The sequence below is a fragment of the Leucoraja erinacea genome, chromosome 30 (genome assembly GCF_028641065.1).
Source record: "Leucoraja erinacea ecotype New England chromosome 30, Leri_hhj_1, whole genome shotgun sequence".
NCBI classification, from domain to species: domain Eukaryota; kingdom Metazoa; phylum Chordata; class Chondrichthyes; order Rajiformes; family Rajidae; genus Leucoraja; species Leucoraja erinaceus.
In genome coordinates, this window is record NC_073406.1 from 1,880,830 (window position 1) to 1,952,918 (window position 72,089).

At 47.8% G+C, this 72,089-nt stretch overlaps 2 protein-coding genes across 2 annotated transcripts; both read right to left on the minus strand.

Moving 5' to 3' along the window:
* Positions 1 to 19,395: 19,395 nt before the first annotated feature.
* LOC129711459 (leucine-rich repeat-containing protein 38-like) lies at positions 19,396 to 31,388 on the minus strand. Its single transcript, XM_055659074.1, has 2 exons — positions 29,968 to 31,388; positions 19,396 to 19,748 (listed from the first exon to the last, which is right to left on the minus strand). The coding sequence occupies exons 1-2, from the start codon at positions 30,650 to 30,652 to the stop codon at positions 19,507 to 19,509; spliced, it is 927 nt and encodes a 308-aa protein (XP_055515049.1). The 5' UTR covers positions 30,653 to 31,388; the 3' UTR covers positions 19,396 to 19,506.
* A 7,134-nt stretch (positions 31,389 to 38,522) lies between these two features.
* On the minus strand, positions 38,523 to 51,842 carry LOC129711460 (C-X-C chemokine receptor type 3-like). The gene is made up of 2 exons (XM_055659075.1): positions 51,533 to 51,842; positions 38,523 to 39,887 (listed from the first exon to the last, which is right to left on the minus strand). Exons 1-2 carry the CDS (start codon positions 51,557 to 51,559, stop codon positions 38,778 to 38,780), a joined length of 1,137 nt encoding a protein of 378 aa, XP_055515050.1. The 5' UTR covers positions 51,560 to 51,842; the 3' UTR covers positions 38,523 to 38,777.
* Between the last annotated feature and the right edge of the window lie 20,247 nt (positions 51,843 to 72,089).

Consider the following 72,089-nt stretch of genomic DNA (forward strand, 5'->3'; position numbering starts at 1 on the left):
TATCCAATTTATTTTTAAATGATAAAAACGAACCTGCCTCCACCACTTCCACTGGAAGCTCATTCCACACCGCTACCACTCTCTGAGTAAAGAAGTTCCCCCTCATGTTACCCCTAAACTTCAGTCCCTTAATTCTCAAGTCATGTCCCCTTGTTTGAATCTTCCCTACTCTCAGTGGGAAAAGCTTGTCCACATCAACTCTGTCTATCCCTCTCATCATTTTAAAAACCTCTATCAAGTCCCCCCTTAACCTTCTGCGCTCCAAAGAATAAAGCCCTAACTTGTTCAACCTTTCTCTGTAACTTAGTTGCTGAAACCCAGGCAACATTCTAGTAAATCTCCTCTGTAATCTCTCTATTTTGTTGACTGCCAGCCTTTTTGAGGCAGCGACTGCGATAAATCCCCTCGATGGAAGGAAGGTCAGAGCCGATGATGGACTGGGCAGTGTTTACTACTTTTTGTAGTCTTTTCCTCTCCAGGGCGCTCAAATTGCCGAACCAAGCCACGATGCAACCGGTTAGCATGCTCTCGACTTTTGCACCGGTAGACGTTAGAGAGAGTCCTCCTTGACAACCCGACTCTCCGTAACTCCGGAGAACTCTACGGCATAAACAGTGTTAGCTAACGTGAAGATAATTGGGGCAACTCCCCCCCCCATCAAAACAATCGAGAGAGGAATATGAGACGTGTATATGAATTATTCATTCCGCAACTTCGCAAGCCTTGTTGTTATGTAACCGCACCACAACGTAGTCACCAACGTTGCCATCAGAGGGAGACAAACTTTTCCGACTTCAATGTTGAATTCAATATTTCAGCACCACACAATTGATTTTTTTTTTTTTCCCCATGAGTGAAGCACAAAAGTAAACAACTCTTTCTTGCTCAAGAAGGAACTGCAGATGCTGGAAAATCGAAGGTACGCAAAAATGCTGGAGAAACTCAGCGGGTGCAGCAGCATCTATGTGGAGCGAAGGAAATAGGCAACGTTTCCTTCGCTCCATGCAAATAGTTGAACAACCACCGCTATCGGAAATAGGCAACGTTGCCTATTTCCTTCGCTCCTTAAGGGGTTGGACAGGCTAGATGCAGGAAGATTGTTCCCGATGTTGGGGAAGTCCAGGACAAGGGGTCACAGCTTAAGGATAAAGGGGGAAATCCTTTAAAACCAAGATGAGAAGAACTTTTTTCACACAGAGAGTGGTGAATCTCTGGAACTCTCTGCCGCAGAGGATAGTCGAGGCCAGTTCAATGGCTATATTTAAGAGAGAGTTAGATGTGGCCCTTGTGGCTAAGGGGATCAGAGGGTATGGAGAGAAGGCAGGTACGGGATACTGAGTTGGATGATCAGCCATGATCATATTGAATGGCGGTGCAGGCTCGAAGGGCCGAATGGCCTACTCCTGCACCTAATTTCTATGTTTCTATGTTTCTACGCTCCATCGATGCTGCTGCACCCGCTGAGTTTCTCCAGCATTTTTGTCTACCAACAACTCTTTCTTGTTTTGTATCATTTGGAAAATTGGACTGGAGTTTGTAGGTTAATTGGCTTCTGTAAAAAATTGGGGCTAATGGAATCGAGGGATATGGGGCGAAAGCAGGAACGGGGTGCTGACTTTAGATGTGTAAAAAGGAACTGCAGATGCTGGAAAAATTGAAAGTAATTAAAAATGTGGAGAAACTCAACGGGTGAGGCAGCATCTGTGGAGAGAAGGAATAGGTGACGTTTCGGGCTGAGACACAAAACGGTGCCTATTCCTTCTCTCCATAGATGCTGCCTCGCCCGTTGAGTTTCTCCAGCATTTATTTTTGTCTACTACTGATTATGGATGATTAGCCATGATCATAGGGCCATATGGCCTACTCCTGCACCTATTTTTGATGCCCCTAGTGTAAGATAGAATTAGTGTCCAGGTAAAAATCGCTGGTCGGCATGGACTCGGTGGGCTGAAGGGCCTGTTTGCACACTGTATCTCTAAACTAAACAAAACAAAACTATGTTTCTGAAGGAAGGAACTGCAGATGCTGGTTTTAACTGAGGATAGACACAAAAAGCTGGAGTAACTCTGTGGGTCAGACAGCATCTCTGGAGAAAGGGAATGGGCCTCAATCCGAAACGCCACCCATTCCATTTCTCCACAGATGCTGCCTGGCCCGCTGAGTTACTCCAGTTATGTTTTGTGTGTGCGTGTGCTGCTGCTGCAGGCAGGACTTTCATTGCAGCTGCATCGTGCTTGTGTCGACGACAATAAGCTCCACTTGACTTCCTTTGCTCTGTGTGTCGGCAAATACTCATTCACCCCAGTGCACCGAGCTGCTTCCCACATCAATAACACACGCTACTGGTTGGTGTGATCACCCAGACTATGTGGGTGGGTGGAAGGAGAATCAAGGGGCATGTAGGAGAAAATAGATTACATGGAAATGATGATGTTACATGTGTACCTGGGCACCGTGAAAATCTTTACTTTTACAACCTTTATTTTACTTGCAATGATAGTAAAATCACACTATAGATAAGCAGAATGATCTATTAGTGCAATGATTGTAGTTTAATGTAGACTTCACCCAGACAGTACACAAAGAATCGCCACATTTCTGGTGACTAAATGGTTCTTTAGGCTTCAGTCTGATCTCGGCCTTCAAGGCCCGTTGTCATGGAGACAATGGGGGTGGATGTGCAGTTTGCCAGGGAGTACAAAGACCTCAGAGTGTAGCTGGACAGTAAACTGGACTGGTCCAGGAATGCTGAGGCCCGGTCAAGAAGGGACGGAGTCTCTGGCTGTATTTTCTGAGGAGGCTCCGCTCCTTCAACATATGCAGTTAGATGCTGCAGATATTCTGCCAACCGCTGGTGGCCAGTGGCCATCGTCTTCACTGCCGTGTTCCGGGGCAGCAGGGCAAAGGTCGCGGATGCCAACACGATCAACAAACTCATCAGGAAGGCCGGCTCCGTCCTGGAGTTGGAGTTGGATTCACGGGGAGGTTAGTCTTGGAGGGGAGGATGTTCCTCAAACTGCGGAGCATCCTGGACAACACAGCGCACACCCCCTCCGTGACACACACACTGGTCAACCTGAGGAGCACCTTCACCTTCAGCAACAGACTGGTTCCACCAAGATGCAACACAGAACGCCACAGGCGATCCTTTTTTTGCCTGTGGCTATCAAACTGTACAACTCCCCCCCCCCCCCCCCCCCTTCTGTCGTGGGGTAGACTGACTCCCCACTCCCCTCATTCTCTGCACATCCTCCAATTCTTTCCACTCGTCACCTTAATTTCACGTTTCATGTATTTTGTATTTTTATGGCAGATCGATTTCTCTCCTGGGATAAATAATGTTCTATCGTATCGACACCGATCCTCTCCTCCGCCTGCCGCCATCTTGAATACGGCCCTTTGCCCAGCGTCCATCGCTATCACCAACTCCCTCCCTCCCTCCCTCCCTCCCTCCCTCCCTCCCTCCCACCCTCCCACCCTCCCTCTACAGTTTCATGGTCTTCTTCGGGCTCGAGCAGGAGACGAGCCTCGGGCGGCTCCAGGCGGGTTCCCCGTTCCGTGGCGTGCGGGCGGGCGCGTGAGCGGGCGAGGCGGAAGATTCTACAGGCCCCGGGAGCAAATACACGGAGGAATGCTCTGAGAACAGGCATCGACCAGATGGGCTGAACGGCCTCTTTCTCTAAACCAAGATCTGAAGTGAGTGGGAAGTCACTCCTGGCGTGAGGTTTCCAAGCTTCGCTGCCTCGGCAAGGCCAGCAGCATCATCAAGGACCAGTCGCACCCCCTGGCCTCTCCCTCTCCTCCCCTCTCCCATCTGGGCAAGAGATACAGAAGTGTGAAAACGAACGCACACACACACACACACACCTCCAGATTCAGGGACAATTTCTTCCCGGCTGTTATCAGGCAACTGAACCATCCCACCAACAACTAGGTCCTAAACTGGGTGCAGCAGCATCTATGGAGCGAAGGAAATAGGCAACATTTCCTTTGCTCCATGCAAAGAGTTGAACAATCTCCACTATAGGAAATAGGCAATTTTTCCTTCGCTCCATGCAAAGAGTTGAACAATCTCCACTATAGGAAATAGGTAACGTTTCGGGCCGAAACCCTTCCGGGTTTCGGCCCGAAACGTTGCCTATTTCCTTCGCTCCACATAGATGCTGCTGCACCCGCTGAGTTCCTCCAGCATTTTTGTCTATCTTCGATTTTTCCAGCATCTGCAGTTCCTTCTTAAACAACGGGCCTGAACTACTATCTACCTCATTGGAGACCCTTGGACTATCTTTGATCGGACTATGCTGGACTTTATCGTGCATGAAATGTTATTTACGTTATTCCCTTATCATGTGTCTGCGCGCTATGAACGGCTCGATTGTAACCATCTATTGTCTTTCCGCTGACTGGTTAGCCTGCAACTAAAGCTTTTCACTGTACCTCGGTACACGGGACAATTAACTAAACTCAACTCCGACTTCTAGTCAAGGGAAGTGGAAGGGGTCTTGCACAGGTTCAATTTAAATCCATTGAGGGGGGAGATCATTTAAGACACGGCAGAGTAAAGACACAACACATGAGGGGAACACACCATTTTTGGGTCGTGGCAGAAGGCAAGGAGAGGGATTACATAACATGATCGGCTCTGACCTCCCTACCATCGAGGGGATCTATCGCAGTCACTGCCTCAGAAAGGCTGGCAGTATCATCAAGGACCCACACACCATCCTGGCCACACACTCATAGAAACATAGAAATTAGGTGCAGGAGTAGGCCATTCGGCCCTTCGAGCCTGCACCGCCATTCAATACGATCATGGCTGATCATCCAACTCGGTATCCCGTACTTCGACCCTAAACATTGCCTATTTCCTTTGGGTTTCGGCCCTATTTGAGGCCAGTTGAGGCCAATTCATTGGCTATATTTAAGAGGGAGTTAGATGTGGCCCTTGTGGCTAAAGGGATCAGGGGCTATGGAGAGAAGGCAGGTACAGGATACTGAGTTGGATGATCAGCCATGATCATATTGAATGGCGGTGCAGGCTCGAAGGGCCGAATGGCCTCTACTCCTGCACCTATTGTCTATGTTTCTAGGCCATCTTCCCCACATCGAACAATGAACCATCTACATTTCCTCATCATCCTCTGCTTTGATCTGTCATTCTCACACCTTTCCCCTTCTATAATTCTCAACATCCTCTCCCCGCTGCCTGTCCCGCTGAGTTACTCCAGCATTTTGTGTCTGTCTCTGATGCAGATGAAACTTGGTCAAATCAGATGTTGTCGCCATTGGTTCCTGGTAACAAAAACCCCCAGAGGTCAACAAATCTGATGAGTGAATGATTGAGCCATGTATCCCATGTTGGCACCAGCTGTCCCTGCATCCCTTTACAGATCTCATATCAAACCAGCAATCGCTTAATGCAGTTGAGTGCAGTGCCATTTATCTATTGTCTTTTGAGTGGAAAATGCCTGTCAGGCTTAGGGGGTGGCTCAGCGGTAGAGTTGCTGTCTTACAGAGGGAGTGCAGAGAAGGTTCACCAGACTGATTCCTGGGATGTCAGGACTGTCTTATGAAGAAAGACTGGATAGACTTGGTTTATACTCTCTAGAGTTTAGGAGCTTGAGAGGGGATCTTATAGAAACTTACAAAATTCTTAAGGGGTTGGACAGGCTAGATGCAGGAAGATTGTTTCCGATGTTGGGGAAGTCCAGGACAAGGGGTCACAGCTTAAGGATAAGGGGGAAATCCTTTAAAACCGAGATGAGGAGAACTTTTTTCACACAGAGAGTGGTGAATCTCTGGGACTCTCTGCCACAGAGGGTAGTTGAGGCCAGTTCATTGGCTATATTTAAGAGGGAGTTAGATGTGGCCCTTGTGGCCAAGGGATCAGAGGGTATGGAGAAAAGGCAGGTACGGGATACTGAGTTGGATGATCAGCCATGATCATATTGAATGGCGGTGCAGGCTCAAAGGGCCGAATGGCCTACTCCTGCACCTAATTTCTATGTTTCTATGTTTCTATCCCTTCTACAGATCTCATATCAAACCAGCAATCGCTTAATGCAGTTGAGTGCAGTGCCATTTATCTATTGTCTATTGAGTGGAAAATGCCTGTCAGGCTTAGGGGGTGGCTCAGCGGTAGAGTTGCTGTCTTACAGCAGAGACCAGAGACCAGTCAGATAGGGATGGCCAGAACATATCAGGCGACCTCAGGAAGGGTGGAGCCCACAATGGTCCATTGTTGGCTGGGGAATATGTGCTAACAACAGGGAGACAAGGAGGAGACTAGGGTGGGGGTTATGCTTGAAATTAGACATCCATACTGCAATATTGATTATTTTTCCTTCATTCCCTTTGATGGTGGTTTTCTAACCTGCGTTCTCCGCTGTATCAAGATTCAAGAGAATTTATTGTCGTGTCCCTGATAGGACAATGCAATTCTGTTGTGCTGAAGCAAAGCAAGCACATAGTAGGCATTGAATACAGAACAGATCAGTGTGTCCATATACCATTATATACGTATATACACACATGAATAAATAAACTGATAAAGTGCAAATAACAGCTACTAATGTTCAGAGTTTTGTCCGAGCCAGGTTTAATAGCCTGATGGCTGTGGGGAAGTAGCTATTCCTGAACCTGGTTGTTGCAGTCTTCAGGCTCCTGTACCTTCTACCTGAGTATAGGAGCAGGGAGCTTCTACTGCAGTTGTACAGGGTCTTGGTGATACCACACCTGGAGTATTGCGTACAGTTTTGGTCTCCAAATCTGAGGAAGGACATTATTGCCATAGAGGGAGTGCAGAGAAGGTTCACCAGACTAATTCCTGGGATGTCAGGACTGTCTTATGACGAAAGACTGGATAGACTTGGTTTATACTCTCTAGAATTTAGGAGATTGAGAGGGGATCTTATAGAAACTTATAAAATTCTTAAGGGGTTGGACAGGCTAGATACAGAAAGATTGCTCCCGATGTTGGGAAGTCCAGGACAAGGGGGTCACAGAAAAATGAAATGAAATGAAATGATTCAATTTATTGTCATTGTCAGTGTACAGTACAGAGACAACGAAATGCATTTTTAGCATCTCCCTTGAAAGGGAGACACAGGGCGTCGCGGTGTGCCCGCGCCTGCCGCCGTAACATTCCATTACAGGCAAAGGTGGGTGAAGTATCTTGCCCAAGGACACAACGACAGTATGCACTCCAAGCGGGATTTGAACCGGCTACCTTCCGGTCGCCAGCCAAACTCTTAGCCCATTGTGCTATCTGTCGTCCCGCTTAAGACAGCTTAAGGATAAGGGGGAAATCCTTTAAAACCGAGATGAGAAGAACTTTTTTCACACAGAGAGTAGTGAATCTCTGGAACTCTCTGCCACAGAGGGTAGTTGAGGCCAGTTCATTGGCTATATTTAAAAGGGAGTTAGATGTGGCCCTTGTGGCTAAGGGGATCAGAGGGTATGGAGAGAAGGCAGGTACGGGATACTGAGTTGGATGATCAGCCATGATCATATTGAATGGCGGTGCAGGCTCGAAGGGCCAAATGGCCTACTCCTGCACCTAATTTCTATGTTTCTATGTACCTCCACCAATGTGAAGCACTTTGGCCAACGAGAGTTGTTTTTTAAATGTTCTATAGAAATAAAAGTGACTTGTCTTGACTTGAAGACGGATCCCATGCTAGCTATGTTTACAATGATTCATTGACAGTTAAACACCAATGTGTCCGAAACGTCACCGACTACCTCCCGCCAGAGATGCTGCCCGTCCCGCTGAGTTACTCCAGATTTTTGTGTCTATCTTCGGTTGAATCCAGCACCTGCAGTTCCTTCCGACACAGGTGATTCTGACAGCTGGCTCTCAGTGGGTTGATGACTGGACGATCTCTTTGTGGTGAAATACAAGCATCGCCCATTGCTCAACAGGTGATGCTATCTCTAAATGGAAGCACCTGTCTGAGTCAGCCAGGCTGTGCACTATATAAAGCCCTGACCCATCCACTCAGCACCAGGTCATATTGTGTGATCCTAAACAATTCATGGCTGTCAACACCCTGTCAGTTGCAGCCCAGTAACTCTTGCCCTGGTTGTTCCCAGCAGAGAGCAGGGTGGTTTACTGCAGTATGTTTAGTTTAGTTTAGAGATACAGTGTGGAAACAGGCCCTTCGGCCCACCAGGTCCAGACCGACCAGCGATCCCCGCACACTAACACTATCCTACACACACTAGGGACAATTTACAAGTTTACCAAGCTAATGAACCTAGAAACCTGTATGCCTTTTTGGGTGGAGATCCCGGAGAAAGCCCACACAGGTCACGGGGAGAACGTGCAAACTCCGTAGAGGCAGCGCCCGTGGTCAGGATGGAACCCGGGTCTCTGGCGCTGTGAGGCAGTAACTCTACCGCTGCGCCACCGTGACAACTTTGTGATTTGTTTTAAAATCTGCAAGGCCCTGATTGCAAAAAGGTTTGGGGGATTGATGTCCCGGTGCATGGTGGTGCAGCGGTAGAGTTGCTGCCTCACTGCTCCAGAGAACCGGGTTCGATCCTGGCTACGGGCGCTGTCTGTACGGAGTCTGCCCGTGACCTGCGTGGGTTTTCTCCGAGATCTTTGGTCTCCTCCCACGCTACAAACCTACAGGGCGATTCCTGGGGACCAGACTGATTCCTGGGATGGCAGGACTTCCATATGAAGAAAGACTGGATAGACTCGGCTTGTACTCGCTAGAATTCAGAAGATTGAGGGGGGATCTTATAGAAACTTACAAAATTCTTAAGGGGTTGGACAGGCTAGATGCAGGAAGATTGTTCCCGATGTTGGGGAAGTCCAGGACAAGGGGTCACAGTTTAAGGATAAGGCGGAAGTCTTTTAGGACCGAGATGAGAAAATCATTTTTTGCACAGAGAGTGGTGAATCTGTGGAATTATCTGCCACAGAAGGTAGTTGAGGCCACACAGTTCATTGGCTATATTTAAGAGGGAGTTACATGTGGACCTTGTGGCTAAAGGGATCAGGGGGTATGGAGAGAAGGCAGGTACGGGATACTGAGTTGGATGATCAGCCAAAAACTCAGCGGGTGCAGCAGCATCTATGGAGCGAAGGAAATATGCATTTCGTTTGGACCTCAAGGGGTCCAAATGACAATTAAATTGAATCTTGAATCTTGAAGGAAATAGGCAACGTTTCGTCCCGAAACCCTTCGGGTTTCGACCCGAAACGTTGCCTATTTCCTTTGGGTTTTGGCCCTATTTGAAGCCAGTTGAGGCCACAGTTCATTGGCTATATTTAAGAGGGAGTTAGATGTGGCCCTTGTGGCTAAAGGGATCAGGTGGTATGGAGAGAAGGCAGGGACTGAGTTGGATGATCAGCCATGATCATATCGAATGGCGGTGCAGGCTCGAAGGGCCGAATGACCTCTACTCCTGCACCTATTTTCTGTGTTTCTATGAAACATCGCCTGTTCCTTCTCTCCAGAGAAGCTGCCTGTCTCGTTGAGTTACTCCAGCTTTTTGTGTGTACCTTCAGTTGAAAAAACTGTCCCTAGTTTATGATAGTGCCAGTGTGCGGGGATCTCTGGTCTGTGCGGACTCAGTTTGTGGAAGGGCCCGTTTCCATGCTGTATCTCTAAACTAAAATCACTCGAGTAGATAACATCTTTTCCTTTGAGGGAGAGAGAGGGTTCATAAATAAATAGACATTGAGCAGAACGGTATTACTGGCAATACCTGTAGTCCAGTGACTAAGACGTGTATCAAATTTCGAAGGGGATAAATCCTTTGGGAGAAGTTACCATTTTCAGTTTCTGATCAGGGCTTAATGATGACATCTTATTTGAAAGGGTGAGAAATATTTTGAGTGTTGAGACAAATATTTTGGACTTAAAGTATTACCAGGGCCTGCTTTGATGAGAAGGTTACAGTGTAAGTGGGAGAATCCAAGCGATCACTTCACATCCTGCGTACTTACACTATTTCCATCTCTGTCCTTGAAAGGATTAGATGTACTCTTGTATCAAAGAATCTGTGACATCAGCCTCGGCTTTGCGTTGCAATTGCCTTTCAGCGTGGAAACTGCGTAGAAAGGCTTGGATAGAGTGGGTGTGGAGAGGATGTTTCCACTGGTGGGAGAGTCTAGGACCAGAGGACACAGCCTCAGAATTAAAGGAGGAGATGAGGAGGAATTTCTTTAGTCAGAGGGTGGTGAATCTGTGGAATTCTTTGCCACAGGCGGCTGTGGAGGTCAAGTCAACGGATATTTTTAAGGCAGAGATAGGTAGATTCTTGATTAGTACCGGTGGCAAGGGGTAATGGGGAGAAGGCAGGAGAATGGGGTTGAGAGGGAGAGATAGATCAGCCATGATTGGATGGTGGAGTAGACTAGATGGGCTGAATGGCCTAATTGCTCCTATCACTATGAACTTATGAGAAACAAGGAACTATATACACACACGTACACACACACACACACACACACACACACACACACACACGTACACACACATACACACACACACACACACACACACACGTCCACACACACACACACACACACACACATACACACACACACACACACACACACACACACACACACACACACACGTACACACACACACACGTACACACACACACACACGTACACACACACACACACACACACACACACGTACACACGTACACACACACACACACACACACACACACACACACACACACACACACACACACACACACACACGTACACACACACACACGTACACACACACACACACGTACACACACACACGTACCGACCCGAAATGTTGCCTATTTCCTTTGCTCCATAGATGCTGCTGCACCCGCTGAGTTTCTCCAGCACTTTTGTCTACCTTCGATTTTCCATCATCTGCAGTTCCTTCTTAAACCTACAAACCTGTACGTCTTTGGAGTGTGGGAGGAAACCGGAGCACCCGGAGAAAACGCACCTGGTCACGGGGAGAACGTGCATACTCCGTACAGACAGCACCCGTGGTCATGATTTAACCCGGGTCTCTGGTGCTGTGAGGCAGCAACTCTACCACTGTGCCACCCTGCACCCTAACAATCGTACACTTGTAACAATTGACATTACTGCCAGGTCACGCAGCCCCTTTGATACGATTATGGCCGTCCTTTAACGCACAGCGGGCCTCTCTCCCGGCACGTACAACGTGACGAGCAGTTCCTTGCCTCTGTTGACCTTGATGCCTGTGATCTTGGATGAAAGACATCCTGTCCTTCATTCCACTTGGCTTTCAGCGAGTGAGTTATTTGTCATGCTTGACACGAACAGTTTATCTTGCAGCTGCCGTTGGCACTGAGTGTTCATCCAGCATATTTGCACTGCCCTTCACACCTGCAAGCAGGCAGCGTTCATAGATACATAGATACATAGACAATAGGTGCAGGAGTAGAGGCCATTCGGCCCTTCGAGCCTGCACCGCCATTCAATATGAATATTCAATAGGAAATAGGGCCGAAACCCAAAGGAAATAGGCAACGTTTCGGGCCGAAACCCGGAAGGGTTTCGGCCCGAAACGTTGCCTATTTCCTTCGCTCCATAGATGCTGCTGCACCCGCTGAGTTTCTCCAGCATTCATCTCACCAGGGACTAACTCTACTGAACTCTACTCTACTGCAGCGGCGGTGGAAAGCATCTTGTCCGGGAACATTACCATCTGGTTTGGGAATTGCTCTGCCAAGGACAAGAAGGCTCTGCAGAGAGTAGTGCGTTCGGCCGAACGCACTATGGGAACTTCACTCGCCCCCCTGCAGGAACTATACAACAGGAGGTGCAACTCCAGAGCAAACAAAATCATGAGAGACCTCTTCCACCCCTGCAACGGACTGTTCCAGCCGCTACGGTCAGGCAAACGCCTCCGTTGCCATGCAGTGAGAACGGAGAGGTTGAGAAGGAGTTTCTTCCCAGAGGCCATTCGGACTGTAAACGCCTATCTCACCAGGGACTAACTCTACAGAACGTTTTTCCTTCTATTATTTATCATGTAAAAGAATATGTGTGTTATGATTGTGTTTATAATTTGTTTGGTTGTTTTGTTGTTTGTCTTTTGCACAAAGGTCCGCGAGCATTGCCACTTTCATTTCACTGCACATCTCGTATGTGTATGTGACAAATAAACTTGACTTGACTTGACTTGCATTTTTGTCTACATCCAGTATCCCACATCCACTACAATGTGCTTATGTCCAGCAGATAGTCACAAAATGCTGGAGTAACTCAGCGGGTCAGACAGCATCTTCGGAGAAAAGCAACGGGCGATATTTCAGGTCGAGACCCTTCTTTAGACACAAGACATACAAGCAGAATTAGGCCAATTAACTTAAGGGTTTAAGACTGAAATGTCAACAATTGGCTGAGATTTCTGTATCGGATAGCTGTAATTGGAGCCATCTGTTACATAAGTGACATGCGTTTGTTGACATTCATCTCTCGTTTCCTTTCCCCTGACTCTCCGTCTGAAGAAGGGCCTCGATCCAAAACGTCACCCATTCCTTCTCTCCAGAGATGCTGCCTGTCCCGCTGAGTTACTCCGGCAATGTCAGCATCTGCAATTCCTTCCATCGCACTATCCTCTCCTCTCGGACCATGTCCACCTGCAGTGATCAACACCAGTTCAAGAGCCAGCACCTGAATATTTGAGTGGCTTCAATATGGAAGCAAGATTTGATCAGAACCACAGCTCCTATTTCTTCAGACAGTGTTGGGAAATTAAAAGTGACAAATTGGTCCAAATCCACAGAAAATAAAAAGTGAAGTTGTACAGAGAATGTATTCTGTTAACATATATTAGGCATCGGTGAAAAGGCACCACTGTATTGTATTTACTTCTAATAAAATATATATATTTTAAAAATCCACAGGATGTGGCTTCCACTTCTCAGTGTTAATTTTGCTTTAAGTACAAGAGAATTTGAAGTATAATTTCTAATTATACACGACTAAAAGACCTTTGTATAGTATTTAATTTGTGCTTTCAAGAGAGAGCTAGATAGGGCTCTTAAAAATAGCAGAGTCAGAGGATATGGGGAGAAGGCAGGAACGGGGCACTGATTGTGGATGATCAGCCATGATCACGTTGAATGGCGGTGCTGGCTCGAAGGGCTGAATGGCCTACTCCTGCACCTATTGTCTATTGTCCTTCCTCAGCCCGGCCTGATGAGTAAAGGGCCGGTCCCACCAATATGCGCCTGCATGCGGCAAGCACGACCTAACATGGTCGCTTGAGCCGTACGGCATGCGGCAAGCGCGACCAAACCAGACGCAGGAGCCGCGCAGAGGTCGAGTGAGTGACACGGTGTCGAGGCGGCTGCGGGCCGGCAGGCCGTTGCCACGTGGAATTTTTAAACACAATCAGTTTTTCGGAGCCCCGCGCGATGTCGGGACAAGCTCCGCACAATTTCGTATGGCTCCAGCGATCGAAGTGGGACCGGCCCCGCGAGGCCGTACGTCTCAAGCGACCATGTTAGGCCGTGCTTGCCGCATGGAGTCGCATGCTGGTGGGACCGGCCCTTTAGGTTGCGCTTGCCGCATGCAGGCGCATGCTGGTGGGACCGGCCCTTTAAGTTAGCCCGGGGTTTCACCACGAGCAGGTGCTGCCTGACCTGCTGCGTGTTGGTTTTTATCTCAGGTTTCCAGCAGCTGCTGCATTTCGCCGCTGCACCCACGTGCCTTGCGATGCCTCAGCCGGGCGTGTCAGTGTGACTAATTACACACAACATACATGCTCCAGCCGTGTCTGTTTTTACTGACCTCTTCTCACCTACAAGTCCTTGACGTGTTGCACTGCTACTTAATCAGCGAGTCAATATCTCTGACCCTAAACAGGAATTAATTTGAGGCTTGGATTACCATATAAGCAACTCGACAACAAATGTTAAGTAAGCATCTACCCCTCGACCATACAGGAAACTACACCCAGGTCTTCTCTTGAATTTCACATGTAAATCAACTCCACAGCACTCTTGTGAAATTATTGATGTGGTTCCCTGGGTGAGATCACATTCCCAGCCTCTCTCCTCTCATTTACTGCCTGAACGCACAGAGTGGAAAACAAAATCGCTATTTAAATTGTCTTCATCCATCATTTAACCCCCACTGCGTAGAACGACTAATTCTTAGAATGGGAAACATAGAAATGTAGAAAATAGGTGCAGGAGGAGGCCATTTGGCCCTTCGAGCCAGCACCGCCGTTCATTGTGATCACGGCTGATCATCCCCTATCAATAACCCGTGCCTGCCTTCTCCCCACATCCCTCGACTCCACTAGCCCCTAGAGTTCTATCTAGCTCTCTCTTAAATCCATCCACGCAAAAAGCTGGTGTAACTCAACGGAACAGGCAGCATCTCCGGAGAGAAGGAACGGGTGACGTTTCGGGACTCCAGGGATGCTGCCTGTCCCGCTGAGTTACTCCAGCTTTTTTTTTGTCTATCTTCGGTTTAAACCAGCATCTGCAGTTCCTTCTTACACAATTCATAGAATGGTACAGCTCAAACACAGTACATTCAGCCCATTGTGATTTTGCCAGGCTGTATTTAAAAGTTCGCCAACTAATCCACATTCTTGCTCTTTCTCCACAATCTTCTTTATTCAAGTCTACATCTAATTTCCTTTTGAAAATCCCGTTGAATTTTGTTTTTGCTCCAATACCTGACAAATGCAGAGACTCAGCCATGTTCAAATATCTGGAAAACTGTTTTCGACATACAGTGGTTTTCATTTGAGTCTGAAGAAGGGTCCCGACCTAAAATGTCACCAGTACATGTCAATAGACAATAGGTGCAGGAGTAGAGGCCATTCGGCCCTTCGAGCCAGCACCGCCATTCAATATGATCATGGCTGATCATCCCCAATCAGTACCCCGTTCCTGCCTTCTCCCCATATCCCCTGACTCTGCTATTTTTAAGAGCCCTATCTAGCTCTCTCTTGAAAGCCTCCACCGCCCTCTGAGGCAGAGAATTCCCCAGACTCACCACCCCCCACTCCCACATCAGCCTGAAGAAGGGTTCTCGATCCAAAATGTCGCCTTTATTCTTCGCTGCATGGACACTGCCACAGCCACTGAGTTACTCCAGCATTTTTGTCTCCCTTCGATTTTCCAGCACGCCCGGTTCCTTCTTAAATATTTTCTTGTTGCTGAGCACTTGATGCCACAAATAAGTTGAGAAGATGCACCTCGGGAAGTACCTAACGTGACAACGCGATATCCTGTTGCCAGGCAAACAGTTACAATGTCTTTGAGTTTTAAGAACTAATATTACATTACTTGTTACTCAACTGATGTGGTCACAATGATTCACTGTTTGCATTTCTTTCAACTGTTACAAGTTGAAATATTACGAAAGGCGAAATGAAACTTAACTCAATTCCATCATAAGATGCTGGTGACAGGCGTGCTGAGTGTAATGGCCCCGTCCCACTGTACGAGTTCATTCCAACAGCTCTCCTGAGTTTAAAAAAAAAAATCAAACTCGTGGTAAGCACGGAGAATGTACGTAGCGGGTACGTCGGAGCTCGGGGACGTCTCTTAGCGGCTCGTAACGCTAACGGCAGGTACTCGGGAAGACTCGTTAACGGCAGGTAAGCACGGGAAGACTCGTGAGGATTTTTCAACATGTTGGAAATTGTCCACGAGAGCCCAGAGCACCGACGAGTGGCCATTACCGTAAATCTCCGAGTTCGAATCAGGACAAACTCAGGAGAACTCTTGGAATGAACTCGTACAGTGGGACAGGGGTTTTATCCTCACGAAACATTGAAGCAGGTTACTCAGGCATGACTTGTACATGAGGGGAGGAGGGGAATAATGGGACCATATGAGCCAATATGAATGAATGGTAGAGAAATCTGAATTTTTAATTTGAATTGAATTTTCAATTGAATTTTTTTTTGAATTGAATACTTTGTTATATGTGACAAGCCTTGCTTGCATCTCCCTTCATTCTCTCCCCACTGCCTCCCCCCCCCCCCCCCCCCCCCCAACGCGGGGTCCTTCATTATTCTTTCCCCCTCCCTCCTGATCCGAAACGTCACCCATTCTTTCTCTCCAGAGATGCCGCCAGTCCCACTGAGTTACTCCAGCATTTTATTTTGTGTCTATCTTCAGTGCAAACCCACTTAGTTCCTTCCTATTTGGGGACATTGTCTGTGGGAATTACAATGGATCGAATGTGCTCCTGTAGAAAGTTTCTGAAGGCAATTCAACATAATGTGTGTGTACAATGTACATGGATACAAACATACATACAGGACCGCTGAAATACATCCCATTGAAATTGGAGGAGGGAATTAAAACAAATATTAAACCTGCTCGGACCACAGCGTGGAATTTCGGAGCTGTAGAGGGAACAGGAAGGATGTGAAGAGAATTCTAACGTTGTCCGTTCTGGCACGGCCATTGGATGTTTTCTTATGTTGTGGCCAAGTGCTAAGAGCTCGTCGCTGGCTCTGACCCAACACTCTCCCTCCTGGCTTTGACTAAGTTATTGTGTCACAAATCATCTCATTGAAGGTCAGAGAACCTCCATCCTGTTCTTCAGATGTTTGACTCACACATTCCCAGCGTGTGTGAGGCTTGTGATGCCCTTCCCAATGTCGGTCTCCCTGCACGACATTGTCCACTGAAGACTAGAACTCCAAGTTAAGAGGAGCTGCCGGAGGAGTTGGTCGAGGCTGGGACTATCGCAACGTTTAAGAAACACTTGGACAGCTACATGGATGACAGGTTTAGAGGGGTATGGGCCAAACGCAGGCAGGTGGGACTCGTGTAGATGGGGCATGCTGGTCGGACTATAGGGGCCAATCTCTATACTGCATGACTCTATGACACCAGGAGTGTTGCAACCAGCAATGGTCCCATGATATTGTGGCGTCCACAACAGAAATGGCAAGGTGGTTATAACTAGCACAATAAGTATGTCGGGGCAGAAAATGATTCAGTCTGTTCCGTGGCAGACTGGCTTGCCCAATGACTGCAACAACCAGGTTCAGGAATAGCTACTTCCCCACAGCCATCAGGCTATTAAACCTGGCTCGGACAAAACTCTGATTATTAATAACCCATTTTCTGTTATTTGCACTTGATCAGTTTATTTATTCATGTGTGTATATATTTATATCATGGTATATGGACACACTGATCTGTTCTGTAGTCAATGCCTACTATGTTCTGTTGTGCTGAAGCAAAGCAAGAATTTTGTTGTCCTATACAGGGACACATGACAATAAACTCACTTAAACTTGAACTTGAAAACGTGGGCCCCTGATGATGTGATGGCAAGTGGTGGCAAGTGGGCCCCTGTTAAATGATAGCATTGTAGTTGTGGGTGGGTCCCCTTTGTCTCCTGGCAACCAATATTTTTAGACCCAGTCCGCCACTGAGTATGTTATACCTGTGTCAGATATTTGAAAGGGCTTTGAGATAGTCCCTGTGTTCAACTCTAACTCCATCCACACCTGGTAGTCATCGATGTGTGTACTGAAATTGCTTCACCTTATAACTAATAGAATCAATTTTCCGATGTAAGGTGCAATGTTTCCGCAGGGATATAAGCAGCCGGGGGCTACTGCCTGGCAGTGCACATAGAAACATAGAAAATAGGTGCAGGAGTAGAGGCCATTCAGCCCTTCGAGCCTGCACCGCCATTCAATACGATCATGGCTGATCATCCAACTCAGTATCCCATCCCTGCCTTCTCTCCATACCCCCTGATCCCTTTAGCCACAAGGGCCACATCTAACTCCCTCTTAAATATAGCCAATGAACTGTGTGGCCTCAACTACCTTCTGTGGCAGAGAATTCCACAGATTCTGTGCGAAAAATGATTTTCTCATCTCGGTCCTAAAAGACTTCCCCCTTATCCTTAAACTGTGTGACGCGTTGTCCTGGACTTCCCAACACTGGGAACAATCTTCCTGCATCTAGCCTGTCCAACCCCTTAAGAGTTTTGTAAGTTTCTATAAGATCCCCCCTCAATCTCCTAAATTCTAGAGAGTATAAACCAAGTCTATCCAGTCTTTCTTCATAAGGTACTTGTCAGATGTTCTTGATAGGCAACGTATTATGGAGTGAAGCGTTGCAAAGAGTTGAACAATCACACTAGAGGAAATAGGTAACGTTTCGGGCCGAAACCCTTCCGGGTTTCGGCCCGAAACGTTGCCTATTTCCTTCACTCCACAGATGCTGCTGCACCCGCTGAGTTTCTCCAGCACTTTTGTCTACCACTGGAAAAGACGTGACGATCAGTTCCTGAACGGAAACCTCTGGAGAATTTGCGCCCCACCCAAGAGTTTCCGTGCGGTTCCCGGAGGTTTTTGTCAGTCTCCCTACCTGCTTCCACTACCTGCAACCTCCAGGTTTCGGCCCGAAACGTTGCCTATTTCCTTCCCTCCATCGATGCTGCTGTACCCAGCTGAGTTTCTCCAGCACTTTTGTCTACCTTCGATTTTCCAGCATCTGCAGTTCCTTCTTGAACAGTTTAGGTTAATGTCGTGTGTACCGAGATACAGTGAAAAGCTTGTGTTGTGTGCTAACCATCCTGTAACTCACAATCGATCTAGTTACGGTGCCGTGTGTAAGAAGTGGGTGGAAAAAGTGGGTGACTCAGGACTTATGGGTGGTTGGCATGGGGTTGGACAGGCTAGATGCAGGAAGATTATTCCCTGGGGATGTTGGGGAAGTCCAGAACAAGGGGGTCACAGTTTAAGGATAAGGGGGAAGTTTTTTAGGACTGAGATGAGAATTTTTTATTTCACAAAGAGAGTGGTGAATCTCTGGAATTCTCTGCCACAGAGGGTGGTTGAGGCCACACAGTTCATTGGCTATATTTAAGAGGGAGTTAGATGTGGCCCTTGTGGCTAAAGGGATCAGGGGGTATGGAGAGAAGGCAGGTACGGGATACTGAGTTGGATGATCAGCCAAAAACTCAGCGGGTGCAACAGCATCTATGGAGCGAAGGAAATAGGCAACGTTTCGTCCCAAAACCCTTCGGGTTTCGACCCGAAACGTTGCCTATTTCCTTTGGGTTTCAGCCCTATTTGAAGCCAGTTGAGGCCACAGTTCATTGGCTATATTTAAGAGGGAGTTAGATGTGGCCCTTGTGGCTAAAGGGATCGGGGGTATGGAGAGCAGGCAGGTGCAGGATACTGAGTTGGATGATCAGCCATGAATGGCGGTGCAGGCTCGAAGGGCCGAATGGCCTCTACTCCTGCACCTAATTTCTATGTTTCTATGATGTCCTCCCCCTCTCAAAGAGTTGAACATTCTCCACTCAATGCTGTGGTCCAGACACAAAGCACAAGACAGACTTAATTACAAAACAATATCATTTTAATATTTCCCTTCCCCCCCCCCCCCCACCGAGGCAAATATATTGTATTTTAATGTGCCACTTTATACTTAAGTAAAAAGATTTCTTTGGAAATTGAATATATGTAAGAAAAATCCTGGTCCGAGTTTGGTTGGTGCAGTCAGTTAATCCTCATCATCATCGTTGTCTTTGAAGAGCCCCAGTCTCTGGAAGCACTGGGCAATATTGGCCAAGAAGAAGCTGGTGGTGATGGCAGTGATGGAGACACACACTCCGGAGAAGAAGATGATCAGGTAGTCCGTCAACGTCAAATTATACTCGCACTCGTTGAAGCTGTTCTCAGATAGCTCGTTGAGGGTGATCTTCCTCCGATCCTGGGGCAGGGAGCACTGGATGGCATCAAAGCCTGCGGGGAAAGCGAGGCAAGTTACAGAAGCAGGGAAACATAGACAATAGGTGCAGGAGTAGAGGCCATTCGGCCCTTCGAGCCAGCACCGCCATTCAATATGATCAGGGAATGGAGGGTTATGGTATGAGTGCAGGCAGGTGGGACTAAGGGGAAAAAAAGTTGTTCGGCACATAGAAACATAGAAATTAGGTGCAGGAGTAGGCCATTCGGCCCTTCGAGCCTGCACCGCCATTCAATATGATCATGGCTGATCATCCAACTCAGTATCCTGTACCTGCCTTCTCTCCATACCCCCTGATCCCCTTAGCCACAAGGGCCACATCTAACTCCCTCTTAAATATAGCAAATATAGATTTGCTATATTTGTAGGGCCGAGATGGCCTGTTTCCGTGCTGTAATTGTTATATGGTTATATGGTTATTATATGGCTGATCATCCAACTCAGTCCCTGCCTTCTCTCCATACCCCCTGATCCCTTTAGCCACAAGGGCCACATCTAACTCCCTCTTAAATATAGCCAATGAACTGTGGCCTCAAATAGGGCCGAAACCCAAAGGAAATAGGCAACGTTTCGGGTCGAAACCTGAAGGGTTTCGGGACGAAACGTTGCCTATTTCCTTCGCTCCATAGATGCTGCTGCACCCGCTGAGTTTTTGGCTGATCATCCAACTCGGTATCCTGTACCTGCCTTCTCTCCATACCCCCTGATCCCTTTAGCCACAGATTAGTTTTGGTCTCCTAATCTAAGGAAAGACATTCTTGCCATAGAGGGAGTACAGAGAAGGTTCACCAGACTGATTCCTGGGATGGCAGGACTTTCATATGAAGAAAGACTGGATAGACTCGGCTTGTACTCGCTAGAATTTAGAAGATTGAGGGGGGATCTTATAGAAACTTACAAAATTATTAAGGGGTTGGACAGGCTAGATGCAGGAAGATTATTCCCGATGTTGGGGAAGTCCAGAACTAAGGGTCACAGTTTAAGGATAAGAGGGAAATCCTTTAGGACCGAGATGAGGAAAACATTTTTCACACAGAGAGTGGTGAATCTGTGGAATTCTCTGCCACAGAAAGTAGTTGAGACCACAGTTAATTGGCTATATTTAAGAGAGAGTTAGATGTGGCCCTTCTGGCTAAAGGGATCAGGGGGTATGGAGAGAAGGCAGGGATGGGATACTGAGTTGGATGATCAGCCATGATCATATCGAATGGCGGTGCAGGCTCGAAGGGATGAATGGCCTACTCCTGCACCTATTGTCTATGTTTCTATGTTACAAGGGCCACATCTAACTCTCTCTTATGTTGCAGAGTGTAAATGGCCACTCGGTCAGTGAATGTGGACCTGCAGACGTGTTGGTTGAGTCGACTGCCATTGTATTCCAACACAAATTCTTGCTATTGAGGGAGCCCAGCGTAGGTTTACCAGGTTAATTCCCGGGATGGCGGGACTGTCATTTGCTGAGAGAATGGAGCCAGCTGGGTTTGTACTCTCTGGAGTTTAGAAGGATGAGAGGGGATCTCATTGAAACATATAAGATTGTTAAGGGCTTGGACACGCTAGAGGCAGGAAACATGTTCCCGATGTTGGGGGAGTCCAGAACCAGGGGCCACACAGTTTAAGAATAAGGAGTAAGCCATTTAGAACGGAGACGAGGAAACACTTTTTCTCACAGAGAGTGATGAGTCTGTGGAATTCTCTGCCTCAGAGGGCGGTGGAGGCCGGTTCTCTGGATGCTTTCAAGAGAGAGCTGGATAGGGCTCTTAAAAATAACGGAGTCAGGGGTTATGGGGAGAAGGCAGGAACGGGGTACTGATTGGGGATGATCAGCCATGAATGGCGGTGCTGGCACGAAGGGCCGAATGGCCTACTCCTGCACCTATTGTCTATTGTCAAAGACGGGGCTGAGGACAATCTCATTCATGGAAAATAAGCCAGGACTTTGTCCGTGTCAGTAAATGCTTCAGGCACTTGTAGAGTGGAAACTGCAAGATTATTGGTGATGATTAACTCCGCCACCTGCTCTTATACCGTTGTGAGTGAACTGTCAACACTGTCTAAGCTTGCAATGATTAGTTAATGGACAATGTGCCTGACGAAGGGTCTCCACTTGAAACCTCACCCATTCCTTCTCCCCAGCGATGCCGCCTGCATTTTGTGTCTGTGACGGACAGGGCACTTGTAAACCCAGAGCGGGAATGTTTTAACCCCTGAGCTCCACATGCCCACCTTACACCCTCATAATATGTGTGACCAAACCCAATAAAAGAGGAATATTGAATGGCAGTGCTGGCTCAAAGGGCCGAATGGCCTACTCCTGCACCTATTTTCTGGTTTGATGTTTCTATGACTGCATGTATTGGGCCAGAATTAAGCCATTCGGCCCATCAAGTCTAGTCCGCTATTCAATCATGGCTGATCTATCTCTCCCTCTCAACCCCATTCTCCTGCCTTCTCCCTTATCTTCTAACACCCGTACTAATCAAGAATCTCTCAATCTCCATCAACTGTCTCCCCAGCCGTCTGTGGCAGTAAATTCCACAGATTCACCACCCTCTGACTAAAGAAATTCCTCCTCATCTCCTTTCTAAAGGTACGTCCTTTAATTCTGCGACTGCGCCCTCTAGTCCTAGACTCTCCCACTTCTCTATCTTCAAGCTGGAACACATTTCCCACTCAGACCGCTAGCTCTATTTTCACTCACATTTAAAGTGAGGTTTCCCGGTGCAATTGCCCAGAGGTTCTCACGGGTTGTGTGGCTACGTGTAAATTTGTAAATTCTCCCGAGTGTGTCGGATAATGTTAGTGTACGGGGATCGTCGGTCAGTGTAAACCCGGGGAAAACCCACGGGCAGGTCACGGGGAGAACGTACAAACTCCGTACAGACAGCACCCGTAGTCAGGATGGAACCCGGGTCTCTGGCACTGTGAGGCAGCAGCTCTACCCGCTGCACCAGCGTGTCGACAGCTTTTCACTCATCAGTCCTGTTATCTCATTATGTAGCGGAGGCAATCTTTGTTGAAGTCAAACATTCGCCGGCTGACGGCTGGCATGAAATCAGTGGGTCTTTGTGTTTTGTGATACTGGTTGTCAGCATGAGGGATGTATATTGGGACGTGTCCCCGCCTGGCCTGCCTTCGTTTGCTCAGCTTCATCAAGGGAGAAAACAACCCTGTCATTTATCTCTTTGTGGAGAACCTTGTCGGGCTGCGCTGTGTGTGTGTGTGTGTGTTGCCCTTCAGGCTGTTTCCATCATATTAATTGACCATCAGTTCACTCATCCAATCCATTAACCTTTCACTGTACTAACACATTGCTCACTGCCATCTGTGGCATAGACAAGACAGATATCTCCTCTCAACCCTCGCTCAATTGGTTTTGTAGAAATATAGGAATGAGTGGGTTAAACTATGATGAGCGTTTGTCGGCACTGGGCCTGTACTCGCTGGAGTTTAGAAGAATGAGGGGGGACCTCATTGAAACGTACAGAATAGTGAAAGGCCTGGATGTGGGGAGGATGTTTCCACTAGTGGGAGAGTCTAGGACCAGAGGTCACAGCCTCGGAATCAAAGGACGTTCATTTAGGAAGGAGATGAGGTGGAATTTCTTTAGTCAGAGGGTGGTGAATCTGTGGGATTCTTTGCCACAGACGGCTGTGGAGGCCACAAGTCAGTGGATATTTTGAAGGAAGAGATAGATGGATTCTTGATTAGTGCGAGTGTCAGGGGTTGTGGGGAGAAGGCAGGAGAATGGGGAGAGATGGATCAGCCATGATTAAAATGGCGGAGTAGACTTGATGGGCCGAATGGCCTAATTCTACCCCTGTTACATGACATATTCCACTCTTCACTCAATTTCTACTTTATAATGAACGCAGGAAATGCTGGACAAGGTATGTAGCATCCCAGGAACCAGACTGATTCCTGGGATGTCAGGACTTTCATATGAAGAAAGACTGGATAGACTCGGCTTGTACTCGCTAGAATTTAGAAGATTGAGGGGGTATCTTATAGAAACTTACAAAATTCTTAAGGGGTTGGACAGGCTAGATGCAGGAAGATTGTTCCCGATGTTGGGGAAGTCCAGAACAAGGGGTCACAGTTTAAGGATAAGAGGGAAATCTTTTAGGACCGAGATGAGGAAAACATTTTTTACACAGAGAGTGGTGAATCTGTGGAACTCTCTGCCGCAGAGGGTAGTCGAGGCCACACAGTTCATTGGCTATATTTAAGAGGGAGTTAGATGTGGCCCTTGTGGCTAAGGGGATCAGGGGGTATGGAGAGAAGGCAGGTACGGGATACTGAGTTGGATGATCAGCCATGATCATGTTGAATGGCGGTGCAGGCTCGAAGGGCCGAATGGCCTCTACTCCTGCACCTATTTTCTATGTTTCTATGTTTCTATCTGTGCAGAAAAGGCATCGGTGATGATTCTGGTCAAGACTCTTCATCAGATGTGACTGAAGAAGGGTCTCGACCCGAAACGTCACCTATTCCTTGTTCTCCAATGATGCTGCCTGACCCGCTGAATTACTCCAGCACTTGGATGTGTGTCTTTGGTGTCAAGCAGTTCCTTCTTACACAAGAGGTCTTTAAAATGATGAGAGGGATAGACAGAGTTGACGTGGACAAGCTTTTCCCATTGAGAGTAGGGAAGATTCAAACAAGGGGACATGACTTCAGAATTAAGGGACAGATGTTTAGGGGTAACATGAGGGGGAACTTCTTTACTCAGAGAGTGGTAGCTGTGTGGAATGAGCTTCCAGTGGAAGTGGTGGAGGCAGGTTCAATTTTATCATTTAAAAATAAATTGGATAGGTACATGGACGGGAAAGGAATGGAGGGTTGTGGTCTGAGCGCAGGTAGATGGGAGGAGGGGAGAATAAGGGTTCGGCACGGACTAGAAGGGCCGAGATGGCCTGTTTCCGTGCTGTAGTTGTTATGTGGTTATATGGATTTTATAAGAGAGAGATAATACAAGCTGGTCTTCAGAGGCAGAGAAGGTGTGGGACCAATCAGTAGATCAAAGGCGACATCTCTGATGGGTTAGAGCAGTGGAGGTTGGAAATAGAGCTTGCATCTTTATCTGTGTTATGTGTCATTAATAGCAGGGCACAGAAGCCAGCGCACAATGCTGCAAGCACCCTTTTATGAATTTAACTTCAAAGGTGCTACCTTTTCGCTATTCACACCAAAGAGTTGAACAATCTCCACTATAGGAAATAGGTAACGTTTCGGGCCGAAACCCTTTCGGGTTTCGGCCCGAAACGTTGCCTATTTCCTTCGCTTCACATAGATGCTGCTGCACCCGCTGAGTTTCTCCAGCACTTTTGTCTACCTTCGATATTCCAGCATCTGCAGTTCCTTCTTAAACAACCCCTGTTTTGTTCTGTGTAGGAAGGAAACTTAAGCATAGAAAATAGGTGCAGGAGTAGAGGCCGTTCGGCCCTTCGAGCCTGCACCGCCATTCGATATGATCATGGCTGATCATCCAACTCAGTATCCTGTACCTGCCTTCTCTCCATACCCCCTGATCCCTTTAGCCACAAGGGCCACATCTAACTCCCTCTTAAGTATAGCCAATGAACTGTGGCCTCAACTACCTTCTGTGGCAGAGAATTCCACAGATTCACCACTCTCTGTGTGAAAAATGTTTTCCTCATAGAAACATAGAAAATAGGTGCAGGAGTAGGCCATTCAGCCCTTTGAGCCTGCACCGCCATTCAATGTGATCATGGCTGATTCTCATCTCGGTCCTAAAAGATTTCCCCCTTATCCTTAAACTGTGACCCCTTGTTCTGGACTTCCCCAACGTCGGGAACAATCTTCCTGCATCTAGCCTGTCCAACCCCTTAAGAATTTTGTAAGTTTCTGTAAGATCCCCCCTCAACCTTCTAAATTCTAGCGAGTACAAGATCCAATAGGAACTGCAGATGCTGGTTTCAATCGAAGATCGACACAAAAAACTCAGCGGGACGGGCAGCATCTCTGGAGAGAAGGAACAGGTGACATTTCGGGGTCACCAGTCTGAAGAAACGTTGCCTATTTCCTTCGTTCCATAGATGCTGCTGCACCCGCTGAGTTTCTCCAGCACTTTTGTCTACCCTGGATAAAAAGACTCTCTTCCTCTCCTGATTTTATACGCCTCTATAAGATCACCTCTCATCCTCCTGCGCTTCAAGAAACAGAGTCCTAGCCTGCTCAACCTCTCCCTATAGCTCACACCCTCGAGTCCTGTAAACATCTTTGTAAATTCCTGCACGGACAACATCTCTCCTGTAGTATAACTTGCCGGAGATCGACACAGTCACTGGGGAAACTCTGCAAACTTCACACAAGGTCAGAATCGAGCCCTGAGGTCTCTGGCGCAGCTGAAGGATTACGACTTTCAAAAGACATTTGGACAGGAACAGGGATATCAAAGGTACAGAGGAATATGGGCCCAATGTAAGTCAATGATTCTCACGCAGAAGGCCAGGCTGAATGACTTCAATAGCAGTCCAGTCACTGCCAGCAATTTAGAACATTGAATCCCAACATTGTCCAGTTCAAGGGAATTTGTTGTGGGGCGGCACGGTGGCGCAGCGGTAGAGTTGCTGCTTCACAGCGCCAGAGACCCGGGTTCGATCCTGACTGTGGGCGCTGCCTCTACGGAGTTTGTACGTGCGACCTGCGTGGGTTTTCTCCGGGTGCTCCGGTTTCCTCCCACACTCCAAAAGCCTACAGGTGTGTAGGTTAATTGGCTTTGGTAGTTATAAAATTGTCCCTGGTGTGTGTGGGATAGTGTACGTGTGCGGGGATCGCTGGTGGGTGAGAACTCGGTGGGCCCAAGGGCCTGGTGCCGCGCTGTATCTCTAAACTAAACTATACTATAGACTAGCATGTTCCAAAACGTTGGTTTGTGGAGACTGTGAGTGGTGTGAAGGGGTGAGAGAGAGAGACTGGCTGCGCAGTTGTTGCTGGAACCTAATAATCAGAAACTTCCCCAGATCCCATTCGCCAGTTTCACATCCATTCGTAATAAATACATTTCCTCTCTGATTATCTCCAATTCTCTCGTGTGGTGGCTCTGTCATTGACACACGCACGTCTTGTGTCTGTCTGTCTGTCTGTCTGTCTGTCTGTCTGTCTGTCTGTCTGTCTGTCTGTCTGTCTGTGGGGCCACACACACTCATCCAGCAGTCAGTCAATCAGTCAATCAGTCATGCCACCTCCAATCCACTCCAACATTCAGCACCAACATCCCCCTGGTGGGTAGGGAGGTTAGCGGGTACTTTACATAGAGTGGGTGGGGGGTGGCAGGAGAGTCTGGGTGCGGCTGGATAGATGGGATCCCCCCCCCCCCCCTCTCTGTGGCCTGATGCCGGGAGGATTCCCCACACAGGGCCAGCAGGTACGACCGTCATTCAGATCCAGGACAATGTCCTCAAGATTAAATATTAGCTTCTGGTACCAGAAGAATAATGAAGTTGTGATTTAGACTTGAAGCCTCGGAGGTCGACATCATATTAGTCTCCTCGTTATTGCTGATACCAGGAGTCCCCAGCTCAGAGAGTGCAGCTCACACGCAGCACATGTAAACGTGTGCATATGTCCGCACACACACACGTACACACGTACACACACGTACACACACACACACACACACACATGTACACACATGTACACACACGTACACACACACACATGTACACGTACATACACGTACACACACACGTACACACACAGAGACACACACACACGTACACACACACGTACACACACACACGCACACGTACACACACACGTACACACGTACACACACACACACACACACACACGTACACACACACACGTACACACATGTACACACACACACGTACACACACACACACACACACACACACACACACACACACACACACACACACACACACACACACACACACACACACACACACACACACACACACACACACATAAACACACACGTACACACACGCACACACACACGTACACACACACGCACACGTACACACACACATACACACACGTACACACACACACACACACACACACACACGTACACACACACACACACGCGTACACACACACACACGTACACACACGCACACACACGCGCACACACACACACACACACGCACAGACACAGACACAGACACACACACGCACACACACGCACACACACACGCGCACACACACACACACACACACACACACACACACACACACACACACACACACACACACACACACACACGGAAAGGGAATTGCTAATAACTTTCCTAATAAAATCTTCCATCATCATTTCTTGGTCAGGGATGTCAGTGTGAAATACTTGACATCATCTGCTAGTTGCCAGTCACTGCATTCACCAACCTGGCCCGAATGTACAGGAAGAAACTGCAGATGCTGGTTTACACTGAAGATAGTCACAAAGTGCTGGAGTAACTCAGTGGGACAGGCGGCATCTCTGGAGAGAAGGAATGGGTGACGTTTCGGGTCGAGGGAACTTCTTCAGACTGAGAGTGTACGTCAATGTTAACCTGCGTCTGTCTCTCTCCTCAGCATGTTGTTGCTCCGTTTGGGGTTGTGTGGGGGGCCGTGTACAGAGTTTACCCCCCCCCCCCCCCCCAACCCCACAGTAGGGGAGTAGGCCATTCGGCCCTTCGAGCCAGCACCGCCATTCAATGTGATCATGGCTGATCATCCCCAATCACTACCCCGTTCCTGCCTTCTCCCCATATCCCCTGACTCCGCTATTTTTAAGAGCCCTATTTAGCTCTCTCTTGAAAGCATCCAGAGAACCGGCCTCCACCGCCCTCTGAGGCAGAGAATTCCACAGACTCACCCCTCTGTGAGAAATTCCACAGACTCGCCCCTCTGTGAGAAATTCCACACTCGCCCCTCTCCGTGAGAAATTCCACAGACTCACCCCTCTCTGTGAGAAATTCCACAGACTCACTGCTCTCTGTGAGAAATTCCACAGACTCACCCCTCTCCGTGAGAAATTCCACACTCGCCCCTCTCCGTGAGAAATTCCACAGACTCACCCCTCTCCGTGAGAAGTTCCACAGACTCACCCCTCTCCGTGAGAAATTCCATAGACTCACCCCTTTCTGTGAGAAATTCCACAGACTCACCCCTCGCCGTGAGAAATTCCACAGACTCACCCCTTTCTGTGAGTGAAAATGAAAATGGCTCGAAAGGCCAGATAGAGAACTGCTGATCAGAACATCAACCACTGCACAAGACAAGAAGCAGCAACTCTGACCGATGCAGAGATAATGAGATGCCTCGTATCTCGTTCCTTCTCCGCTTGCCAGGGCTGCCATGAGAGGAATAGATCGGGTGGACACACAGAGTCTCTTGCCCAGAGGAGGGGAATCGAGAACCAGAGCACAAAGACTCACAGTGAGGTCGGGAAAGATTTAATAGGAACCTGAGGGGCAACTTTTTCACGCAAAGGGTGGTCGGTGAATGGAACGAGCTGCCAGAGGAGGTAGGTGAGACAAACTAGCACAAAGTCTCGACCCGAAACGTCACCTATTCCTTCTCTCCGTAGATGCTGCCTCACCTGCTGAGTTTCTCCCAACATTTCTTCGATTTTTCCAACATCTGCTGTTCATTCTTAAACACTAAGAAACATTTAGACAGGTACATGGATAGGACAGGTTTAGTGGGATGTGGGCCAAACGCAGGCAGGTGGAACTGGCGTAGATGGGACATGTTGGTCGGTGTGGGCAAGTTGGGGCGAAAGGACATGTTTCTACACTGAAAGACTATAACATTTACAGAGGCTCCCATATTCCCCTTTATTTAAGTATATTACAGCTGCTGATCAGATTCATCTGCTCCCTGTCTCTGAAGATGCCTGGAAAACCGATTAGCACTAACCTATGCGGTTAGATTGTCACTAACATTTAGTTTAGAAATACAGCGTGGAAAAAGGGCGCTCTGCGTCAACCAGCGATCTTCCCCGCACACTAACACGATCAAACACACACTAGGGCCAATTTACAAGTGTACCAAGCCAATTCATCTACAATCCTGTATGTCTTTGGAGTGTGGGAGGAAACCGGAGCACCCGGAGAAAACCCACGCAGGTCACGGGGAGAGAGAATGTGCAAACTCCGTACAGACAGAACCCGAGGTCGGGATGGGACCCGGGGTCTGTGAGGCAGCAACTCTACCGCTGTGTGGGGAGATGGAACTGACCTGTGGGGAGAATATCAACATTGTCCTTCAGCCAGAGGAAGAGATTAGCAAAGGTACAATTGCAGAGCCAGGGGTTGCCCTCGAGCCTCAGGGTGCGGAGAGATGGCAAGGAGCTGATGGTGGTGACGCTCAGGGTCTCCAGTGCGTTGTCGTTCAGCTCCAGAACCTGGAGAACGTTCAGGCTGTGGAAAGCCTCCTTGTCCACCTCCTCCAGCTTCGGATTGTTCCCCAGTCGAAGCATGATCAGCCGGCGTGCCGAGCTGAAGGCTCCGGAGCTCAGCCGGGAGAAGTTGTTGTACCTGAGGTCCAGGTAGATCAGTCTGGTGGTGCTGAAGGTCCCTTTGCTGATGGTAGACAGGGAGTTGTTGCTGAGATCCAGGTAGACCAGGTCTCCGTAGTACATGAAGAAATCGGCTGGTATCTCCTGGATCTGGTTGTTGCTCATCAGGATCTTCCTGACGACCAGAGGGAAGATGCCGGAGGGGACTTGGAGGAGCCCCAGGTCCTGACAGTCAATGGTGTGAGAATCCTTGCAGGAGCACCCGCCTGGGCAGCTTGACCCGGTGGGGAGAAGGGAGAGGAGCAGAGGCAGTAGGCAGAGGGGGAAGCATGGGAGCATGGCAGGTGAGTCTGCAACCGTGGCTGAGGCATGCTGAGCAAAGGCAGAGACTGAACAGCTGTGCATGGCGTACGTGAGATTGGATAGCAGTGCCTAGCTCAAATAGCACTAACGCAGGGGAGGAGGGAGGGAGGGAGCAGCCACTGGCCGGCAGCAGAAATAAAACCAGCAAATCCAATGGATCTTTCCATTCCCCGGAGACAAGAGCAAATTAGCAAAATCCTATGTCCAGTGTTATTAATAGAATTGTAACAATTCACAATCGACCGACCAACATGATTAATGTGTGTGATAATTCCTGGAATATTTTGCTTTGTGTTAAGCCCTTCATAACTAATATTCATTAACTCCAGCATAATGTTATAAGCAAAGACTTTTATTCGTTTAAACCCTTTCCCAATTTCAATGAGCCACACGGGTTAAGAAGTAATTTCAATGTTGCCACAAGGAACTGCAGAGGCTGGAATCTCAAGCAAAGTGCTGGAGGAACTCGGCGGGTCAGGCAGCAGCTGTGCAGGGATTGGACAAACTTGACTGATGAAGAGTCCTTCTGACCTGAAACGTCACCTGTCCATTCCCCCCTCAGATGCTGCCTGGCCCGCTGAGTTCATCCAACACCTGGTGTTCCTCTGAAAGACTTTTAAAGTGTTCACAGTGAAAGGCCGTTGTTGTAGGCTAGCCAGTCAGCGGAAAGACAATACATGATTACAATCGAGCTGTCCACAGTGTACAGATACATGATAAGGGAATATCTATATAACTAAAAGTCCCATCTTGATCACTTCCTGTCTGCTGTGTATATTGAATTTAGAAAAAAACGCTACCCTATATTGCCATGATTTTTGGCCATCTTACTCGCAGTCCTCCTCTGCTGAGGCAGCCCCGATGGTTTTTTCCGATCGATGAAAAATAAAAAAGTTATGAGTGTTTAAAAAAAAATCTTGAGATCAGCTGATTAGTCCTCTCGCATGTCAATCACCATGATGAAGGTAACGCCCCTCCCGGGGAGGGGGTGGGGGCAGGACAATAAAACCCCGGATGCCTGGACATGAGTCAATCACTCTGGACGATAGCGAGGGAGAGGCCACAACGGTCATTCTAAGCTGTGAATCAACTGAACTGTGAGTCTGCATTGTACTTGCAATAAATGATTTGTTAGCCCTTAATGACAATGCAATGAGTTGTTTGGCAATTTGGTGGCCTGCACTCTGCTTGAAATGTGGACCCGGAGTGGGGAACCACTGGGGATTAATAGACAATAGACAATAGGTGCAGGAGTAGGCCATTCGGCCCTTCGAGCCAGCACCGCCAATCAATATGATCATGGCTGATCATCCAAAATCAGTACCCCATTCCTGCTTTCTCCCCATATCCCTTGATTCCGTTAGCCCTTAGAGATAAATCTAACTCTCTCTTGAAAACATCCAGTGAATTGGCCTCCACTGCCTTCTGTGGCAGAGATTTCCACAGATTCACAACTCTCTGGGTGAAAAAGGTTTTTCCTCATCTCAGTCCTAAATGGCCGAGCCCTTATTCGTAAACTGTGTGTGACCTCTGGTTCTGGACTCCCCGACATGGGGAACATTATTCCTGCATCTAGCCTGTCCAACTCTTTAAGAATTGCATATGTTTCTATAAGAAACCCTCTCATCCTTCTGAATGCCAGTGATTAGATCAGCCATGATTGAATGGAGGAGTAGACTTGATGGGCCGAATGGCCTAATTCTTCTCCTAGGACTTATAAAACTAGCAGGCTTGCTCACAATTCTGTGGTGGTCTTTGGAACAATGACACACAGGCCTCTTCCAGGTAGTTGCTTGCTCCTTCTTTGAAAAGCTTCGAAGATCACACTTCCCCCCCCATCTCGACTTGCTTTTCTGCAAGTTTGTGGTTTGCCAGCCAAGAGGTCTACCTTCAGTCGCATACATACATCCTGCATAAATGTCACCATTAATCACACCTTTTCAGTTTGGTCCCACCGCGCGCTTCACCCTGCTCAGCGATAACAGTTTTTATCAGCAGATTTAAAAGATAAGCCGCACATTCGAACCTGCCAGCCTTTCGACACTTATCACTCAATTACAATTAATCCCAAATGTCACCTTTTACTGCCTCATTCAACTTTATTCTTTATCAGAACCACCATAATTGTAACTGAATTACAATCACCACCACAAACAAAAAAACCCTCATTTATACTTTTTAACCATTTGACAAAATTTATATATTTCCCTAAAATCAAACTGAGAATTTTCCCGATCGATAGTTCATGAGCTCTAGGAGCAGGATTAGGCCATTCGGCCCCATCAAGTCTACCCCACCATTCAATCATGGCTGATCTATCTCTCCCTCTCAACCCCATTCTCCTGCCTTCTCCCGTAACCCCTTACACCCGCTCTGGTTAAATGCAAGCACAAATTCCCCCTCATTCCAATCAAGGGTTTATATGCCTCCTATACTTTTGCACTGATTAAGTCCCAGTTAATATAACGGCCATTGAAATATCCCACTTTTACTACCCGAGTGCTTTTTGAATTTGTCAATTATTTGTTTGCAAACTTGCCCTTCAATCCTCCTTGTTCTGACTGTGACTCCGTTGTAAGATTGCAGCACCGAGTGCTGGAGTAACTCAACAGGCCAGGCAGCATCTGTGCAGGCAATAGACAGATGACAGAACCTTCTTCAGACTCCAGCGTTTTGAGTTTTAACATGACCTGCTGAGTTACTCCAGCACTCTGTGCTTCACTAAGGATTTCAGCATCTGCAGTTCCTTGTGTCAACAGTATGGTAGCTGTTTATTTGTTCTTTAGTGTAGGATACATTCATCACACTGTTCTTCAGAAGGGTCTCGACCTGAAACGTCACCCATTCCATCTGTCCAGAGATGCTGGCTGCATCGCTGAGTTACTACAGCACCTTGTGTCTGTCTCTCTGCCTCTCCCTGCCCCTCCCTGCCCCTCTCTGCCCCTCTCTGCCCCTCTCTGCCCCTCTCTGCCCCTCTCTGCCCCTCTCTGTGTCCCTCTCTGTGTCCCTCTCTGTGTCCCTCTCTGTGTCCCTCTCTGTGTCCCTCTCTGTGTCCCTCTCTGTGTCCCTCTCTGTGTCCCTCTCTGTGTCCCTCTCTGTGTCCCTCTCTGTGTCCCTCTCTCTGTCTCTCTCTGTCTCTCTCTGTCTCTCTCTGTCTCTCTCTCTCTCTCTGTCTCTCTCTGTCTCTCTCTGCCTCTCTCTGCCTCTCTCCTCTCTCTGTCTCCCTCTCTGTCTCCCTCTCTGTCTCCCTCTCTGTCTCCCTCTCTGTCTCCCTCTCTGTCTCCCTCTCTGTCTCCCTCTCTGTCTCCCTCTCTGTCTCCCTCTCTGTCTCCCTCTCTGTCTCCCTCTCTGTCTCCCTCTCTGTGTCCCTCTCTGTGTCCCTCTCTGTGTCCCTCTCTGTGTCCCTCTCTCTGTCTCTCCCTCTCTGCCTCCCTCTCTGCCCCTCTCTCTGTCCCTCTCTCTGCCCCTCTCTCTCTCTCTCTGTCTCTCTCTCTGTGTATTTTGTTTACTCTCTGAGCTGCATGCGAATAAGGAATCCCTTTGCATCATGGTGCGTAAAACTACAATCTAATCTAATTTTATCTCATCTAATCTAATCTTCTCGATGCTTTAAAGCAAATTGCCTAAAAGCTGAAAAAAGGTTTTAAGAATAACGCAAAAGTCACAGAACTTGCTAACTGGGCTAGAAACCAGCGGTGAACAACAGCGGGCTGAATCTAACTCCACCGCATGTCTTTCAGTGGATGGTCTGCTCCCCTAGTTACAGCCCAGCGAGGAAGCCTTAACAATCAGCTTCTTCACACGATTAGTAGCTCTACTAAATAACCAAATATCTGTAGCCTCCTTTTGCCCAGGTATTTTATTTAATTCACATGTTTAATCGATAATGTTTTATTGTTCATGTTTTATGTGTCATTCCTAACTGTCACTGTATGTCGTTGTCACTTGCGGGCGGAGCACCAAGGCAAATTCCTTGTATGTGAATACTTGGCCAATAAACGTATTAATTCATTCAATTGCCCCAGTCTGTCCTGCACCAATGCAGCAGAGCTATTAAGTTACATGAATGTGTGAATGAATATTTTAATGTCACAGTGAAATTCTTTGCCTGGACACCCAAGGTATGCAAATAGTGGCCACTTAGGGGGCATTTACAAAGTTACAAGGTTCCCCTGCACCAGATCCTTCTTTGTTCTCCCCCCCCCCCCCCCCCCCCCCCCCCCCTCACGATGGCCCCCCTCTCTCCCTCACCCCGGGTCCTCCTTTGCTCCTTCCCTCGGCAGCGGCGTGGTCACTTCCATGTCCATCGTCCCGTCCACTATCGCCGCCTAGCCTTCTCCGGACGCCTCCGTGGCCCCAACGTCAGCCCCAGCCGCAGCTTCCACAGCCCAGGGGCCAGTTGTGGACTCTCCGTGGCCGGCTGGGAGGTGTCTACATCTAATGCAGTCTAGAACAAATCGACTTCAACTCAATTGGCTTTGAAAACGTTAATTTGCTTTGGTGAAATTGCAGATGGCCCCTAATGTATTGGATAATGCTGGTGTACAGGGTGACCACTGGTCAGCGTGGACTCGGTGGGGCACAGGGCCTGTTTTCACGCTGTATTTCTAAAACTAATTGGGCAGCCTAGAGTCGTGGTACTACCTGAATCCAAAGCCTCCTCCCTAATGTCTGCAGTAGCGGTAGAGTTGCTGCCTCACAGCGCCATGGCCCCAGGTTCAATCCTGACTACGGGCGCAGTCTGTAGGGAGGTCACGGTGGCACAGCGGTAGAGTTGCTGCCTTACACCTATGTTTCCATGTTTCACCCGGAGAAAACCCACACCCAGTCGCGGGGAGAAGGTACAAAGTCTGTGCAGACAGCACCCATGGTCAGGATCGAACCCGGGTCTCTGGCGCTGTAAGGCAGCAACTCCATCTCTGCGCCACTCCATTTATCATTCCTTGATCCACCGTCCGAACTGATCTAGATCCTGTTGTAAACTTAGATTTTTTTTAAATGAACACAATTAAGTTTGTACCTTTAATAATGCTTTATTTGCCTTACACAACAATGACTTGGTTCTCAGATTATTTCACAAGAAATACAATAATTGGTTTCAGAATTTCAGAAACAGCAGAGCAGTAGCTGAGTTCAATATGTGTATCGCCACCTCGCCTTGTCCTCTTTGGTCTAAGCAAAATAATAACTTGATTTTAAAGTTCGTCATTTAAAAAATAATGTCTCAAGAATTCTCCACACGGTCTATTTCATTGCAAAAGCTGAAGCAAGAATCAAATGAAGCTGCGATTTGGTTTTGCTAATTGAAGATCGGCAAATCATGGCCTTACTGTGGACCACACGTTATGGCTTTGTGGTGTGTGTGTGTGTGTGCGTGTGCGTGTGTGTGTGTGCGTGTGCGTGTGTGTGTGTGCGTGTGTGTGCGTGTGTGTGTGCGTGTCAGCAGATCTGCGCCCCCTCCAACCTGATTGAAACTGAGTGAGTGAGATTCCAATCGCTTCAGTCTCAGCCTGAACCACCGACTGTTCGTTCTTGTTTAAGAAGGAACTGCAGGTGCTGGAAAATCGAAGGTAGACTAAAGTGCTGGAGAAACTCAGCGGGTGCAGCAGCATCTATGTGGAGCGAAGGAAATAGGCAACGTTTCGGGCTGAAACCCAAAGGAAATAGGCAACGTTTCGGGTCGAAACCCGGAAGGGTTTCGTCCCGAAACGTTGCCTATTTCCTTCGCTCCGTGGATGCTGCTGCACCCGCTGAGTTACTCCAGCACTTTAGTCTACCGACAATTCTTCCCTAGTCTGACGCCGTCTTTGGTCTGAATATACGGTGCCAAACAAGGGTTCCCTTTTAGATGGACGCAAAAATGCTGGGGTAACTCAGCGGGTCAGGCAGCATTTCTGGGGAGAAGGAAGGGTGACGTTTCGGGTCGAGACCCTTCTTCCAACATATCTATCTTCGGTGAAATCCAGCATCTCCCTCTTACACATTTTAATCTTCATAATGAACTACAAAAAATAGTTATCCTTGCCATTATTTATAATGGGTTTATTTGGCCAGGCTTTTAATGTTATTTTATGATTTGTCTCCTGGTATCAGAACTCTGATATCTCCATGGACATTCGCTGTTGCGGGTGGTGAATCTGTGGGAATTCTTTGCCACAGACGGCTGCGGAGGCCACAAGTCAATGGATATTTTTAAGGCAGAGATAGACGAATTCTTGATTAGTTTGGGTGTCGGGGGTTGTGGGGAGAAGGCAGGAGAGTGGGGTTAGGAGGGGGAGATAGATCATTGAATGGCGGTGTAGACTTGATGGGCCGAATGGCCTATTACATGAACTCGAGGTGATTTATAAGGTGATTTTGAGATCCATCTTTGAAATATGCAAACTTGGTCTTCCGCCTCACCCCACTGGAAGAGCCTATCAGAAAATTATTGGCATTTACTAGAATGTTGCCTGGGTTTCAACAACTAAGTTACAGAGATAGGTTGAATAAGTTAGGTCTTTATTCTCTGGAGCACAGAAGGTTAAGGGGGGACTTGATAGAGGTCTTTAAAATGATGAGAGGGATAGACAGAGTTGATGTGGACAAGCTTTTCCCTTTGAGAATAGGGAAGATTCAAACAAGAGGACATGACTTCAGAATTAAGGGACAGAAGTTTAGGGGTAACATGAGGGGGAACTTCTTTACTCAGAGAGTGGTGGCGGTGTGGAATGAGCTTCCAGTGGAAGTGGTGGAGGCAGGTTCGTTGGTATCATTTAAAAATAAATTGGATAGGCATATGGATGAGAAGGGAATGGAGGGTTATGGTATGAGTGCAGGCAGGTGGGACTAAGGGGGAAAAAAGTTGTTCGGCACGGACTTGTAGGGCCGAGATGGCCTGTTTCCGTGCTGTAATTGTTATACGGTTATATGGTTATATGGCATAGTGGATCCATGGATCGGGAGGTCAAGGTTGAGAGACTTGAGAGAAGCTTGTAGAATTATGAGAGGCACAGATAGGGTAGACAGTCAGAATCTTTATCTCGGGGTGGACATGTCCAACACTAGCGGGCAATGCTATGAGGTCAGGGTGAAAGGTTAATGGAGATGTGTGGGGCAAGATTTTACACAGAGGGTGGTGGGTGCCTGGAACGGGCTGCCTGGGGTGGTGGTGGAGGTAGATATGATAGTGGCATTTAACATGCTGTTAGACAGGCACGTGGATGTGTAGGGAATAGAGGGATATGGAGCATGGCAGGCAGATGAGATCAGTTTAACGTGTCATCTTGTTTGGCACAAACATTGTGGGCTGGAGGGCCTGTTCCTGTGTTGTACTGTTCTATGTTTTACGATTCCTGCAATTTTATATCTGTCAGTTTCTAAACATGTATGATTGTGGCTTGCTGCCGAAGGGCCACAGGGGCCACGGTTTTAGAATAAGGAGTGAGCCATTTAGAACGGAGATGAGGAAACACTTTTTCTCACAGAGAGTGGTGAGTCTGTGGAATTCTCTGAATGGAGGCCGGTTCTCTGAATGCTTTCACGAGAGAGCTAGATAGGGCTCTTTAAAATAGCTGAGTCAGGGGAGATGGGGAGATGGCAGGAACGGGGTACTGATTGGGGATGATCAGCCATGATCACATTGAATGGCGGTGCTGGCTCAAAGGGCCGAATGGCCTCTACTTCTGCATCTATTGTCTATTGACTGGATTTACAATTTGTCCTTAAGTTTCCTCAATGGGCTGTGAAATAGCTCACAAGCAAAATCTAGTTTCAATCCTTGCGTTCCAGCCATGGGTGTAGAGGGTGGGAGGTTGCAACTTTCACATGGTCCGCCCTGTTTTGACGAATGCAATCAACCGGACATGCACAATCAAATATGATCAAATAGAACAAGTTGACCAACAACTTGCAGCTGTGGCCATTCGCTGGACGAGGGGTGAAGCTCGGGAGCCACATTAGACTTGACTAGTTCATTGGATTTAAGGATCTGCCACTTGTGTCTATGAGAGCATTTGAAGGCCAATGAATTAAAAGTTAAGTATATTAGTCAAATTACACTACAATGTAAGGCAGGATTGCCTGTTCAGCTTTCCAGTGGTGGATGTGAATTCACCAACGTTCGATTCAAAGTGGGCGTGGAATTATTGAAATATACTTCAGTGAGTTTGGATCCGTTTTATTCGCCTTAGAAACCGGAGTTGGTCGTATCTCCTGAGTGACACTGAGAGGTGGTCTCCCTGTTGGTGGTCCGGGCGTATTTCTTCACTGTCTTGTGGGTGATGCAGCCAATGTCGTGGAAGATTTGCAGCAAGTTCCTCCTGAACTTGACACCGACGAAGGCATACAGGAAGGGGTTGAGGCAACAGTGGAAGTAGCCCAGGCTGGATGTGACCCAAATTGCAATGTCCAAGCTGGACCCCAGGGCACAGCCCGGAGCGAGGAAGCCCATCCTCTGCAACGTGTCAATGAAGATGACCACATTGTACGGGACCCAGCAGAACAGGAAAGCAGCAACAACTATGACAATGACCTTCATGGCCCGGACCTCCTTGTTCCTCTGCACGTTATGGGACCCTCGCAGAGTTATGATGATCATGAAGTAGCAGTAGAGAATGACTGACAGAGGGATAAGGAAAGTGATCACTTGATGCAGGCAACGCAAGCCCACTATCCAATTCTTGCCAGTTTCACGATCAAATTTATATTGACATTGCCACGTGCCGTTCAGCTGGTACTTCTCCAGGAAGATGAAATCGGGGATGGCCAAGATATGGCAGAAGACCCAGACCACAAGGCAGCAGACGTGGACCACCATGGACCTGGGTTTGTTGTACATTTGGACGGCGTGGACGATGGAGAGGTAACGCTGGACGCTGATGCCGCTCAGCAGGAAAATGCCGCTGTTGAAGTTGATGTTCAGCATGGCCCCGAAGATTTTGCAAGCGAACGCCTCAAAAATCCAGCCTTTCACCGCTTCCACGGCCCAGAAGGGAAGGGTGAGAGCCAGCAGGATGTCGGCGATTGACAAGTGGAGGATTAAGGTGTCGGTCATGGCCATGGTCTGCCTGTTCCTCAGGAAAACGGCGATGGTCATCGCGTTCCCCAGGATCCCCGCGGCAAAGATGGTGGAATAAAACGCAGGAAGAAAGACTTTCTTAAACGGTTCTGTGCTGTACGTTTCGCAGGTGTCATCAATATAGGTGTCATCGTCCAGGCCATTGTCCTGGCCATACAGACTCTCATTGTAATTAAAACTCATATTGTCAATCCAATCAAAATTATCCATGGTAAATCCCTGAAAGAAAGAATCAACAAGGTTAATAAAAGAATCGACAACCATAGATGCTGCTGCACCCGCTGAGTTTCTCCAGCATTTTTGTCTACCTTCGATTTTCCAGCATCTGCAGTTCCTTCTTCGAAACATAGAAACATAGAAAAATAGGTGTAAGAGTAGGCCATTCGGCCCTTCGAGCCTGCACCGCCATTCAATATGAATATTCTATAGGAAATAGGGCCGAAACCCAAAGGAAATAGGCAACGTTTCGGGCCGAAACCCGTGATTCTGTTTAAGAAGGAACTGCAGATGCTGGAAAAATCGAAGGTAGACAAAAATGCTGGAGGAACTCAGCGGGTGCAGCAACATCTATGTGGAGCGAAGGAAATAGGCAACGTTTCGGGCCGAAACCCTTCCGGGTTTCGGCCCGAAACGTTACCTATTTCCTATAGTGGAGATTGTTCAACTCTTTGCATGGAGCGAAGGAAACGTTGCCTATTTCCTTTGCTCCACACAGATGCTGCTGCACCCGCTGAGTTTCTCCAGCACTTTTGTCTACCTTCGATTTTCCAGCATCTGCAGTTCCTTCTTAAACAGAATATTACCAGGAGGAGAGATATGAGGAGAGAGCTGACCTTTTCAGTGGAACATAGAAACATAGAAAATAGGTGCAGTAGTAGGCCATTCGGCCCTTCGAACCTGCACCGCCATTCAATATGATCATGGCTGATCATCCAACTCGGTATCCTGTACCTGCCTTCTCTCCATACCCCCTGATCCCTTTAGCCACAAGGGCCACATCTAACTCCCTCTTAAATATAGCCAATGAACTGTGGCCTCAACTACTGTCTGTTGCAGAGAGTTCCACAGATTCATCACTCTCTGTGTGAAAAAAGTTTTTCTCATCTCAGTCCTAAAAGATTTCCCCCTTGTCCTCAAACTGTGTGACCCCTTGTCCTGGACTTCCCCAACATCGGGAATAATCTTCCTGCATCTAGCCTGTCCAACCCCTTAAGAATTTTGTAAGTTTCTATAAGATCCCCCCTCAATCTTCTAAATTCTAGCGAGTACAAGCCGAGTCTATCCAGTCTTTCTTCATATGAAAGTCCTGACATCCCAGGAATCAGTCTGGTGAACCTTCTCTGTACTCCCTCTGTGGCAAGAATGATCGAAATATGAAATAAGAATGAAAATGATGCTCTGCTTCATTGCTACTTGGACTGGTGGGAGGAATGTAATGAGTGATTTGATATTTCCCCTGTCGATTTTAGCTGACAAAAAGAGGCCCTTCAGCCCACCTAGTCCGTGCCGACCAGCGATCCCCAAACACTAACACTGTCCTACACACACTAAGGACAATTTGCATTTATACCAAGTCAATTAGAAACATAGAAACATAGAAATTAGGTGCAGGAGTAGGCCATTCAGCCCTTCGAGCCTGCACCGCCATTCAATATGATCATGGCTGATCATCCAACTCAGTATCCCGTACCTGCCTTCTCTCCATACCCTCTGATCCCTTTAGCCACAAGGGCCACATCTAACTCCCTCTTAAATATAGCCAATGAACTGGCCTCAACTACCCTCTGTGGCAGAGAGTTCCAGAGATTCACCACTCTCTGTGTGAAAAAAGTTCTTCTCATCTCGGTTTTAAAGGATTTCCCCCTTATCCTTAAGCTGTGACCCCTTGTCCTGGACTTCCCCAACATCGGGAACAATTAAGCCAGGAAATCCCAAGATCTCGGAGAAAACCCACGCAGTCACGGGGAGAACGTGCAAACTCCGTACAGACAGCACCCATAGTCAGGATTGAACCCAGGTCGCTGGCGCTGTGAGGCAGCAACTCTACCGCTGCACCTGTTCCTCGAGTGCGTATTCAACTTGGAGTTAAAATCCAGACCATTCACACAGCCCACTTGATAAGAATTCTTATGAACTGCAGAGAACCCAAATGCTTATTGAAATGGCGGCTTCGGATGAAAGTTATTAGAGAATGGACAGATTCTAGCAACAGCGGTGTTTTCAGGTGTAAATAAAGTCATCCAATCCTCTCTCTTCTGCCCAGACTAGTGGTTTTCACGCTTTTGCAACTCAGTTAAAAACAACTTGTCAACTAAAGGAAATATTTGTGGTTTTGGGGCGAATTACAATCTGCGCCGATTTCTTCTGTCGCAAACAACTATTGACTGAGGTACATCCTGCCATCTCCAACTTCGATTCATTCTCTCCCATCATGTAGGAACAACAGGTGAAACTCCACAATGTCATCTGTAGGTTTGCTCACCAGTGACACCCTGCACTAACGTGGTATTCCTACTGAGCTTGCTCGGTGGAGGTAGACACAAAATGCTGGAGTAACTCAGCGGGACAGGCAGCGTCTCAGGGCAGAAGGATTGGGTGACGTTATTCAGAAGAAAGGTCTCGCCCCGAAACCTACTATCCAGAGGTGCTGCCTGTCCCGCTGAGTTACTCCAGCATCTGCAGTTCCTTCCTGCACAATATGATCAGAATGAATGGCTCGAAGGGCTGAATGGCCTCCTTCTGCACCTATTGTCTATGTTTCTAAGATATCTGCTTGGTTTAATTCTCATGTGTAGATGGACCAACTGCATAGTGACAGTCAGCTCTCACTAAACCAAAAGACCACAGCATGTTATGAGAAGCCACAGTACATATATTCATAGAAAATAGGTGCAGGAGTAGGTCATTCGGCCCTTCGAGCCTGCACCGCCATTCAATATGATCATGGCTGATCATCCAACTCAGTATCCTGTACCTGCCTTCTCTCCATACCCCTTGATCCCTTTAGCCACAAGGGCCACATCTAACTCCCTCTTAAATAGAGACAATGAACTGGCCTCAACTGGCCTCAAATAGGGCCGAAACCCAAAGGAAATAGGCAACGTTTCGGGTCGAAACCCGAAGGGTTTCGGGACGAAACGTTGCCTATTTCCTTCACTCCATAGATGCTGCTGCACCCGCTGAGTTTTTGGCTGATCACCCAACTCAGTATCCCGTACCTGCCTTCTCTCCCTACCCCCTGATCCCTTTTTGTGTACCTTAGTTACTCCAGCATTTTGTTTGTCTCTCTTAGAAACATAAAAATATAGAAAATAGGTGCAGGGGTAGAGGCCATTCGGCCCTTCAAGCCTGCACCGCCATTCGATATGATCATGGCTGATCATCCAACTCCGTATCCCGTACCTGCCTTCTCTCCATACCCCCTGATCCCTTTAGCCACAAGGGCCACATCTAACTCCCTCTTAAATATAGCCAATTAACTGTGTGGCCTCAACTACTTTTTAGTACTTTTAAAGTTGTCTGTTCAAGGATAAAGATTATTTTTAAAGTTGCTTTACAGGACCACATGATCCCAAGGATCCCATTTCCTCCACAATGCTTTTGGCCACGGCATTTTGAAATCAGCCAGATAAATATTCAAGGACTTTCCCAGGATGAGGGTTAGAGGCAGAGATCTTCCCCATCCTTAAGAGTTTAGAAAGTGCATCTTTTGCTGGGCCTCCTAACGCTGGAGATGGCCTGTATTTAGATTCTTGAACAGAACCCTGGGTTCTACTGTTCTGTGAGACAGCTATCAGCTGGCATTGCATCACGTCTTTCAGAAGGAACTGCAGATGCTGGAGAATGGAAGGTAGACAAAAGTGCTGGAGGAACTCAGCAGGTGCGGCAGCATCTATGGAGCGAAGGAAATAGGCAACGTTTGCCCATTTCCTTCGCTCCATGCAAAGAGTTGAACAATCTCCACTATAGGAAATAGGCAACGTTTCGGGCCGAAACCCTTCCGGGTTTCGTCCCGAAACGTTGCCTATTTCCTTCGCTCCACCTAGATGCTGCTGCACCCGCTGAGTTTCTCCAGCACTTTCGTCTACCTGGTGTTATATCACCCCAAGCAGGTTGAGACCACACCTGGAGGACAGGTGCAAAGGCCATCTATCTACTTGCAAGAGCGAAGGTGTTGAAACCACGGAGGTGAGGTGGGTGGTTGAGCGAGGAGTGGTTGGCGGTGGCGGTTAAATACAGGTGTGGAATACGGGTGCTGTCTGTACGGCGTTTGCAGGTTCTCCTCGTGACCGGGTGGGCTTTCTCCCGTCTCCTCCCACACTCCAAAGACGTAGAGGCTTGTAGGTTAATTTACTTGGTATAGAAATGTAAACTGTCCCTCATAGAAACATAGAAATTAGGTGCAGGAGTAGGCCATTCGGCCCTTCGAGCCTGCACCGCCATTCAATATGATCATGGCTGATCATCCAACTCAGTATCCCGTACCTGCCTTCTCTCCATACCCCCTGATCCCCTTAGCCACAAGGGCCACATCTAACTCCCTCTTAAATATAGCCAATGAACTGTGGCCTCGACTACCCTCTGCGGCAGAGAGCTCCAGAGTTTCACCACTCTCTGTGTGAAAAAAGTTCTTCTCATCGCGGTTTTAATCTGTGTAGGATAGTGTTAGTGTGCGGGGATCGCTGGACAGTGCGGACTCGGGGGGCCGAAGGGCCTGTTTCCGCGCTGTATCTCTACACTAAACCAGCAGTGGCCCCCATGAGTTCACACTTTACACAATGCTGCCTCTTTGTACCTGAAGTGTAACACCTGGACAATGTGAGCCCTCTGACCAGCTCCAACCACGCATGTCCCGTGTTATCAGTGTCCCAGGATATCAACACACGTCGACACAAAACGCTGGAGTATCTCAGTGCACCAGACAACATCTCTGTAGATCAGGATAATATCGAGCTGAGACTCATCTTCAGTATAAGGCAAGCCTATTGTAAAAGCAGACCAAACTCTTTGCCACACAGCGGTTGTCTTGATTCTGAATCAACCCACTAAAACCTACACGTCTTTGGGAATTAGCGGGAAACGGAGCACCCGGAGGAAACCCAAGGAAGGAACAGGGAGAACGTGCAAACTCCACACAGACAGCGAACCTGGGTCGACCTTCCAAAGCAGGCATGCAGGTGCAGCAGGCAGTAAAGAAAGCGAATGGTATGTTAGCTTCCATTGCAAAAGATTTGAGTATAGGAGCAGGGAGGTTCTACTGCAGTTGTACAGGGTCTTGGTGAGACCACACCTGGAGTATTGCGTACAGTTTTGGTCTCCAAATCTGAGGAAGGACATTATTGCCATAGAGGGAGTGCAGAGAAGGTTCACCAGACTGATTCCTGGGATGTCAGGACTGTCTTATGAAGAAAGACTGGATAGACTTGGTTTATACTCTCTAGAATTTAGGAGATTGAGAGGGGATCTTATAGAAACTTACAAATTTCTTAAGGGGTTGGACAGGCTAGATGCAGGAAGATTGTTCCCGATGTTGGGGAAGTCCAGGACAAGGGGTCACAGCTTAAGGATAAGGGGGAAATCTTTTAAAACCAAGATGAGAAAAACTTTTTTCACGCAGAGAGTGGTGAATCTCTGGAACTCTCTGCCACAGAGGGTAGTCAATGCCAGTTCATTGGCTATATTTAAGAGGGAGTTAGATGTGGCCCTTGTGGCTAAAGGGATCAGGGGGTATGGAGAGAAGGCAGGTACGGGATACTGAGTTGGATGATCAGCCAAAAACTCAGCGGGTGCAGCAGCACCTATGGAGCGAAGGAAATAGGCAACGTTTCGTCCCGAAACCCTTTGGGTTTCGACCCGAAACGTTGCCTGTTTCCTTTGGGATTCGGCCCTATTTGAGGTCAGTTGAGGCCACAGTTCATTGGCTATATTTAAGAGGGAGTTAGATGTGGCCCTTGTGGCTAAAGGGATCAGGGGGTATGAAGAGAAGGCAGGTACCGGATACTGAGTTGGATGATCAGCCATGATCATATTGAATGGCGGTGCAGGCTCGAAGGACCGAATGGCCTCTACTCCTGCACCTAATTTCTATGTTTCTATGTTTCTTCTGCAAGATGCGCCACAGTGCCGTCTCGTGGCTGTATGTCTATCGGACCCACCAGGAGGCTGTTATTGCCCCTGTAGTGGCCAAGCAATAGCATAGCCTCCTGCATTCCCTCGTTCCTGAGTCTCTCCATGCTTCCTAAAGCCATGCGTCTTCTGCTCATTGATCCACCGCCCCTTGATGTTTGCAAAGTCCTCGACAGGAAACGTACACAATCATCTGGGCACCAAACTTAGTACTGACCAGAAACTAAAAAAGGAAGAAGTGCCTGAAAATAAAATGACTGCTTCCCTGTGGTGAAGGTGGCAGGTAGATCATGCAGCTGTCGGCTGGCTTTGTAAGCAAGATGTTTTTGAAGACACATTTAACCTTCGGCAGGTTTGTTGAACAAAGGTTTATTTGGTTTAATATAGCACTAATAGAATCATAGAAACATAGAAATTAGGTGCAGGAGTAGAGGCCATTCGGCCCTTCGAGCCTGCACCGCCATTCAATATGATCATGGCTGATCCTCCAACTCAGTATCCTGTACCTGCCTTCTCTCCATACCCCCTGATCCCTTTAGCCACAAGGGCCACATCTAACTCCCTCTTAAATATAGCCAATGAACTGTGGCCTCAACTGGCTTCAAATGGGGCCGAAACCCAAAGGAAATAGGCAACGTTTCGGGTCGAAACCCAAAGGGTTTCGACCCGAAACGTTGCCTATTTCCTTCGCTCCATAGATGCTGCTGCACCCGCTGAGTTTTTGGCTGATCATCCAACTCAGTATCCCGTACCTGCCTTCTCTCCATACCCTCTGATCCCCTTAGCCACAAGGGCCACATCTAACTCCCTCTTAAATATAGCCAATGAACTGGCGTCGACTACCCTCTGTGGCAGAGAGTTCCAGAGATTCACCACTCTCTGTGTGAAAAAAGTTCTACTCATCTTGGTTTTAAAGGATTTCCCCCTTATCCTTAAGCTGTGACCCCTTGTCCTGGACTTCCCCAACATTGGGGAACAATCTTCCTGCATCTAGCCTGTCCAACCCCTTAAGAAATTTTGTAAGTTTCTATAAGATCCCCTCTCAATCTCCTAAATTCTAGAGAGTATAAACCAAGTCTATCCAGTCTTTCTTCATAAGACAGTCCTGACATCCCAGGAATCAGTCTGGTGAACCGTCTCTGCACTCCCTCTATGGCAATAATGTCCTTCCTCAGATTTGGAGACCAAAACTGTACGCAATACTCCAGGTGTTGTCTCACCAAGACCTTGTACAACTGCAGTAGAACCTCCCTGCTCCTATACTCAAATCCTTTTGCTATGAAAGCTAACATACCATTCGCTTTCTTTACTGCCTGCTGCACCTGCATGCCTACCTTCAATGACTGGTGTACCATGACACCCAGGTCTCGCTGCATCTCCCCCTTTCCCAATCGGCCACCATTTAGATAATAGTCTGCTTTCCCATTTTTGCCACCAAAATGGATAACCTCACATTTATCCACATTATACTGCATCTGCCAAACATTTGCCCACTCACCCAGCCTATCCAAGTCACCTTGCAGTCTCCTAGCATCCTCCTCACAGCTAACACTGCCTCCCAGCTTAGTGTCATCCGCAAACTTGGAGATATTGCCTTCAATTCACTCATCCAGATCATTAATAGGACCTGACACAGCCATGAAGGGATGAATGGAGACTTTTCTGTGTGTGTGTGTGTGTGTGTGTGTGTATATGTTTTTGTGTGTGTGTGTGTGTGTGTGTGTGTGTGTGTGTGTGTGTGTGTGATCAGCTATCTGAAAACTGTTCTACAAACTGGGCGATCGTTTTGCTGAACACCTCCACTCAGTCTATCTCAGCCTTGCACATAAAAAACAGACTGAAACGTCACCTATCCATGTTCTCCACAGATGCTGCCTGACCCGCTGAGTTATGGTGCAGCAGCATCTATGGAGCTAAGGAAATAGGCAACGTTTCAGGCCGAAACCCTTCTGGAAATAGGCAACGTTTCAGGCCGAAACCCGGAAGGGTTTCGGCCCGAAACGTTACCTATTTCCTTAGCTCCATAGATGCTGCTGCACCCGCTGAGTTACTCCAGCACTCTGTGAAATGTCACCTATCCATGTTCTCCACAGATGCTGCCTGACCCGCTGAGTTACTCCAGCACTCTGTGAAACGTCACCTATCCATGTTCTCCACAGATGCTGCCTGACCCGCTGAGTTGCTCCAGCACTCTGTGAAACGTCACCTATCCATGTTCTCCACAGATGCTGCTGCACCCGCTGAGTGACTCCAGCATTTTGTGTGTGTCTTTTCGGTTTAAACCAGCATCTGCAGTTCCTTCCTCCGCACAACTTCATTTAACACTCAACCATCTTCGATGCAAAGGGTTGCTGATTTTTAAACATGGAAACCTTCACAGGAGCTGTTGCCCATGTATTTAGCTAGCACGCTGCAGGAATCTGCAGAGATTTGATATAATTTCTATGTTGATCTTTGACATATGTACTACAGCAGACTTCACCTAGGCAGTACTCAAGCAGTCACTGTGTCTCTGGCACCCACCGTGTTAAATAAGGTCTAAGTACAGTCTTAATCCTCTCTTGGCAGCCTGAGGCAGTGAATTCCACCCGCTGACTAAAGACGGTCTGGCAGCATCTGTGGAGAACTAGGATCTATCGTAATGTCAAACAACAGGGTACAGGGTCTTGGTGAGACCACACCTGGAGTATTGCGTACAGTTTTGGTCTCCAAATCTGAGGAAGGACATTATTGCCATAGAGGGAGTGCAGAGACGGTTCACCAGACTGATTCCTGGGATGTCAGGACTGTCTTATGAAGAAAGACTGGATAGACTTGGTTTATACTCTCTAGAATTTAGGAGATTGAGATGGGATCTTATAGAAACTTACAAAATTCTTAAGGGGTTGGACAGGCTAGATGCAGGAAGATTGTTCCCCATGTTGGGGAAGTCCAGGACAAGGGGTCACAGCTTAAGGATAAGGGGGGAATCCTTTAAAACCGAGATGAGAAGAACTTTTTTCATACAGAGAGTGGTGAATCTCTGGAACTCTCTGCCACAGAGGGTAGTTGAGGCCACAGTTCATTGGCTATATTTAAGAGGGAGTTAGATGTGGCCCTTGTGGCTAAGGGGATCAGAGGGTATGGAGAGAAGGCAGGTACGGGATACTGAGTTGGATGATCAGCCAAAAACTCAGCGGGTGCAGCAGCATCTATGGAGCGAAGGAAATAGGCAACATTTCGTCCCGAAACCCTTCGGGTTTCGACCCGAAACGTTGCCTATTTCCTTTGGGTTTCGGCCCTATTTGAGGCCAGTTGAGGCCACAGTTCATTGGCTATATTTAAGAGGGAGTTAGATGTGGCCCTTGTGGCTAAAGGGATCAGGGGGTATGGAGAGAAGGCAGGGATGGGATACTGAGTTGGATGATCAGCCATGATCATATTGAATGGCGGTGCAGGCTCGAAGGGCCGAATGGCCTCTACTCCTGCACCTATTGTCTATGTTTCTATGTTTCTATGTTTCTAACAGTGGCGCAGGTTTTGATTTCCAGTGAAGCCGAAGTCTTTTCTTTTAAACGAGTATTCATCTGTAAATAAGAAACTGAAAATCTCCCCACAATGTGTCAGTATCAGTCGCACGTAATGTGATAATCGTAGATCATTGTGTAAAATATGAAAACCAGTCAGCCAACGCACACACTCGAGAGAAAATCAGAAGTCATCAGAATTCAGTAAGGTGCGTGTCACTCATTTCACTGCAACTCCAAAGTCAGAAACGACTCATCACACCCACCCCCGAATCATTCCACTCCCCCCTCCCCCCCCTCAGTGGCCACAGATCACAGATATAAAACAGATAATAAAACCACACAAATAATCGTAATGCACGCTTCACAGAAAATGAAAATAATCAGCCGACCTGGTCACTGATTCCGTACCAAAGTAATCATAAGGTCATAAGGTCAAAAGTGATAGTCCATTCGGCCCATCAAGTCTACTCCGCCATTCAATCATGGCCGATCTATCTCTCCCTCCTAACCCCATTCTCCTGCCTTCTCCCCATAACCCCTGACACCCGCACTAATCAACATAGAAACATAGAAACATAGAAATTAGGTGCAGGAGTAGGCCATTCGGCCCTTCGAGCCTGCACCGCCATTCAATATGATCATGGCTGATCATCCAACTCAGTATCCCGTACCTGCCTTCTCTCCATACCCCCTGATCCCCTTAGCCACAAGGGCCACATCTAACTCCCTCTTAAATATAGCCAATGAACTGGCCTCAACTACCCTCTGTGGCAGAGAGTTCCAGAGATTCACCACTCTCTGTGTGAAAAGAATCTATCAAGAATCTATCCATCTCTGCCTTAACAATATCCATTGACTTGTGGCCTCCACAGCCGTCTGTGGCAAAGAATTCCGCAGATTCACCACCCTCTGAGTAAAACAAAATTCCTAAAAGAACGTCCTTTAATTCTGAGGCTGTGCCCTCTGGTCCTAGACTCTCCCACTAGTGGAAACATCCACTCTATCCAAGCCTTTCACTGATCGGTAAGTTTCAATGAGGTCCCCCCTCATTATTCTAAACTCCAGCGAGTACAGGCCCAGTGCCGATCAAACGCTCATCATATGTTAACCCACTCATTCCTGGGATCATTCTTGTAAACCTAAATCAATATTGCCTGCGCTAATAATCCAGTAATATTGATTGATTTATTGATTGATTGACGGAAAGATACAGACTCTTCTACCCACCGAGTCCACACCGTCCATCAATCAGCCGTTCGAGACGTCTATGCTATTCCCACTTTCACATCCACTACCTCCACACTAGGGGCGATTTACAGAGGGGCCAATTAGCCGACAGACACGCACGTCCCTTGGGATGTGGGAGGAAACCGGAGTAACACGCAGACACCACACAGACAGCACGGGAGGTCAGGATCAAACCCAGGTCTCTGGCGCTGCGAGTCTGCAGCCCTCCCACTGTGGGAGACAGAAGTGACAACAGGTGCTGGAGTCTGTGACCAAAAATAAACAATTTGGATAAATTCAGGTGGTCGGGCAGTGTCTGTGGAGGCCATGGGTTGGTGGATGTTGTGACCTGAAGCATCAACCATTCCTTAATCTCCACACAATCTGTCTGATCTGCCGTTTACTTTAACAGTAGTACAAAACATTCTCGTTGTCTCGGTATTTTTGGGTGTTGTGTGCCAGTATTAATGTTTAGTTTAGTTTAGAGATACAGCGCGGAAACACCGAGTCCTCGCAGCCAGCGATCCCCACACACTAACACTATCCTACACACACTAGGGACAATCTACAATTTGTTACCAAAGGCCAATTACCCTCCAAACCTGCACGTCTTTGGAGTGTGGGAGGAAACCGGAGCACCCGGAGAAAACCCACGTGGGTCGATTAGACAATAGACAATAGGTGCAGGAGTAGGCCATTCGGCCCTTCGAGCTGAATGGCCTGCTCATGCACGAGGAGAACGCACAAACTCCGTACAGACAGCACCCGTAGTCAGGATGGAACCCGGGTCTCTGGCGCTGTGAGGCAGCAACTCTACCGCTGCGCCACCGTTATACCCGCTCCACACTGACCCCTGGTTTTTGGCCGTTCCTTCTCTCTATCATCGGCTAACCCCGGCCAGCAACAAGTTTCATTTTCATCTCGGACGAGCATGGAGAAGAACAAACGACTCACTCTGAGTCAACGGCAGGCCTGCACCTTACTCAGCGAGAAGAAACTTACCATGTCGAATGAGTCAGTCCAGCCCATGGATATCCCAGTGTTGTCCTTGGTCCCACTGTCTGATCTACCTTAATGTTCTTTCTCTTCAACGACACCAAAGAGTTGGCAAGTGTCCCTCAACAAGATCGAGAGCAGGAAACAAACATCCCTCGCACGGTTTCAATAGCACAATGAATAACATGTCCCTGTAAATAGGATGTGGTTGGTTGGCTGACCAGATGTGTTTTATTTCAGCTATCTTCTTGTGTGTCGTCTTCCAAAGCCAAGTTCATCTTAACTGCCTCTTCCTTGCAATTCACCCGGGCACCTCAACCACTTCACAGTAACACATTATATAAAAATAAAATAAAAACTGCAGATGCTGGAATTCTGAAATAAAAGCACGAAAATACTCAGCAAGCTAGGCGGTGTCTGTGGAACAAATTAGATTCTGGACGTCTGTGTCTTTGTCGTAACTGAGACAGGAATAAGTTACGGAGGTTTTAACCAGCTCTTGAACAAACAGAATCAATATTTTGCTGCCTGGATTCAAGGCACAAGTGGTTTGTTCACATGCGTGGCAAGTCTAGTTTAGTTTAGAAATGCAGAGTTGAAACAGGCCCTTCAGCCCACCAAGTGCGTTCCGGCCATCGACCCGTTCACGCCAGTTCTATCCCACACACGGGACGATTACAACGAGTCAATTAACCTACGAATCGAACAGATTTAACAGAATTAGGCCATTCAGCCCATCGAGTCTACTCCACCATTCAATCATGGCTGATCTATCTCCCCCTCTCAACCCCATTCTCCTGCCCTCTCCCCATAACCCCTGACTCCCGTTCAAATCAAGAACTTGTCAATCTCTACTTTAAAAATATCCACTGACTTGGCCTCCACAGCCGTCTGTGGCAATGAGTTCCACAGATTCACCACCCTCTGACTAAAGAAATATCTCCTCATCTCCTTTCTAAACCATCCTTTCTACTGTGTGCTGGACTCTCCCAATAATGGAAACATTCTCTGTATCCAGTCCTTTTAGTGTTTTAGTTTATTAGTTTAGTTTAGTTTAGAGATACAGCATGGAAACTGGCCCTTCGGCCCATCAGGTCCACACTGACCAACGATCCCCGTACATTAACACTATCCTACACACACTGGGGACAATTTTTACATTTGCCAAAGCCAATTAACCTACAAACCTGCACGTCTTTGGAGTGTGGGAGGGAAACCAGTGCACCCGGAGAAAACCCATGCAGTTCACGGGGAGAATGTACAAACTCCGTACAGACAGCACCCGTAGTCAGGATTGAACCCGTGTCTCTGGCGCTGTGAGGCAGCAACTCTACCGATGTGACTCCGTTTTGCTCAACGGTTTTATCACCAAGTGGCAAGTCGTCTCGGCAAGTTAGTAATCTCTTACAGAAATTACAGCTACTCACCCCGACTGTGTGGCCTCACGTGTGTTTATCACGGGTTCACCTGCACCCTCTGCTGCCTGAGGGTTTAGGAGGTGGATCAGCTGAAGTACTGCCCCTCCGCCAGGCCTGGGTGGGTGAGAACCTCATTCACTATCCTACATCCTGTGTCTTGTCCCCAGCCTGATGTTTACAGTGAAGGAGCAGATATCTCAGTGGCTTGGTCTGCTCAAAAACTCCGAGCCTCCAGCTAGTAGAGGATACAAATTCAACCTTTCTCTTTGGGCTGTATCTATTGAAACTACAGAGTCTGGGACTTACCCTGGGTCTTTCCACTCACCACCTTATCACACCTCCCACCAACCCCATCCCCCCCAACTTTACAAACTCCCTTTGTGAACAATCCTCATCTGGCTGGGTTCATCCAGTTGACTACTTTTATTTCCATTCAGTTTAGTTTTAGTTTAGTTTATTGTCCCGTGTACCGAGGTACAGTGAAAAGCTTTTGTTGCGTGCTAACCAGTCAGCGGAAAGACAATACATGATTACAATCGAGCCGTCCACAGTGTACAGATACAGGATAAGGGAATAACGTTTAGTGCAAGGTAAAGCCAGCAAAGTCCGATCAAGGATAGTCCGAGGGTCTCCAGTGAGGTAGATAGTAGTTCAGGACCGATGTTCCCGATGTTGGGGGAGTCCAGAACCAGGGGCCACACACAGTTTAAGAATAAGGAGTAAGCCATTTAGAACGGAGACGAGAAAACACTTTTTTTTACAGAGAGTTGTGAGTCTGTGGAATTTTCTGCCTCAGAGGGCGGTGGAGGCCGGTTCTCTGGATGCTTTCAAGAGAGAGCTAGATAGGGCTCTTAAAAATAGCGGAGTCGGGGGATATGGGGAGAAGGCAGGAACGGGGTACTGATTGGGGATGATCAGCCATGATCACATTGAATGGCGGTGCTGGCTCGAAGGGCCGAATGGCCTACTCCTGCACCTATTGTCTATTGCCTATTGACCGCTCTCTAGTTGTGATAGGATGGTTCAGTTGCCTGATAACAGCCGGGAAGAAACTATCCCTGAATATTGGCTTGGGCTATTGGCTAAGCCATCTAGAGGATGTAAGTTTAGTGTCAGCAGTCAAAGGGAAAGGAAATGAATTAATACGTTTATTGGCTGAGTATTCACATACAAGGAATTTGCCTTGTTGCTCCACCCGCAAGTGACAACATGACATACAGTGACAGTTAAGAATGACGCATAAAACATTAATAATAAAACTTTATTGATTAAACATGTGAATTAAATAAAATTAAATAAAATGAGGTATGATCGGAACCAAGGGCTGAATCACATTCTAGAATAGTTTCTTTATTGTCATTGTAACATGAACCATGTACAACGAAATTTAAAGATGTCAGCCAGTCAGTGCACCATTCAAACATTTCTAAAAGCTAACGATACATACAAGATAAAATATTAAAAGATAAACAACTAAAATAAATATCATGAAAATAGCACGCATAAACACCCAACCCTCCATCCTTCTGTCGATTTCACAGTTACCACAGTCCCTTAGTCTGTATCGCCCCTGCGTTCCTTGGCGGCTACATTTAGTGCTTTTATAGCAGTGGGGTAAAAACTGTTTTTTAGTCTGTTCGTCCTTGTCCTTGTAGATCTGTACCGTCTGCCTGACGGCAACAGTTCAAACAGGGAGTGTCCGGGGTGGGAAATGTCCTTTATGATACTCTGGGATTTTTTGGTACAGCGGAAACTGTGTAAGTCCTCCAAGGTAAGGAGAGGGCAGCCGACAATCCTCTGGGCGTTGTCAATGGCCCTCTGGAGCGCTTTCCTCTGAGCCGCTGTGAACACGCATACACAGTATGTTAGTATGCTCTCAATGGTTTCAACCAGTTTTTCAAAACACTTCATTCTGTAGGAAGGTCATAGAAACATAGAAAATAGGTGCAGTAGAGGCCATTCGGCCCTTCGAGCCTGCACCACCATTCAATATGATCATGGCTGATCATCCAACTTAGTATCCCGTACCTGCCTTCTCTCCATACCCCCTGATCCCCTTAGCCACAACTAACTCCCTCTTAAATATAGCCAATGAACAGGCCTCGACTACCGTCTGTGGCAGAGAGTTCCAGAGATTCACCACTCTCTGTGAAAAAAGTTCTTCTCATCTCGGTTTTTAAAGGATTTCCCCCTTATCCTTAAGCCGTGACCCCTTGTCCTGGACTTCCCCAACATCGGGAGCAATCTTCCTGCATTTAGCCTGTCCAACCCCTTAAGAATTTTGTAAGTTTCTATAAGATCCCCTCTCAATCTCCTAAATTCTAGAGAGTATAAACCAAGTCTATCCAGTCTTTCTTCATAAGACAGTCCTGACATCCCAGGAATCAGTCCGGTGAACCTTCTCTGCACTCCCTCTATGGCAATAATGTCCTTCCTCAGATTTGGAGACCAAAACTGTACGCAATACTCCAGGTGTGGTCTCACCAAAACCCTGTACAACTGCAGTAGAACCTCCCTACTCCTATACTCAAATCCTTTCGCAATGAAAGCTAACATACCATTCGCTTTCTTCACTGCCTGCTGCACCTGCATGCCTACTTTCAATGACTGGTGTACCATGACACCCAGGTCTCACTGCATCTCTGCAGTGGAGGTCTGGTTCTCCTCCACTGTCAGAGTGAAACTAAACGCAAATTGGAGGAACAGCCTCATATTTGACGGGCAGGTTATAGCCCAGTGGTATGAACATTGAAGGTACACAAAAAAGCTGGAGAAACTCAGCGGGTGCAGCAGCATCTATGGGAGCGAAGGAGATAGGCAACGTTTCGGGCCAAAACCCTTCTTCAGACTGATCGGGGGTGTGGGGGGGGGGGGGGGGGGGGGGGGGGGGCGGGGACAAGAAAGGAAGAAGGAGGAGGAGCCCAAAGGCTGGGGGATGGGAGGAGACAGCAGGGGGACTGAGGAAGGGGAGGAGACAGCAAGGACTAACAAAATTGGGAGAATTCGATGTTCATGCCCCCGGGGTGCAGACTCCCCAAACGGAATATGAGGTGCTGTTCCTCCAATTTCCGGTGCTGCTCGCTGTGGCCATGGAGGAGACCCAGGACAGAGAGGTCGGAGACGGAGTGGGAGGGGGGGTTGAAGTGCTGAGCCACCGGGAGGTCAGCTTGGTTATTGCGGACCGAACGGAGGTGTTCGGCGAAACGATCGCCCAACCTCCGCTTGGTCTCACCGATATAGATCTGCTGACATCTAGAGCAGCGGACGCAATAGATGAGGTTGGAAGAGATGCAGGTAAACCTCTGTCGCACCTGGAACGATTGCTTGGGTCCTTGAACGGAGTCGAGGGGGGCAGGTAAAGGGACAAGTGTTGCATCTCTTGCGGTTGCAACGGAAAGTGCCCGGGGAGGGGATGGAAGAATTGACAAGGGAGTTATGGAGGGAGCGGTCTTTGCGGAAGGCAGACATGGGGGAGATGGGAAGATGTGGCGAGTGGTGGGGTCACGTTGGAGGTGGCGAAACTGACGGAGGATTATTTGTTGTATGTGGCGGCTGGTGGGGTGAAAGGTGAGGACCAGGGGAACTTTTCCCTTGTTGCGAGTGGGGGGATGGGGAGAGAGAGCAGTGTTGCGGGGTATGGAAGAGACTCTGGTGCGAGCCTCATCTATGGTGGTGGAGGGGAACCCCCGTTCCCTGAATAATGAGGACATTCCAGATGTCCTGGTGTGGAACGTGTGGTATGAATATTGACTCCTTTTACTCCAAGTAACCATGGCATTCCCTTTCTCTCTATCCCTCCCCCACCAGCTTCTCATTTTCACCTCAACATTTTCACCCACCCACCGGGACGAAACGTTGCCTATTTCCTTCGCTCCATAGATGCTGCTGCACCCGCTGAGTTTTTGGCTGATCATCCAACTCAGTATCCTGTACCTGTCTCCTTTATCATTGTTACTTGTTTGCATATATTTCATTCAATGTATTTTAATCTCCCAGGCAACAATGGACCATTGTGGGCTCCACCCAGTATTTGACCAATCGTTGCTTTTTGCACAGCAGGGCTGGTAATGGATGAGCTCAGGCAGGGAGGTTCCCTGATAGGCTGCTTGTTGGCAAGTGTGCGGGTGATCTATGGTTCCCGTGGACTCAGTGGGTAAAGTCAAGTCAAGTCAAGTTTATTTGTCACATACACATACGAGATGTGCAGTGAAATGAAAGTGGCAATGCTCGTGGACTTTTGTGCAAAAGACAAACAACAAAACAACCAAACAAATTATAAACAAAATCATAACACACATATTCTTTTACATAATAAATAATGGAAGGAAAAACGTTCAGTAGAGTTAGTCCCTGGTGAGATAGGAGTTTACAGTCCGAATGGCCTCTGGGAAGAAACTCCTTCTCAACCTTTTCGTTCTCACCGCATGGCAACGGAGGCGTTTGCCTGATCGTAGCAGCTGGAACAGTCCGTTGCAGGGGTGGAAGGGGTCCCCCATTGCTCTGGAGTTGCACCTCCTGTTGTATAGTTCCTGCAGGGGGGCGAGTGAAGTTCCCATAGTGCGTTTGTTGTCGGCCGAACGCACTACTCTCTGCAGAGCCTTCTTGTCCTTGGCAGAGCAATTCCCAAACCAGATGGTAATGTTCCCGGACAAGATGCTTTCCACCGCCGCTGCGTAGAAGCACTGGAGGATCCTCGGAGACACTCTGAATTTCCTCAATTGCCTGAGGTGGTAAAGGCGCTGCCTTGCCTTACTCACGAGTGCTGAGGCGTGTGATGCCCATGTCATATCCTCAGAGATGTGGACTCCCAGGTATTTAAAACAGTTCACCCTATCTACAGGATCCCCATTTACCCTCAATGGTGTGTATGTCCTCGGATGATGTGCCCTCCTAAAGTCCATGATCAGCTCCTTAGTTTTTTTTGATGTTCAAGAGGAGGCTGTTATCCTGGCACCAGAGTGCTAGATCAGCCACCTCCTCCCGGTAGGTCAAAGGGCAGGAAAGGGTTAGAGGGATATGAGGCAAACAATTGTGAACGGGATTAGCTGAGGGGGGGGGCACCTGGGCCAGCATGGACCAGTTGGGCTGAAGGGCCTGTGCCCGTGCTATACTCCTCTATGACTGTCCACCTTGGTTTTGACGCTTCAAGCACGGCCATGCCCCTTTGTCAATGTCTGGTTGTTCATCTAGATCTGTGAATGACAAAACGGGAAACACAGAGCGATTGAGATTTAGAGTTGGGTTCGATTCCGCATTCAGTGCAAAGTATAGGATGTGAAATTTAATGGTTGGTAAAAATAGGAAATGAGCAAATGAGACACTATTTGGGCAACTGAACATTTCCCCTGCAGTAAAAAACACACAGACGCACACATCACATAGAAACATATTTGTTTATTTATTGAGTATGTGGAGAGTTGTATACATAGAAACATAGAAACATAGAAAATAGGTGCAGGAGTAGGCCATTCGGCCCTTCGAGCCTGCACCGCCATTCAATATGATCATGGCTGATCATCCATCTCAGTATCCCGTACCTGCCTTCTCTCCATACCCCCTGATCCCTTTAGCCACAAGGGCCACATCTAACTCCCTCTTAAATATAGCCAATGAACTGGCCTCGACTACCCTCTGTGGCAGAGAGTTCCAGAGACTCACCACTCTCTGTGTGAAAAAAGTTCTTCTCATCACCAGGGCACTGTCCGATTCACCTCTACCCCATTGTGGACATTGTACTTTGTCTGTGGAACTGATGCACTATAAACGCTGAGAACTCTGTATATTCTGCACTCTGTATCTTCCCCTTTGCTCCACCTATTGTACGAATATCTGATCTGGCAAAACAAAGCTTTTCACTGTACCTCAGTACATGTGACAATGATGAACCTTAACCCAACCCTAATCCTGCATCACACAGAAACATAGAAAATAGGTGCAGGAGTAGAGGCCATTCGGCCCTTCAAGCCTGCACCGCCATTCAATATGATCATGGCTGACCATCCAACTCAGTATCCTGTACCTGCTTTCTCTCCATACCCCCTGATCCCTTTAGCCACAAGGGCCACATCTAACTCCCTCTTAAATATAGCCAATGAACTGTGGCCTCAACTGGCTTCAAATGGGGCCGAAACCCAAAGGAAATAGGCAACGTTTCGGGTCGAAACCCAAAGGGTTTCGGGACGAAACGTTGCGTATTTCCTTCGCTCCATAGATGTTGCTGCACCCGCTGAGTTTTTGGCTTTTCATCCAACTCAGTAACCCGTACCTGCCTTCTCTCCATACCCCCTGATCCCTTTAGCCACAAGGGCCACATCTAATTCCCTCTTAAATATAGCCAATGAACTGTGGCCTCAACTACCCTCTGTGGCAGAGAGTTCCAGAGATTCACCACTCTCTGTGTGAAAAAAGTTCTCCTCATCTCGGTTTTAAAGGATTTCCCCCTTATCCTTAAGCTGTGACCCCTTGTCCTGGACTTCCCCAACATCGGGAGCAATCTTCCTGCATCTAGCCTGTCCAACCCCTTAAGAATTTTGTAAGTTTCTATAAGATCCCCCCCTCAATCTCCTAAATTCTAGAGAGTATAAACCAAGTCTATCCAGTCTTTCTTCATAAGACAGTCCTGACATCCCAGGAATCAGTCTGGTGAACCTTCTCTGCACTCCCTCTATGGCAATAATGTCCTTCCTCAGATTTGGAGACCAAAACTGTACGCAATACTCCAGGTGTGGTCTCACCAAGACCCTGTACAACTGCAGTAGAACCTCCCTGCTCCTATACTCAAATCCTTTTGCTATGAAAGCTAACATACCATTCGCTTTCTTTACTGCCTGCTGCACCTGCAGCAGTGAGAGGGGGCAGATTTAATAGGAACCTGAGGGGCAACTATTTCACACAGAGGGTGGGTGGTGGGTGTATTGTCCAGGATGCCCCTCCTCCTCCCTTTCATTCTTTGGTCAGTTAGGACACCAATACTCGCACCATCTTCTGAAAGCAGCACTGACACACCAAAGCCTACACAATTTTCCGATGGACTAAGCATTTTTTTCAAGAGTTCAGAGTCTCTCCTTTGAACATAACAGAGGACACTATCAAGTTGTCCAATTTTAAGCCTCCGTTTTTTTTTTGTATCAAAAATAATTTCGTTAAGTATGGTCACGATACCAAAAGAAACTCTGCGGTGACACGGCCACCACCATCGTACAACATCAACAAGTTATTCCGACACGAAATGTTCAAACAGCTATGTTACAATCCTTACAAATATACTAAATATCTGCTATTACAAAATTCTTAAGAGGTTGGACAGGCTAGATGCAGGAAGATTGCTCCCGATGTGGGGGAAGTCCAGGACAAGGGGTCACAGCTTAAGGATAAGGGAGAAATCCTTTAAAACCGAGATGAGAAGAACTTTTTTCACACAGAGAGTGGTGAATCTCTGGAACTCTCTGCCACAGAGGGTAGTCGAGGCCACAGTTCATTGGTTATATTTAAGAGGGAGTTAGATGTGACCTTTGTGGCTAAGGGGATCAGAGGGTATGGAGAGAAGGCAGGTACGGGATACTGAGTTGGATGATCAGCCAAAAACTCAGCGGGTGCAGCAGCATCTATGGAGCTAAGGAAATAGGCAACGTTTCGTCCCGAAACCCTTCGGGTTTCGACCCGAAACGTTGCCTATTTCCTTTGGGTTTCGGCCCTATTTGAAGCCAGTTGAGGCCAGTTCATTGGCTATATTTAAGAGGGAGCTAGATGTGGCCCTTGTGGCTAAAGGGATCAGGGGGTATGGAGAGAAGGCAGGTACGGGATACTGAGTTGGATGATCAGCCATGATCATATTGAATGGCGGTGCAGGCTCGAAGGGCCGAATGGCCTCTACTCCTGCACCTAATTTCTATGTTTCTATGTATACAACTCTACACATACTCAATAAATAAACAAATATAGTGCAGTAATAATAATTCTCTGTTATAGTTTAGAGTTGGCCTGTTTAATGGCCTGATGGCTGTGGGGAAGGAGCTATTCCTGAACCTGGATGTTACAGTTTTCAGGCTCCTGTACCTTCTTCCCGATGGCAGTGGTGAGATGAGCGTGTGGCCAGGACGGTGTGGGTCTTTGATGATGCTGGCTGCCTTTTTGGGGCAGGGACTTCGACAGATCCCTTCGATGGTGGGGAGGTCAGAGCTGGTGATGGACTGGGCAGTGGTCCAAGCTTTCCGCATTCTCCATCTCTGCTGATGGACCTCCTTTCTGCACTTCCATTAAATGGCATTTTGCTTCTCAAAAGATGAAGACAGATTAGACGATATATCTGCTCAGTCCCCTCCCTGGTATCGCCCCTCCCTTCCTGTTCTGCGGTGGTGCTGTATCAAGCACAATACGTAACCACATCGAATATTGTGGACATTCATTGCAAGACTCCACAGTTCCGTGACACATTTCAGTATCTTGCTATTTGTCATGTGTTTGGGCCACGTGTGTGTCGATGACTCCACATTTGACCCTTTGCCAGTTTTCTGACCGTTTCTTCAGGTCTCTTGTATCTTTTCGCAGCCAAAAACACTCCCTCTCTGTCCCCCCCCCCACCCTAGTCATTGTAATGTTGAGCTCCACTCTCAGCATAACACGTTACCACCTACCCCACAGCCAACAATGGACCATTGTGGGCTCCACCCGACCGTGATCATCGCTGCTTCTTGTGAATCTTTCATTCCTTTGTTCCGTGTACCGTCTCCATCTCGTTTCTCTTCCCCCGACTCTCAATCTGACGATGGGTCTCGACCCGAAACGTTATCTCATTCATTTATCCAGAGATGAGTTACTCCAGCATTTTGTGTCTATCATCGATGTAAACTAGCATCTGCAGTTCCTTCCTACACATTTAGGGGCGGCATGGTGGCGCAGCGGGTAGAGCTGCTGCCTCACAGCGCCAGAGACCCGGGTTCGATCCCGACTAGGAAAGATACAGGAGCCTGAATACTGTAACATCCAGGTTCGATTCCGGTGGCCGTCTAGGAAAAGGGGAGATGCAGCGAGACCTGGGTGTCATGGTACACCAGTCATTGAAAGTAGGCATGCAGGTGCAGCAGGCAGTGAAGAAAGCGAATGGTATGTTAGCTTTCATAGCAAAAGGATTTGAGTATAGGAGCAGGGAGGTGCTACTGCAGTTGTACAGGGGGAAATCCTTTAAAAGGGGGAAATCCTTTAAAACCGAGATGAGAAGAACTTTTTTTACACAGAGAGTGGTGAATCTCTGGAACTCTCTGCCGCAGAGGGTAGTTGAGGCCACAGTTCATTGGCTATATTTAAGAGGGAGTTAGATGTGGCCCTTGTGGCTAAGGGGATCAGAGGGTATGGAGAGAAGGCAGGTACGGGATACTGAGTTGGATGATCAGCCAAAAACTCAGCGGGTGCAGCAACATCTATGGAGCGAAGGAAATAGGCAACGTTTCGTCCCGAAACCCTTTGGGTTTCGACCCGAAACGTTGCCTATTTCCTTTGGGTTTCGGCCCCATTTGAAGCCAGTTGAGGCCAGTTGATTGGCTATATTTAAGAGGGAGTTAGATGTGGCCCTTGTGGCTAAAGGGATCAGGGGGTATGGAGAGAAGGCAGGTACGGGATACTGAGTTGGATGATCAGCCATGATCATATTGAATGGCGGTGCAGTCTCGAAGGGCCGAATGGCCTACTCCTGCACCTAATTTCTATGTTTCTATGTTTCTATGACTACTGGTGCTGTCTGTACGGAGTTTGCACGTTCTCCCTGCGACCGCATGGGATTTTCTCCGGTTTCCTCCCACACTCGAAAGACGTGCAGGTTTGTAGGTTAATTGGCTCGGTATAAGTGTAAATTGTCCCTAGTGTGTGTGTGTGTAGGATAGTGTTAGTGTGCGGGGATCGCTGGTCGGCGCGGACTCGGTGGGCCGAAGGGCCTGTTTACGCGCTGTATCTCTAAACTACATGTTATCTGCAGTTCCCTGTTCTACCCTTCACCAGCTTCATGAAGATGAAGGTGAACGTTGACATTGACACTGTCCTTACAGTCACAGCTTTGCCTGGGGTTTGGACAACTGTATCTGACTAGCAGGGCAGTGAGGGTGGAGTGGCCTATGGAGGGACCACGCTGGTTTAAACCGAAGATAGACACCAAAAGCTGGGATAACTCAGCGGGACGGGCAGCATCTCTGGAGAGAAGGGACGGGTGATGTTTCGGGTCGAGACCCTTCTTGGTTCCGGTAGGTGGCGCGACTCTCGTCAGCAGCGACCTCTGCAGCCCGTCTGCGTTTTTATTATTTTTTGTCTATGTTTTTTTGTAGTTTTTGGTTATTTTTTGTGGAGTGTATGTGTGTGGGGGGGGGGGTGGGTGGTGGTGGGAGGGAGGGGGTAACTTTTAAATCTCTCCCTGCACGGGAGACCCGGCCTTTTCTTTGTCGGGTCTCCGTTGTCGTTGGGGCTGCAATGAGGAGCGGCCTCCAACAGGAAGACCGGGGGCTCTGGTGCCGACGACTCACCGTCACCGTCGCGGAGCTGGCCGAGTCCGGAGCGGGTGGAATGGTGGTGGAGCGCTGCTGCTGCTGCGGCCCGACCTCCGGAGATTCGGAGGCTGCAACTGCGGGTCTGCGGACGGCGGCACCGGGAGCCCGCGGGTCCCTGGAGGGAGACCGCTTTTCAGGGCTCCCGCAACGGCGACTTCCCCCGCCCGAGTTGCGGGGTTGAAGAGCTCCTGGAGCGGGGCCTTACATCACCGCCCCGCGCGGCTTGGAATGGCCGCGGGACTCTGCGAGCGCACGCCGGGGGCTCTAACATCAAGAACCCGGTGTGCGATCTCGCACCACCCGGCGTGGCTTTAATGGCCGCGGGACAATCGCCATCGCCAGCCGGGGGCTTTGACTTTGACTCTGACATCGGGGGGGGGGGGAGAGTGCAGTGGAGAGATAAGTTTTTTGTCCTTCAATCACAGCAATGTGATGGATGTTTATGTAAATTATGTTGTGTCTGGGTCTATTTGTTTGTAATGTATGGCTGCAGAAACGGCATTTCGTTTGGACCTCAAGGGGTCCAAATGACAATTAAATTGAATCTTGAATCTTCTTCAGACTGGGGTGTGGAGTTAGCCTGTAGTTCAGCCCCCTCTCTTGGTCGTTCAGTGTCATGACAGTGGGAACATGCATGTCTAGAACTACGCAACTCCAACCTTGTGTAGGAAGGAACTGCAGATGCTGGATTACTCCGAAGATAGTGACGGATTGCTGGAGTAACTCAGCGGGACAGGCAGCATCTCGGGATGCTTTGCTTCTCTCCAGAGATAGAAACATAGAAAATAGGTGCAGGAGTAGGCCATTCGGCCCTTCGAGCCTGCACCATTCGCCATTCAATATGATCATGGCTGATCATCCCACTCAGTATCCCATCCCTGCCTTCTCTCCATACCCCCTGATCCCTTTAGCCACAAGGGCCACATCTAACTCCCTCTTAAATATAGCCAATGAACTGTGTGGCCTCAACTGGCTTCAAATAGGGCCGAAACCCAAAGGAAATAGGCAACGTTTCGGGTCGAAACCCGAAGGGTTTCGGGACGAAACATTGCCTATTTCCTTCGCTCCATAGATGCTGCTGCACCCGCTGAGTTTTTGGCTGATCATCCAACTCAGTATCCCGTACCTGCATACCCCCTGATCCCTTTAGCCACAAGGACCACATCTAACTCCCTCTTAAATATAGCCAATGATCTGTGTGGCCTCAACTACCTTTTGTGCCAGAGAATTCCAGAGATTCACCACTCTCTGTGTGAAAAATGTTTTCCTCATCTCGGTCCTAAAAGAATTCCCCCTTATCCTTCAACTGTGACCCCTTGTTCTGGAACATGACCTGCTGAGTTACTCCAGCGTTTTGTGTCAGTACGGAGTCACTCCAGGTTTCCTCTCCTCTCAGTCTCACAGGCCCGGACAGAGTGGACGTGGAGAGGATGTTTCCACCAGTGGGAGTGTTTGGGACCAGAGGGCACAGCCTCAAAATAAAAGGACACACCTTTAGAACGGAGATGAGGAGGAATTTCTGTAGTCGGAGGACGGTGAATCTGTTGAATTCATTGCCACTGACGGCTGTGGAGGCCAAGTCAATGGGTATCTTTAAGGTGTTTAAGAAGGAACTGCAGATGCTGGAAAATCGAAGGTAGACAAAAATGCTGGAGAAACTCAGCGGGTGCAGCAGCATCTATGTGGAGCGAAGGAAATAGGCAGGGGCGGATTAAGGCCCACTGGTGCCCTAAGCACTGACCAATCTTGGTGCCCCCCTCCTTTCCACACTGACCCAGTCCATTTTAGTTGTTGACCTGTCTGACCAGATATACAATGCAGGTTGCAGCGGTACAAAAATGTATTCATATGATAACACAATATACTGTACAAACTAAGCCAAGCTTGGGCTACATAAAGTTCTACAAAAATGCAATACAACATCTATTTTAATATTTCACAAGTTAAATGTATCAAAGTGAATCTCTGGAACTCTCTGCCACAGAGGGTAGTTGACGGCCAGTTCACTAGATATATTTAAGAGGGAGTTGGATGTGGCCCTTGTGGCTAAGGGGATCAGGGGGTATGGAGAGAAGGCAGGTACGGGATACTGAGTTGGATGATCAGCCATGATCATATTGAATGGTGGTGCAGGCTCGAAGGGCCGAATGGCTTACTCCTGCACCTAATTTCTATGTTTCATGTTTCTATGTTTCCAATATTTATGACCTGAAAGGCATTTTTCTACATTTCATTTTCGCAAAATCACTGATAACATCCTCGAAATTAATACTTCTCAGAATGCCTGCTTGAATTATAATATAACAGTGAGTCGAGTCTTTCTGAAGCATAACTGATTTATTTGGGTTTTTACACGTTTCAGTTGTGAGAAAGACCCTCTCTGTTGTGCAGTTGGTGACCATTAATGTTAAAAATATTCTTAAGGCAATTTCAACATTTGGAAAGGCACTCTCTAGTTTGTCTTCTGTAAATGTTTTGTAAATCCATGTGAGTGAAAGATGTTTTCTTGGTTGTTTTTTAAACTTATGAAGAACATATGAATGGAACTGCTGAAGCTCTGTAGACAAAGTGTTGTTTGTGTCATCTGGATCATCAATGAGTGTCTGACAAGTCTGAGTACCTTTCACTTTCTGATAATTGGGAATTAGCACCTTGTTGGGTGGCATTAGGGACATGTGGCAGACAAGAGAATCTGTCTGCTATTTCCGTGTACACTTTTCGTCTCCTCATTTCTGTTTCTAACTTTTCAACAATTACATAAAAAAGTGGAGATACGGAATTTTTTACAAATCTTCATTCGTTTTTTTTTTTCTTTCACCCTTTTCCCCAACTTTGTGGTGCCCCCTTTGGCCCTGGTGCCCTAAGCACGTGCTTAGTCTGCTTAATGGTTAATCCGCCCCCTGGAAATAGGCAACGTTTCGGGACGAAACCCGAAGGAAATAGGTAACGTTTATTCAGACCAAAGACTGCGTCGGACTAGGAAAGAATTGTCGGTAGACAAAAGTGCTGGAGAAACTCAGCGGGTGCAGCAGCATCTATGGAGCGAAGGAAATAGGTAACGTTTCGGGACGAAACCCTTCGGGTTTCGACCCGAAACGTTGCCTATTTCCTTTGGGTTTCAGCCCGAAACGTTGCCCATTTCCTTCGCTCCACATAGATGCTGCTGCACCCGCTGAGTTTCTCCAGCACTTTTGTCTACCTGGTATCTTTAAGATGATCAGTAGATTCTTGATTAGTACGGGTGAGAGGGGTGATGGGGGAGAAGGGGGTTGAGGGAAAGATAGATCAGCCATGATTGAATGGCAGAATGAACTTGATGGGCCGAATGGCCTAATTCTGCTACTAGAACTTATGAACATATGTTTGCCTGGAATCACCCACCGATGCTCACTCTGGTCATAGGTCTAGCAGCAAAATAGAAGTTCAGATCAAGCCAGTTTCCACATCGTGGTGATGCTGTGCGTACATTTAGTGAGCCACAGGGTGATTTTGGCCATGACACCAATATGCACAGCTTCCTGTCCGAGCAGTTGCAGGTGGAGTCTGTACTCACGTACTGCATAAACACCTGGTACTCCACCTGCAACTTCTCGGACAGGAAGGCTCTGCAGAGGGTAGTGAGGGGGAGCAGAGAGGATCATTGGCGTCTCCCTACCCTCGGTGCAAGAACTGTTCCAGAGCCGCTGTCTGAGAAAAGCTCAGAGAATAGCTAAGGACAAACTGCACCCCCTCCACACACACCTGGATCTCCTGCCATCAGAAACATAGAAACATAGAAATTAGGTGCAGGAGTAGGCCATTCGGCCCTTCGAGCCTGCACCGCCATTCAATATGATCATGGCTGATCATCCAACTCAGTATCCCGTACCTGCCTTCTCTCCATACCCCCTGATCCCTTTAGCCACAAGGGCCACATCTAACTCCCTCTTAAATATAGCCAATGAACTGTGGCCTCGACTACCCTCTGTGGCAGAGAGTTCCAGAGATTCACCACTCTCTGTGTGAAAACAGTTCTTCTCATCTCGGTTTTAAAGGATTTCCCCCTTATCCTTAAGCTGTGACCCCTTGTCCCGGACTTCCCTAACATTGGGAACAATCTTCCTGCATCTAGCCTGTCCAACCCCTTAAGAATTTTGTAAGTTTTTATAAGATCCCCTCTCAATCTCCTAAATTCTAGAGAGTATAAACCAAGTCTATCCAGTCTTTTTTCATAAGACAGTCCTGACATCCCAGGAATCAGTCTGGTGAACCGTCTCTGCACTCCCTCTATGGCAATAATGACCTTCCTCAGATTTGGAGACCAAAACTGTACGCAATACTCCAGGCAAGAGATATCGCAGCATCAAAGCCCGGACTACAAGACTGCTAAACAGCTTCCTGCCACAGGCTGTGAGGCTGCTAAACAGTCACTCTGTACTCACAGTCACCTGATTCTGCGGCTGGAACGGACACTTTAATAACTCTGGCACTGGCCACTGAAATCAGCTGCCCCGGACATTTTTATGATTTGTTTTACTGTATATTAATGTTGTTGTTTTACCTGCTTTAACTATTTATTTATACTGTTCCATCAGGGACTGGATTGTTTTTAGTGTTATTATGTGTGAAATGTTTTAAGTTTCATGTGCGATGCTCCGTTATTCCCTGGGAAACGTCTTTTCATTTTGCACGGTGCAACTGTTGCTTGCAAGATGACAATAAAGATTGATCGATCGATTGATTGTGTGTAGATAGCATTTGGGTAGATTCTGAAATAAGGAACGTGTACAAGAAGGGTCTTCGCTCCAAAGATGCTGCCGGTCCCGCTGAGTTTCTGGAAGGGTCTCGACCCGAAACGTCACCTATTCCTTCGCTCCATAGATGCTGCTGCACCCGCTGAGTTTCTCCAGCATTTTTGTCTACGTCAGATGTAGCTGTTTTGACTTAAGCTAAAGTTCACACAAATTGCTGGAGTAAATCAGCGGGACAGGCAGCATCTCTGGAGAAAAGGAATGGATGACGTTTCGGGTCGAGACCCTTCTTCCGACTGAAGGGCAACAGGGAGAGGGCGTCTTTAGATACGGAAGTCTAGTCTGAAGAAGGGTCTCGACCCGATAACATCACCCATTCCTTCTCTCCAGAGATGCTGCCTGTCCCGCTGAGTCACTCCAGCGTGTTGTGTCTATCTTCTGTTCCACAAGTTCACAAGTTATAGGAGTCAGGCCATTCGGCCCATCGAGTCTACTCCGCCATTCAATCATGGCTGATCTCTGCTTCCTAATCCCATTTTCCTGCTTTCTCCCTATAACTTGACACCCGTTCTAATCAAGAATCTGTCTATCTCTGCCTTAAAAATATCCACTGACTTAGCCTCCACAGCCGTCTGTGGCAATGAGTTCCACAGATTAACTGTTTAAATCTGCAGTTCCATGTTTGATGAGCTTCTAGCCATTAATGAAATATTGCTTCCCAGCCAAATGATATGTTGAGGGACTGGATCGTATCATTAATCCAAACTCCTAAAATAACCCTTCATCTAATTAAAGAACATAGATGAGATTAAACGTTGGAGTTTGTGGATTGAAAACAGTTTGCAAAATGCTCCCTGTGAAGGCGACTTGGAAACAGTCGCTGTTCATTTAGTTCTCATTCCTTCCATTGTGTGTGTTTTAACGTATGGGAGAGTTCCGTGGACAATGGCCAGGCACTAAATATAGTCACCGGCTCTCAGAGAGAGTCCGATATTGTTGGTCAAAGTTTCAAAAGCCATTTCCTGCAAATCCCTTGCTAGTGTAGAACGATGATAGTGAACCAAAGTAACAAAGTCCGTCCACAAATCGACGTGTAGGAAGGAACCAGCACTGCCATTCATTGTGATCATGGCTGATCATCCCCAATCAATAACCCGTGCCTGCCTTCTCCCCATATCCCTTGATTCCACTAGCCCCTAGAGCTCTATCTAACTCAATAATGCAAAGAAGAGTCCTGACCCGAAACGTCACCTATCCATGTTCTCCATAGATGCTGCCTGACCCGCTGAGTGACTCCAGCACTCTGTGAAACGTCACCTATCCATGTTCTCCACAGATGCTGCCTGACCCGCTGAGTTATGGTGCAGCAGCATCTATGGAGCTAAGGAAATAGGCAACGTTTCGGGCCAAAATCCTTCTGGAAATAGGCAACGTTTCCGGGATTCGGCCCGAAACGTTACCTATTTCCTTAGCTCCATAGATGCTGCTGCACCCGCTGAGTTACTCCAACACTCTGTGAAACGTCACCTATCCATGTTCTCCACAGATGCTGCCTGACCCGCTGAGTTACTCCAGCACTCTGTGAAACGTCACCTATCCATGTTCTCCACAGATGCTGCCTGACCCGCTGAGTTACTCCAACACTCTGTGAAACGTCACCTATCCATGTTCTCCACAGATGCTGCCTGACCCGCTGAGTTACTCCAGCACTCTGTGAAACGTCACCTATCCATGTTCTCCACAGATGCTGCCTGACCCGCTGAGTTACTCCAACACTCTGTGAAACGTCACCTATCCATGTTCTCCACAGATGCTGCCTGACCCGCTGAGTTACTCCAGCACTCTGTGAAACGTCACCTATCCATGTTCCCACCCACGTTCCAACTGCGGAGTTTACATCCAGGTTTAGGAACAATGATGCAAATGTGTGAAGCTGAACACACTGACCACTGATGGGGTGGAGTCGTTGTTCTGCTTTGCTCTCCTGAGCTGCTGTCCATGTACAACAGGCGAGGCAGTGAGCAGGAAGGAACTGCAGATGCCGGTTTACACCGAAGATAGACACAAAATGCTGGAGTAACTCAGCGGGACAGGCAGCAGCATCAACTCTGGAGAGACGGAATGGGTGACGTTTCGGGTCTCGACCCTTCTGTACGGAGTTTCTCCCCGTGACACTGTGGGTTTTCTCCGGGTGCTCCGGTTTCCTCCCAAACTCCAAAGACGTACGGATTATTGGGTCGATTGGCTTCTGAAAACAAAATATTGATCCTATGTGTGTAGGTTAGAACTATTTAGTTAGTTTAGTTTATTGTCACGTGTACTGAGGTACAGTGAACAGCTTTATGTGCGTGCTAACCAGTCAGTGGAAAGACTATATATATGTTTACAATCCAGCCGCCCACAGTGTACAGATACAGGATAAATAACATTTAGTGCAAGATTAAAGATGGCCCGAGGGTCTTCGGTAAGGTAGACGGTAGCTCAGGACCACAAACTAGTTGTTGATAGGATGGTTCAGGTGCCTGATAACAGCCGGGAAGACACTGTATGTGTTGTCAGTGCAGACTCGATGGGCCAAAGGGCCTGTTTCAGAGGTTCCAAAGGTCTTTTATGTCACAAGTGTACCAATTAAGGTAGAGATTTCAACGCTATATCTCAAAACAAGGATTTGAGTCTAGGAGCAGGGAGGTTCTACTGCAGTTGTACAGGGTCTTGGTGAGACCACACCTGGAGTTTTGCGTACAGTTTTGGTCTCCTAATCTGAGGAAAGACATTCTTGCCATAGAGGATTTGAGTATAGGAGCATGGAGGTGTCTACTGCAGTTGTACAGGGTCTTGGTGAGAACACACCGGGAGTATTGCGTACAGTTTTGGTCTCCAAATCTTGAGGAAGGACATTATTGCCATAGAGGGAGTGCAGAGAAGGTTCACCAGACTGATTCCTGGGATGTCAGGACTGTCTTATGAAGAAAGACTGGATAGACTTGGTTTCTACTCTCTAGAATTTAGGTAGATTGAGAGGGGCCAGTTCATTGGCTATATTTAAGAGGGAGTTAGATGTGGCCCTTGTGGCTAAGGGGATCAGGGGGTATGGAGAGAAGGCAGGAACGGGATACTGAGTTGGATGATCGCCAGGACATGGGATCATCCAACGATGCTGAGCGCCCTCCGCTAGGGGGAGGGCCTTTTAAAACCGAGACTGCTCTCACCCCAACCAACTTTTTCACACAGAGAGTGGTGCTACAGGTCTCTCTGCCGACTCTCTGCCGCAGAGGGTAGTCGAGGCCAGTCTATTGGCTATATTTCAGAGGACACTTATTATTATTTATTCAAATCATTTGCTGTGTCGCTCTTCCAGGGAGATGCTAAATGCATTTCGTTGTCTCTGTACTGTACACTGACAATGACAATTAAAATTGAATCTGAATCTGAATCTGATGATCAGCCATGATCATATTGAATGGCGGTGCAGGCTCGAAGGGCCGAATGGCCTACTCCTGCACCTAATTTCTATGTTTCTATGTTTCTATGCTGCCTGACCCACTCAGCTATGGTACAGCAGCATCTATGGAGCTAAGGAAATAGGCAACGTTTCGGGCCGAAATCCTTCATGAAATAGGCAACGTTTCGGGCCGAAATCCTTCTGGAAATAGGCAACGTTTCGGGCCGAAATCCTTCTGGAAATAGGCAACGTTTCGGGCCGAAACCCTTACGGGTTTCGGCCCGAAACGTTGCCTATTTCCTTAGCTCTATGTTTCTATGTTTCTAAAAGCTAAACGAAGTAACTTTCAGTTTCATCGCTTTTTTTCCAATTCAAACGTTTCTAAGATGCCGATCTGCGACTGTGGAGATCAGTTGAAACTTTGAAACCTCCTCCGAGACCTCA

Excerpts from the sequence above, each read along its gene's own strand:
- LOC129711459 (XM_055659074.1), bottom strand. The coding sequence starts at position 30,652 with ATGCACAGCTGTTCAGTCTCTGCCTTTGCTCAGCATGCCTCAGCCACG. Across the intron at positions 19,749-29,967 it reads TGTTGATATTCTCCCCACAG|GCTTTGATGCCATCCAGTGC; the intron begins GTCAGTTCCATC and ends CTTTCCCCGCAG.
- LOC129711460 (XM_055659075.1), bottom strand. The coding sequence starts at position 51,559 with ATGGGCTGGACTGACTCATTCGACATG. Across the intron at positions 39,888-51,532 it reads GGACTGACTCATTCGACATG|GGATTTACCATGGATAATTT; the intron begins GTAAGTTTCTTC and ends TCTTTCTTTCAG.